A 60948-nucleotide genomic window follows, 5' to 3' on the forward strand; every position below is an offset into this window, starting at 1 on the left:
TGGTTCACATCATTTTGGCATTTGCAAACTCTTGAAGGGAGGTACTGGAGAAAGTCCAGTACAAAGTCAATGGCCACTGCATGACTAGCTCAGAAAAGGTTGTAGGATATTAGATAATGCTGCAGAGGATCAACTGACTGCTGAGAAAATGGATTGTTTCATTCAAGTTGTACAGAAATGTGCAAGACATTTTGATCCCAGAAAAAGCAATATTTGTGCTACCTTGTCAATATTAGGGATGACCATAGGAAACAGCCAACAAAAAAGCAAAACTCTGTACTAAGGAAATGTAAACTAAGCATTGAGGTAGATAAACTAGATAGATATATTGTGTAGCAGTACCAAGAGAAAGTATCGGCTGCGGTAAAAACATGTTCCTGGGTCTTCTTAAGAGTATACACTCACTGCAAGGTTATAGGACAGAAACAAATGAAGATTGCGATGTAAACTTTTAGAGGCAAGCAACTTCTCTGAGTACACAAAACTCAGAGAGCCCAAGCATGTGATATTTTACACTCCTGGGAAAGTGTCCCTGGAAGCTACTAGAATATTTGAGTAAAATTATTGTTTGAGAATAAGCAGAAGAGCCAAGAGTCAGTTCAATCATCAGTTCAGATTAAGGGAAAAAACTGAATTCTTCAGCTGTGTATTGGCACCTCCATTCTCCCCCAACAAAAAACCCCCCAAACCTTCAAATGCGCTCACTTAAGCAGTCGAAGAGATCAGATACAGAGATTCATTGGGAGAGTAGTGTGCGATATGAAGATAATGCTCAGTCTAGCCATCCAATACTGATCTGAGAGGACAATGGCAGGGAACAGACCCAAGGGCAAATCACAGTAAAAACTAGGAAAAAATGAAGGAACAAGTTAGAGGTGCCAGACCCAAGGTGTGACTGCAAACTTAAATCTCAGTTCCCTTGGAAATTTCTAAGGTGGGTACCAGCACAGCTTGTACTTGACCACTTGTCCTTGACAGCTGGGATGCTGAGGTTTCTGAAGACTCACAGCTTGCTGTATTGGCACAGAGCATCCCGAACGCTGACTGAATATTACTAATTAGTTAACAAATATTTAGACCACATAAAATGCTGTATTAGTTTAATGTTTTGTGGGAAACTATCTTTAACACAATTTATTAGGAGCAAGTTGGAATTTCATATGTCACACAGTCTCATATTAAGTAAAGTTGGGTCTGTCAGACACCTTGGCTCCAGGCAATTTCTGGATGGCAGAAGACTGGATGCTACTCTTGCTTTTCACATGTTTCTCAGGGATGATAGTCCTCTGCCAAAACTTGCAAGGTTGTACCTATATCAAGTTCATGGTGAATGAGGTAAGGCTCTGCTCACTCTGATGTAATCTGAAATAAATGGGATGGACAAGTGATCAGATTAAAGAAGTGGGTCAGATCTGCCGCTGGCGCTGCTCCACTGACGTCAATGGAACTAAGCTGATTTACACCAGCTGAGTATCTGGCCTGGGGTTTTCAATGTATTTAGACAAAATAAATGAAAATGCACATAAAAAGCTCCCCTTGGAAGATCCCAAGTTCAAACCCCTCATTCCTAAATAGAGTAAATAAATTACAAGAAAGCAGTTACTGTAGGCATCATTCGTTACAAGTCAACAATGAACAGAATAAAGGTCAGGCCACCCTAAATCTTTAATTGCCCCTTACACTCCTGAGTGAGAAAGAAACTGATAATTCAGCACAAAATCACCTTAACTCTGACCCAAAGCAAATATCTTAGCAGTAACCGTTCCTGGAATGAACAGGTGCTGTCTTTTGCCTCATAAAACATTAACTTCAACACACATCAGGCAACTAAGGCTACAAAATAAAGTTTAGCTTCTGCCCAGAACTGGGTCATACCTTTATTGCTGAAGAAAAGCAGTGTTTGTGGTCTATATACAGGAACACAAACACTTTCTGAAAACAAATCTACACGCATAGATAAACTTTCACTGTTCCTCAGACTTAAGTTCACACCCCCACATCCTTACCCATACTCTAATACAATTTATTTTGGAAAATGTCTTTATAATTGCTGTTCTTCTAAATAATACTTTGACAATATTACAGTCAGACAATATGTGTGCATTGTAATACCTCATAACTCTGTCCCTGATGAGGAAATATTTATCTGTTGATAGCGTAAAACAACCATAAGAAATGGAAAGTCAAGCTGATTATAATGAAATTATAAATCATACACATTTCTTTGCATCTAGGAAAAATAGGCCATATCCTCAAATTTTTGGAAATCAGCATTGCCCTGCAGAAATTACATAGCTTTGCCACTCACACCAAGTGGGTGTTTGCTTTGGTTCATTTATCATACCAAAAAATAAAACCTACCCTCAGTTATTTAAGGATAGTGATCTAAAGAGGCAGCATTTCAGACAAGTTTAGACATACTTTCACGAATGACACCCATACAAAAGCACTCTAACCTCTGTTTCCAATTTATTTCAACCTTAGCAATTCATTGGTGCTTCTGTTCACACTGTGTTGACTCAAAGCACACATGTTTCTGCTGAGGCCTAGAACAGAGCTAGAGACTTTTATCATGTTTTCAAAGTCCATCAGAAACCATATATTCAAGAAGCAGTCAAACTCTCTTGCTGGACATAGAAACTTAGTCTGGCATCTCCCAAGTTTCTACTGCTTGTGTTTGTCACAATAAAGTCAGGTGTGCTTTACATATACAAACTCCCCCCAAAATATCTGCAAAGTAAATAGATTTGTTTATATTTATATTGTTGATTTTTTTCCCCTCACAGAAAAACAGCTATTTTCCACTTCTACACTTTAGCCTCAGTTTTGAGGTCCTACTGATTCCAGCTTTCTGCTGTCTTTGGGACTCAATCTACACCTGCTGTGTGTTATAGAGAGCATGAGCAAGGATGCAAACATGGGAAGACTGACTTGCTAGTCTAATCTTTCATCCTCTACGTACAATTATCAAAGCCTTCTTTCCTGGTGTGTGTTTGTGCACTAGAAACCCTCCCCTCCAAACATCTACCCTGGGTAGCTGTATGCAGAATAAGTCTTGTGTTGAACTTATGCTGCCAGCATTCCTAAAATGCTACAGTTAAGCACAGAATTTGACCTATAGCACAGTGGAGGAAAAGTTCAAACACAAAATGAGATATCCATTCCACAATCTGAATTCCAATAAGCAATTTCCTTTTCCCAGTGTACCACAGATTCTCATCAGATAGGCAATAACAGACAGAAACCTTTCCAGTTTTTATTTAATTTTTTTATAACCCATAAAATTTCTTCAAGCAATTGTACAGATTTCAGGCTTCGCTTTGATCGGTCTTTGCAACAATGACTCCGGGCCTTTGCCTAGGTATGATTCCTCAATCCCAACACATACAATGGAAGTGCCCTAGCCAACAGAAAGCCTTCTCATTAAAGCTGTAATCTGTTCCACTACATTCTTGCAAGACAGAATTATCCAGCTTTAAAGCATGCCTCAATAGCGAGCCGTAATAAGACTGATAGAAACAGCTTAAGTAATTGGATTGCTATATGGTATTGAATGTCTGACAACAGAAGATATCAATCTCTATTCTAGTACCGAATCTTTGTTCCAGCAATGAATTCATTTAGTAATGCACTTGGAGGCTTGCAGTCCCTGCAGGAGAAATAACAGACTGCGGACACAAAAGCAGGGCCATCTGATGAGCACAGAGAAAGCGACTGTGCCATTCCAAGAAGTTAATTACAGTGAACAAAAGCACAAGACTATGACTTGTTGACCATTACCATAATCACATTACTATAGTCTTCTTTTATTCCCAGCAGCAGAGGGTCTATTCTTTTTTTCCATTTGGCACTGTGCATCATATTTGTGTTTTGTCACCTGAAATGTATTGTAGAACAGACCTCCATCTAAAGATAGCTGGAAACATCACACTTCTGCTTTGGTGCTGTTTCTTTTACAATTTATTCTTTCAAGGCTGATTTACAAATACTGTAAGTAGATTACTTTTTTTTTAACTTTGAACAAAGACAATGGCTCCCAAGATCTTCTGCAAATGAAAATTTGTGAGACTGATTGCCTATGAAAGCTTGTGCTTATGATACTTCTATGATTTATGTATATTATTGTAACTCAGACACGATAGAATGGGTCATGACATACTGTTTACACCCACACCACTTTTGGAGCTAAACATATCCCACGCTTGCATATAAACTAAAAGAGGGTAGATTTAGACTAGAGATAAGGAAGAAATTTTTAATATGAGGGTGGTGAAACACCCGAACAGGTTGCCCAGAGAGGTGTTAGATGCCCCATCCCTAGAAACGTTCAAGGTCAGGCTGGACAGGGCGCTGAGCAACCTGATTTAGTTGAAGATGTCCCTGCTCATTGCAGGGGGGTTGGACTGGATGACCTTTAATGGTCCCTCCCAACCCAAACCATTCTATGATTCTATGATATTTAACGTTTTAAATCCTTCTGGTTACTCCTGATTTACTCCACAGCAAGGTCCCTTCTAATAACATGACAAATATTTTGCTTCAGATAAAAGCAAGTTCTAAGACCTTTAAAATGGATGACTTGATGGAAATAGCACTGGGGCCCAGTGTTTTCATATCTATTAGACATAGTAGCATACCAGGGGGCTAGGATACCTAGACTCGAGGGAGCTGGGTGGCATCTATATCTGAGAAAACGCTCAGCTTTCGATTCCATATGCCAGGGGACAAATTTTTAAGTGGTGTACATCAGCCTAGCACAAAGTTGATATATCTGGTTCCAATAACTCCACACATTTCATACAAAATACAACCAAAATAAAGTGTAGCTAGATCTCTTCTTCTTCAAAGTAGCTTAAATGGCACAGTGAATTAATTCCCAACCACTTAGAATTACTCAAATGGTGCTGTGCCAAAAAGCTGTATGAATTTATTTTTTAACACTACGATCAGCTTCAGTACAGCAGTAAGTACTTCCCAGTTTTGAGGACAGCGAGAAATGGGATTATTTGCAGTGGAAAAGACCAGAGGAGTGTTCATTCCTCCCAGAAAGCTCTAGAAACAAAGTCCCCAAGTGCTCTCCAAGAAAAGGGAGAAATGAACAGAAACATGGGAGAATATCAGAATCACCAACTTTCTCTGGTGTTCAACCAGTGGCCAGGACGAAAATGGGTAAGTAGCAGGAACCTGCCTGCAATCCATCACGGATTCATAGCTTCTGTACAAAGGGCCCAATACCTCTGCTATTTAATTTAACATAAGGATCATAAATTAGCAGAACAATGCCTTTTAACTAACCAGCCAGGGTATCAAGAGTGCTGTCACAGAAGCGACTGAATTGCCGAGTGCTAATTGAACAAACAAGCCTCAAAAGAAGCTCTAGTCTATCCAAACACTACCTCACCTATGGCTGGTCATGGAACACCTTAGCTAGGCATTACAGCCCACATCCTGCCTCTGTAGTGAACCATCTTTGTCACAGTGCAGCTCCCAAATGAAGGACAGGGAGGTTTAGTGAAGCATGGTTCTCCAGACCTCAGCTGACCAGTGTAATTTCTACTTTGCTAGAATGCATCTCACCCAAACCGATCCTTTTCACACCCCAAAAAAATCCCTTGTGGACCAGCCAAACCCTGAAAAATTTCAACCAAAGCAGGACATGCTATTGAACAAGAAAATCCCCAGCAGAGCCCTGGGGAGCCCACTGGATGACCACAGGGCAGTCTGATAAAAATCACCCACCATTGACTGGAATCGCTCTCTGTGGTACAGTCTGACACACCACAGCACATTTCCTGTCATACACAACCCATATTCCAGCAAGAGGCCATCAACACCAAAAAGAAAAAATACCCATCTCTCCTGAAGCATTTCTCCCCTCCAGAACCGCAATACGCTACAGAGCGGTGGCCACAGAACCCAGTGTTCAGACATGGAAACTGAGGCACCAAATGGCAGCGTGGCTTACTGGTTAGTTGAACCTGGAGAGGACCATGGCGTCTCTGCTCACCAGGCCTCTCCTCTTTCAGCTGTGAATTCAGGAATCCCCAAAAAAGTTTTGTTTGAATTGTGACAGCTTCTAAATCCAGGCCTGACTTTTCAATAGCAGCACTGCTGGTTTGGAAACACTAAGCAGTACAGACACTTCCCTATGTAGAGTAATGATTAAAATCAGCAGTGCTGTAGGCTCTCTTGAAACTTGCTGAAGATTTATTCTTTAAACAAGAGAATGATTTATTTCAACAATTATCTTCAGGCGGATTAAATTATGTGCTTTCAGGGCTTGTATTCACCACAAAATTAAGAACACTGGGTGCCAGCCATGGAAGCCCCATGATCCTTTGAGACTCGGCCCTGACGGAGACTCATCCCGACCCAAGAGAAAGAGCTGTCTCTTTCCCATGGCCACAAAATGCCATCCCTGACCTTCTGCTTGGCTCCACCATTTGCACAAATCCTTTGGCTTCCCCCTACTTGACCTCCTGCAAGTTGCAATGGACATATAAGGCACATGGCTCCCCAGGACCACACTAGGCATGCTCTGGGTTGGTGTCATGACAGAAGAGTTAGGCTCTGAAAGAACTGACTGATTACAAGCCAGATGCCCCATACAATAGCATTTCCTAAGAGTATCTGTTTTAAAATGCTCTAAAAGACCAAAGATTTTTCAAGGAAGCAGTAGCTTTCAATGAGTGGGAAGTCTCCAACCCTGAAAGCATTTTTTTTTAAGAATAAAATTTAAGAAAGCTTTTCCTGCTTCTTATGAGGGAGGACCCTAGCTTCAGCTAGCAGCCTAAGAGTATATTTATCATCATGTAAGGCTACTTTTTGGCTTGATTAATCAGGCTGAAAGTTGAGAGGGAGGAAAGGTGTTGGTGAATTCTTGCTGATAAATAATCTCTTCACCTCCAAGAACCTCAAATCCAAACTTAGATAAAGGGATTCTCGTGTCAAGCAAAGTTTTGGGAGAATGACTCATGCCTTTCCCCCATTGCTGGAACCCAGATCTCTGTTTCATACAGAAGAACCCTCAAATGTTGATTCTCCTTTTCCCTTCCCACTCCATTATTTCTATTTCCCTTGATTTCAGCTTTTGCTCCCTTTATGGTTTTACAGCTTTGACTCAGTAAACAAAAGCCAGTTGTTCTGTGTGTACTGGACTTGTTCCTGTTCTTTTCACCACAGACCAAGATGCTTTGAAATGAGCCATTCACACTGCCTAATGCTCAGTGTCAGCAGCAAGACACTCTGAAATATGGAGAGTGCAAGCCTTCCTAAAACATGTACTCCAGAATTAAAGATACCCAAATGTACAGGAAACATTAAAATTGTAATGTGATCATCCTGTAGACCACAGGCCCTGAACCAACAGATTTTCAGTACCACCATGCTATGAGTCACTATCAATTTACCTCCAGCAGCAGTATGAAAGATCATGCTCAGGCTGAAAAGTCATGCTCAGAGCTGCAGCCCTCCTGTAATTTAAATACCTTTATTTTCAGTCAGCTGTAATTATTAAGTAGTAGCAGCACAGCATGCCTACCTGGCTCAGCCAAGCCATCGTTTTCTTAGCAACAGAATTCATTATACTTCTACTTTGATAGTCTAAAACCCAAAAAATAAGAGCCTTGAATGAGATAAGTGTTGTAAAATCTTGTCTAGACAGTTGTTTATAATATATGGGCATTTTGTATAAATTTTATTACTTTCCGATTACAATAGTGTCGCTATGTAAGTTCCTTGTCTGAAATACTGAATCCACAGGAAGGAGAGAAGAGAGCAGAAACAAGAGGGGTCCAGAGATTGGCAAGTGAAGTGCCTAGAAGCTTAAAGAAATATCTGGAAAGAATAGGCTGAAAACAATAGGATTATCATTGTTAAATGAAAATGAGATGAGAGTTACATAAGAGATCAAACATACAGAAAGCGAGCCATGTCCTCTTCAGCCTCTCTCATAACAAAAGACGAAGGTTGTGCCAATGAAGTAGAAAGATAATATTTAAAAGTGATTTAAGAAAAGTCTCAATATGAGTAATTAATCTGTGGAACTCTCTGCCAGAAGAACAACTGGGAAACCAAAAATGCTGTGTTTCAAAACAAATTAGTGTTATTTATGACAAGATACGACTAAATGGTTATAAAGCCCTGTGATTCTGATCCAAACTACTAACTAAAGGCTCAGGATATTTTTTCCCTTAGGCAAATAATTAATTGCTTTCTAATTTCTTCGCCCCTTGTACTGACCAATACCGATAAATGTTATCGCACTGGGTATCTTATCTGGTATGACAGTGTTCGTGCTTCTCTATTCCTTTCCTTCTTATGTAACTGACTTCTCTATAATATAGTGATATTAATAGCATTTTCCTATTTTAAAAACAGTCCCTTTCAAGCTCAGAGTTGGTAGAAATCTCTTGAATGCAGGACTTTCATTGTGAAAGTGCTGCTTATATGAAAATTATTCTGATTATAGCTTTTTGTTGAAAAAAAGCCAATGACTATTTTGAGTGAGAATGATATTCTTGTGCTAACATACGTAAGCGTAACAGATACTGTGAAGGAACCACACTGTAATAAAAGCAACAGCTATATTAACGGTTATGTAAAAGCAGCTGTTTCTAATGTTTAAGGATCTTCTTTATGGGCTTTTGAGCTTCTGGAAGTTTGGGGGCAATTGTTTATTTATTTTTGAAAAACCTTGAATTATAGACTAATCAGTTTTCATTGTGGTCAAAGTTATCAAATATTTAATCATGCTTTAGAAAGCTGTGTCCTGATGAAAAATGTGTAAAATAAAAACCCCATAGGACCTTTTAGATCAGTTTTCAAGCTATGTTTATCAACACTGGTTGAGTCATCAGAATGAAAGACCAGCCTTGTAGTCAATCCATGGGGCACACAGCAAGGTATTTCAGCAAAAGAACCTCAGACAATTGATGTCTTCAGTTTCATGTTGAAGTATATATTTCATTTCCTGCCTGGCTTGTTTTTGTGTAAGGTCTGGGCTAAGTGCTTATTCCTAAGCAGGATTTCTTATGCATTTTAATTCACTTTATGTCTCTATGCTATTTTTCTGTCCCAACTACTTAAACTCAGTTTTATGGACTAGGGATTGTCTCCTGATTAATATAACTGATCTCTGATACCAGTTATCAGTACTAAGCACAACCATCACAATCATACTGGAAGCTGTCTCACAGGAATCAGCCTTTCACTCTTAATCTCTGTGCAAGGCCTTCACCAAGTGATTTGTTGTCCTTAAAAAAATTCCAATTCCAGTATCACTTTCCATATATCTGAGGCCAGCTAAACACAGTGGGACAGTATAAAAACTCCTGGACCCAATGAGAAATTTTCTAGCTACTTTGAAATACTCCGTATAAAATTACTCAGAAGTTGTCCAGCCTGCTCTAGGGCTGGTCTACTCCATGCCTTTCATCAAGGTCTCATCAACCGTTCTCCCATCAATGAACTTCCTCCCAAAACTCTGCAAGTCCAGCATCTTCTCCTCTGGTGACCAGGATCACCCAGTTAGGCACTGGATGCAGAATGCAGACTGAATTTCAGATCTGCTGCCCACATATCTACCAAGAACAAAGGAGGTCACAAATGTAAAATTCTGTAAATGTAGCCTGAAGTCACAAAAATAAAGACCACATTTGAGTAGAAAAACAGAAGTCACTGTATAGACATACTTTTTTTAGAACACCAGCTTCATTTCGCTGGTTCAGGTCTGACAGCTTTGCATTTTGTCACTTGATGTGGATACGTTGAAATAATCTAAATCCAAGCCATGCACAAACTCGTGTAGAGCAACAAATTTTCCCAATCAGTTGCCATCAATGACTGCAGTGCACTCACCCTGCCTACAGAGCGCCATAAGCACTCTAAGGGAAACATCATGCTTAGAATCACAGCATAGTGATCTGTCAAGTCTTATTTCCCTACTTAATGGGTTAGCAAATGGGCTGACATTTTTTTTTACAAGCATCTAACTTGTGAATTGATAGTGTTTACTCTTGGCTATTATTTTTAAGGGAGCCTACTCTGGCCACAGTACAAACATCCCTTTTGCTGCAGGCTACCCCTTTGTCTCATAATCTGATACATGGAGCCTATTGACTGGTCCACTGCTCACACAGCGATGAGTTTCCCCAGATGCAGAGCTCAAACTTTCACTAGTCTCCATTCAGGCTAAAAGTGGCCATGTTAAAAAAAGTTCAAAGAACTGGCAAACAATTCCAGAGTCCTAGAGAAATCAAAAATTGCTGGAGGAAATTTTCGTCTGGTGCAAACAAGCCTCTATTGGTACAGTGGGAAAGCATTGTCTTCCACTTACCCCATAGCTATCCCAGTGAGAGTCTTTAGAAGAGTAGCATTTCTACAGTAAACTGCCCTTCAGACAATAAGCAGGCATCTTTTTGTGCACCGCCAAGGGGAAGATGGGAAGGTGCGACGTATATCCTGTGACCTGTACAGGATGGGTGCAGTGGGGCCTGCCCTTCCTGATGGCAGGCTGCTCTGGAAAGCAGAGAGAAAAGGGGCTGCTCTACTTAAAAAAAAAAAAAAAAAAAAGAAAAAAAAGAAGGAAATAAATAGAATCTTTCCAGCTACCAAGACAGCATCAATCCAGCTTGTGTCCTGTCCTCACATCTATAGAGCCCTGGGGAACCCGCTCTGCTCCAGCCTTAGGCAATATGGATCAGGGTGCTTTCAAAAGGTATGTGGCTGCAGAAGTAAGAGATGGGGGGTGAGAGGTAAGAGACACATTCAGTTCTATGTGAAGAAATGTGGCTTATAAAGAAGTGTTGCCTTCTCACTTGTTGGCCTAGATGAAATAAATTACCTTCTGCGCAAGTTTTTTCCTACCAAAGGTGAGGTAGGTGCCACACATGCAGCTTTTTCGGCTGGAGAGGCACATGGAAGGAGCTAGCAGGACAAAAGAGACTGGGAGAGGTCTGTAGGACCCACAGGGAACAGAGCTATCCCAGAAACCCCAGTCTCTTCATGGCTATTGGACAAAGGACCCTTCTCCCTTCTGCAAGGTCCTTGCTCTTGTATTGAGAATTCTGTGAATCAAAACCCTGAGGAATTCAGGAATTATATGCCCATCACTTCATGAAGATGCATTCAAGAAAGGACTGGACAAGTCATTAAGCTAAAGAGCGACTTCACTGCAACAATTGCCAAATCCCTATAATTCAATTTTTACAAGCATTGATTATTGCAGCAACATATTCACTTAAACATAAGTAAAATAATGAGTCTAAAAATATTAAGTTGCAATAACTTTCTCTTTATATTTTCTATTAAAAACAGTTCTGAGGTAGATTTGTGCTCTCATATATAGCACATTAAACAAATGCATTCCAATTTAACCAGCTAATACCTATATACATTCAGAATTGTTCTGTTCTGAAAGTATGAAAGTTAAACTACCCAAATATTGAAAGTTTAGTTTGGAAGATGACTTGATGATGTGCTTTAACAGCGTTATGGGCAAGCAGTAAAACAAACGTGTTTTGTCACAGACTTAGGCAGAGGGAGGCTCAGAGAAGCTAGCAAGAGAAGGAAAGTAAGAGATAAGAGAGAGTGGTGAAAGGCAAAAGTTGATATCAGTGAGATCTGGTGCTGAGTATGTCCCTTATATGTTACCTTGTAAATACAATGGACACGCAAAAACAGGTTGGAAAAATCCTCTGAGGAGAAAAATCTATAGCCTTATATGCCTCTCTCAGGTATCTTCTTTAGCAATCTTGCATTTGGTTTCAGTGTAATATGAACAGACCTATCTACTTACAAAAGCTCCCCTCTTCCCACCAGCCTTGTTTGTTATTTTATGTGTTTCTGCATCATTTGCAGAGTTTGCTTTGATCTACATTCCTCCTGGATGTGCGGTTTCCTTTTCGGCTACCAAAAGGAAAACTGTTTGGTTTGAGAATTTGCTTATTTTGAAGCTCCGCTGGCCCAAAATACCTATTTTTAATCCAAATGAGCACAGCTCAGTGCTTTCAGCTCTTCAGCGCTGGTTGCCTTCCTTTCAGGAAAAAACTCTTTGAAACAATAAGTGACCTCTTCATACTCTAATAAAATTGCCAAACTGTAATCCTAGCTGGCATGAATGAGAGCATTCTGTTTGCTGCAGCTGAGTTTAAATATTTACACTCATGCATAATTCGATCCTTGAATTGCTTTTATTTTAGCACCATCCTGAAATGGTCAATATTTTGTTCCACATCTGACACCCAACAACAAACACCATGCTGCTCTAAAACATCATCAGAACAGGTAATTATGAATTCTCTCAATATTTCTCTATTACAGACTCAATCTGTCTTCCACTGATGGCAGAATTCCTGCTGCCTCCAAGGGTTGGCTGGGCTTTGGTGCATTTGTAATATGACTGTAAATCCTTCTGCATACAATATGTGATGCTGAATGTAAAGTCTGAGCCATTTTAATCCTTCCTCCTTCTCTAATAAGCATCACAATGCCACCACTCTAGGAATAGTCCATAGACAAAACACAGTTCGTAAATAACAGGTAAACAATCTTCAAATGAGAAGAGAAGACAGGACACATCCTTGGAATGACTCTTTGACTGGGAAACAGGATATATTCTTCAAGGACCTTGCAGGAATAGTCCCAGAGGACAATTAGAGATTAGATCTTCTCTTCTATGGGGTTAGGCCACAGGAGTTAACTTGGGAAACAATTCAGATAAACAAAGCGCTAGCAAGAGGAAGGACACTGTTAGATTTTGCTTCTGTGTCTTTACTAGACACGGGCCTTCATGTCAAGCTCCCCATTAAGAACTTAGTTTCAGATGGTAACAGAGCATTAACTGACATCACCAGTATTGGAAAGGTGCACCCCCCTATGATTCTGGAGACTAATTAACTATTGAGAGAGTATTCTTAATGAGATAGCCTAGAATTACAGCATCCTGATCCACTGACTGAAAGTAAGGGCAAATGTGGTTAGTATCCCTCAGCAAATACACAACTCTTTCTACAAGAGCAACTGCAGAAGCTTGGAGATTTATGCTCTTTTCATCTGCAGCCTGGTGTACTACATGCAGTCAAAGGCAGACATGCTCTCTATGAATAATTTTTGTTTTAAGAAAAAATTGATGAGGGAAATTTGTATTCAAGTGTGTGTGCACACACCGACACCGCCACATGTAGAGCTGCATAAGTAGTGGGGGAAACAGTGTTCCTACTTTGCAAGAAGAAAAACATTCCTCATAAAAACACAGCTATGCCCACTTTACCAGAGTAAATATTAAGAAAACTGTTATCAAGGATGAGTAACTGAAATGTCTAAGAATAGCTCCCCTTTTTCATACAGACATATGAGGGGAGAAAAAAGCAAATACATGGAGCAATGTATATGCCCACCCTTGTAAGCCTATATGAATTATGAAGAAGCTTTGCTGGAAGAGGAGTCATATATAGAAGATCCGAACTTCTAAGCTGCTCTGTGTCCAATCTAAAATTAAGAAAATGGAAGCTGTTTCCTGATAAGTGTATATGGATGAGGCTATTGCAGATTGTAATGTAAAACATAGTGGTTTTCTGTACGCACTCTTTTGAAACACATTTCTCTGTATCTTTAAAATACAAGACTTTAATAATAAGGATACATTAGAACATAGTGATGGCACTCTGTGTGGTTCATTCTGTGAAGCCAGGTTCCCCATCTCAGAAAGTGAGAAGATTAAAATATGACAGAAGATAATTAGTACTTGAGGCATCCAAATAGTAATGCCAGTGGATGATCCAGGGAGACACCTGGTTTCTTTTTTCTAGATCTAAATTTTCTAGAAATATATAGAAATTGTAAATCTCAGATAAATAAGCTAAAAGCAGGAAATACCACATGTCCCAGCTGGCAATGCATTACAAAAGCAGCACATCAGGGTTACCCCAAAGCAGACCCCTAAGAGCAGTGTCTGTCCCGCTGCCTGCACCGCAGCTCCTCAGCTGCGCTGCCTGCCATCTTCTGCATTGTCGGTACCACAGCTTGCATTGTTAAGACTTCAAACTGATCCACTTCAGTGATTAGGCTGATCCAAGGACACGGTCAGAAGAGCAGGATTTAATGGGCAGGCGGGCAGGAAAAGTCTTTTAACACTTTAGAAAACATTGACTTGGTGGAAGGAATTGGCTAGCTCAAGGGATTAGTAATGAGATACTGAGCCCCTTAGCTCTAGGTCACCACACTGAATCTGGTCCAGGTCAGTAGAAATCAAAAGCTGTTGCTGTTCGGTGGCCTTCAGGAAGTCAGTTGGTGGTCCTACCCCAGCTACTACTGGCGAAATATCTGTACCGTCATTACTGATAACAGTTGGCAGCACTTACAGGAAAGGTTTAGGACTGGCACAGCACAGGAAAAGACTGAACAGAGAAAGATGTGCCAGCAAACGCACTAGGCTGGAACTCAAGAAAAATGAGAAAAAAAGCTCCCTGATCATCTACAGACTTCCAGTGTGGCTTGGGGCATGAGATTAAGGACCCTGTTCAAGCAAACTTTGTTTCCTCACTGCTATGGTCTTCACAAGGCATTTGTGGCCTAAATGTCTCTAAAGGGCATAGCAATTGCTAAATTTCAGATCCCCACCTTTGAAATGGGAGTAACTAGCTCACAGGGTTGCTACAGGGAGATCCACTGCAAAGGGGTGTTTAGATACAAAAGCTAAACAAGAAAGCAAGATGGGTAAGCAACCATTTCTACCTAAAATCAGCTGCCCTAACTCCAAAGCAAGGCATTTGCTGAGTATGCACAAGGCTGCCATTCGCAAAGCTCTGTATTTAATGTGCTTAAAAAGAACAAATTCCCCTTATAGCAAAAAGTACCCCCCCAAAAAAACCCCCACATTTCCACAGTTGCCCAGCAGAGCAGCATCAAAGAATCCAGCTGCTCCCAGCTTTTATCCCACCTAGGATGAAATTCTAATGTCTGCGTTGTGCAGGAGGTCAAATAGATTATCATAATAGTCCCTTCTGGCCTTAAAAACTATGAAATTGGAGAGTGAATCACAAGATATTGGTCACTATTGAAAGCAGGATGGTACGCGGCATAGCTCAGTGATAGGGTGTGATATGGCAGGGTAAATCTGATGTTCTTAGGCCGTGTGAAGCTGGGAAACTGACATTTTGCCTTCTTTGTTGCCCCTTTGGGACACCAAGATAGATGCAGGTTATTGTAATAACAAGCCCAGTCCACTCTCAACGCAGCCTAAGATATTGCCTCTTACGAGAGTGAGTGCGTGAAGGATTGAGGAACACTAGTTATTTTCAAACTGGATTAACTCTTTCAAAAGCTAATAGGTTTCCAATGAGCTGTGGTGTTGCTGCTGCAGCTGTTCTAATTTGAGAATAAAAGAATGCAGGCTTTGTGCCTAGGGACCTGTTATTGATCTGAGCAAGGAGGATGGGAAGGAAGGGGGTAGAGGAGGGTTATCCTCCTTTCAGCTGGGGTGGGGGCATTCTTTTCAAAGTCACATTATCTGCTAGTAACAACAAAGCCTAACCCCATGACATGCTGCTCTATACAGGATTGCACTTGTTGAGAACTAAAAGCATTAGAGAAAAAAACCTCCTCTGGCAACCTTGCGCAGCTAACTTCATTGAGGGCCCATGAGACTCAACAGATGGGTCTCGGGACTCCCTCATTAGGAAACGCGCCTGTCCCTTTGCATCTGGTGCCCCACTCTACTCTGTGCCACGCACTCATTAGCATTGCAGGCTCACAGATTCCTTAGCACGTGCTTCCAATAAATATTGGAAAGAAAGGAGGGGAGGGAAGCCACTGCTTGGAGCAGCAAGATGAGGGGTCACCCACTAGGCTGGGAAATCCTTCTACACACATACACACTCCCCTGCAGCCCCAGAGGAGGGAGGACAATAAAAGGCAGCCAACCACAAATGTGCATTTAAAGGGACAGGTGTGGAATTGCTTCTATTCAAGTTGTGGCAGATCCTCATTTGTTCCCCTCTGCCACAGTAAATAAAGATCATCATTATATATATAAAAAACCCAGCAATTCAGGGCAACACACAGACTGTGGATCTGCGAGAGTCTGTAGCCCTTTTCAGACATCAAGCGGATGCACACTGGGTAATGCCATGACCTTCAATGAAATTAATTGGTTTTAAGGGTCCAATTCTACAGACAGGCTCTTTTTCTTTCAGGTCTTCACCAAGCATGTCTTGCTGCCACAGTGCCACAAATCAGGGATGTCCTTCATCATAGTTGGAGTGGTCCATGACTTAGGGCCAAGATCAGGAGGAAGTGAAGGGAAAATCATCTCTCGTGTGTTTGAAAACGTTGTGAGACAGAACGGCTGATAGGGAGGCAGGAATGTAAAACCTTCCAGGTACCATGGAAAGAGCAAAGAAAAACCTTTAAGCAGAGAGGCAGGGTGACAGAGCACTGTATCTTGCTCATACTCCCAAGAATAAGGCCTTTTATTTGCCATCGCTCCATGATGCCCCTAGCCTATTCTTATTCTGTTCCTTCTCATTCACTCTTGTTTCCACTATGCTGCTAGTAGCTGCAGGCACTTTGACCACAGCTCACTCCAGAGCAGGACTGGGAGAGGCTCAAGCAATTAACTGCTGAAGTTGATACGGACCTTGTTCAAAATGCAGTGTTTCAACACCAAAACTCCCAAATCAGAGCAAACTCAGACTCTTCGGAATGCTGCTGGCTCTAACACATAGTCCTGTCACACCTCTCACTGTATCATCAGTGACAGAAAAGCCCTCAATGCACATACAGATAACATCTGCATGCCAGTGGCACTGTTGTAACATGCAGAATGGCCAAGGTTTTTTTTTTAATTCCTGTGTAAAGGATGGACACAGAGAAAGCCATTTTTAGCCCCTTTGCCTAGGACCTTGTCTTTATCTGTACTGCCAAGGATGTTAGCCACCCTCTGGGGTCTGTGCTTTATCTAAAAATATTAGCTGATACAAAAAGGTTCCTTCTGCCAGGGAGCAGGCAGTGCCAGGGGACGAGATAAACACAGGCCATTGTGCCACTGTATATACCTCTAACACCCTGGAGAAACGTTTCCCCTGTAGATCAGCAGGGTCACTCCCACCCAATTTGAGGCTCAACTTTGAGGCTCAACTTTGAGGGTCAACTCGCTGGCCTTTCCAGTGAGTTACTTAAGCCCCTAACCAAGTCCCTAACCAAGTTTTTTGTTCCTTGATTTAGGCACATTTATATTTTGGGCTGAATCTGGATTTTAGTAATCCTGACTCCTCTAAATGCTTCTTCATGCCAAATGAAGCAACTCCCTTTTATCCCCCATGGAGGACTAAGTAAACTCAAGGCCCAGAATATGAGATCAGCCATGGAATAATGGCAGGCAAGGGCAAGAAGTCATATACTGTACACCCCAATTTAAATTTGCTAATTGCAGCCCTCTTCTTTTTAGTCCTTTCCTTAGCTAAATGACACCCCTGTATTCTTCAGTCTTGCATCCTTAGGATGGTTTGTGATTGAGAACGTATTGCACACATACTATCATACGCATTTAACAATGAAGAGAAAACAATCTACATGAAAATAAACCTTCAGACATTTTGATGCTTTCATAACAAGAAAATGAAACTTGATCTGAGCACTTACTCAATAAAATTGGCTAAAAGAAGCACCCTTGCAGAAAACTGTGAGGAAAACCCTACTAGAAACTTAAAAGCATCAGTCGTTTATTGGAGACAGGGCTCAGCCTAGCTTTCAGTACAGCCTTTTCTACAACTGACAATAATAGCTGAGGTTACTCCTTATCAAATGAAAGTGTCATCTTGTCCATGACAGACATGCCAGCACTGCTCAGTGTCATAGTCTTTGCACCTACTGGAAGCTACTCTAGCTTGATAAGCTGTACCCCTTACTCAGACCTAAAACTGTAGTCTCAGCTCTCCCCCGTTTTTAGAAAGCAGGGATTTGAGATCAAATCACTGCTGTATAGGAATCCCACCACTGGGGAGGATAACTGAAGGACAAAGCTATTGGGTTCACAGGTTAACATGGGGGCATCTGATCCCTGAAGGGTTAACAGAGGAACAACCAGAAAGCAGGTTTTAGATGCCTATCAATAAAGAAAACTGAAGGAGAAACAGTACTATTTGCTGTAATGGAGTGAGGTCTCAATTTTAAGCTGTGATAGAAAGCAATAATGTTATGGATTCAGTGAATTACAGCTGGATAAAACTTAAAAGCTCTACAATAGACATTTTTTGGCTCTACAACTTTTAACTCTTTCAAGGGCTGTAGTGGTTCTCACCACAGTCATTTCTGAGTACCCCACAGTCTTTATTTTTTATTGTTCTCGGAGTACCCTCTGAATTAGATTTAGTGCCTCATTTTAATTCCAGGGAGCAAAGGCACAGAAAAACTAAGGTGGGACTTTCAAAGTCACAAAACGCACATGCACAATATACACACTGGGGCTTTGAAATTTTAATTCGCTTAAGCACCATCCTCCAGGGAAAGAGGAAAGTAAGAGCTTGTAGCAGCAAACTGGATTTGTGTCTCTGGTCACTAGAGCCCCTTCTTCTCCAAAACCTTTTGTCACATTTGGAAGGCTTGCCTAGACATACAGCTTGAAGAAATGGCCTGACTCTGAAGAACTGAAGCTTTTCTGGAAGTAGGCATGCACTGCTCAGTGTTTGGTAAACTGTACTTTCTCCCAACCTCTGCCACTTACTCAACTTTCTCATCAGAGGTAGTTTTTTCTCCTGATCCATTTGTGAAATAGTCTCACACAGGGTGTGGCCTTCCCACAAAATGCTTTCTAATTAGTTTCTAAACATTAAATGATTATGGAAGTGCAATTCCCATTCCACTCAGGTGATGAAAAGCTTTACAGGAGTTCAGTCTCACTTTGTAATTAGAGAAATTAGCTTTCTAAGTTTAGATCACTCAGCTGTGCAAATGGGTTCATCTGCTGGAATGTGTTGCTCTGAAATGTGTGTCAGCCAAGCAGCACGGCACAGTCCCTATCTCTGCCTCCGCGACACTCGCCCAAGTGGGAGGTCAGTTCCAGTACAGCAAGAGGAAAATAAAGTGTTATGGGTGTATTACAGGAAAGGCCTTATCTGAAAGCTCACTCATCCATGATTGACTGTAGTGATATGTTCTTCTCCGTGCAATAGGGAAGCTTAAGTCTTAGATAAAGGATTATCCAAGTGGATGAAATTTTCACTCTTTCACTCCGTTTGCCCAGAATTATATTTAAAACTGCAGCAAGTGAATTTTAGAGGGTGGCTAGTTGAGAGAAGCAAAACTACTTTTATAAAAATCTACGGAGAAACAAAGGGCTCCTCTAGCCTCTTCATTTGCTGTGAAATGAGGCCATCAAGCTTTGTGAACTCTTTATGACTACAGATTCCACATTTCAACCGATGCCTTTCTGGTAGCCCTTTCTACTGGTTTATTGAAGGCTGATGCAGGATTAGGCCCCCACGATTATGCAACCGTCTTGATCTGCATTACAGTAGTAAACAGTTTAGTCACTGACTTGAAAATGAGATGGATCAGGTCCCTGAACGAAGAATGTTTCCAGGGGCACCATTCCAAACTTACCTTCAGGTATCAAATCTAAGGAAATCCTGTGGGATTGTTCACAGCCATGATTCAATGAGTCACTGAGCTTTAAAAGGAAATTACAACTTTCCTAACACAAAGAATTGACTTCACGACACCTGACCCTCATAAACCAGGCGCTCCCTCTAAAGGCTGTGATCCTCGTCCCACCGAAGTCCTGGGCATCCTCCCAGTGGCTTCAATGAAGCAGGATCTAACTCTGTATTAGGGAACTGATTCAGGCCTGAAGTGAAGTACTGTCTGTAACACTGGACCTTGGCACACTAGATGTTTATAATGGCTTCTAATGTGGATGTAATCTAATTATGTCAGAATAGGAAGATTAGCAGGAAGTAACTTTACGCAATGTAAAAAACTGAGTGCCAGACACTGAAAAGTTCTTCACCGGCCTCAAAGGAAGACACGTCGGCTCCACACCTCGCGAGACATGGACATATGCAAGCAGAGCATTGCAGCAGGAATTTTACATGCAGCAGTCTCCGGCTACTCAAAGCAACTACGATTCAGGCCTGCTGTGTACATGCAGCAATTTGTACATTGCTGTACAGGCAGTGAAATGGGCATCTTCAAAAGATCCTCAGGCTGCATAATGCACCATGCTCAATTGGTTTTCAGTGCTGCTGTGCAGTGGCTAAAGATCTGGCCTTGAGAGCCCAGTGAAGAAAAGCAGGAATTCTGGCCTTAATAAGTTAAGGGCACTTTGCTAGCCACTTCCATGAGGTCAAAATTCTTTCAGGGCTGCAAGGGAGAGGGCTTGCAACGCGCTTCTGCACGACTCGCACTCTGCCTCAGCTTACCTATCAGTAATACTTTGCGTCTCAAGACACTGGGAGGCTTAATTCATTAGTGCTTGCAAAGCATTTTAAGTTGTTGGACAAGTAATTCTGTTTAAGGGCAGCTACACTGCTGAGTCACAAGCACTGTGGGAACCAGAACTCTGGGTTTCCTAAGCACTGGAGTCAAACGGGTGGAGTAACCTTTTGCAGAAAGGCCAACTCCAGACCTGCCCTAAAGGTATGGAGCATACCAGCAGGCATCAGGGTATTTAAAGGCCCAGAGGAGCACATGTGTGGCACTTGTGAATGAGTAACATTTAAATAGGCTGCGGAAGCTCACCAACACCCACTGAAAAAAGGAAGAGAGGCACTGGTTCTCGTATCACCAAACTGCAGCCACTTTGTGGATAAAACACAGTGAAGGTTTACCAGCCTGAGAAAAGTTAATGTCTCCAAGAAAGGAACAACTGATGCTGTTAGAACTTCTGGGCTGAATGAGGCTGGAAGAAGTATTTGGCAACCAGGTACCTCACAGGCATGCCAAAATAGCTTGTATGTAATCTAAGTTGTGAACTCACAAATGGGAAGTGATCTGCAGGAGTCTGATGAAAGTATGAGCGCGGTTCTAGTGTTAGGGGCACAAGTACTGCCGGCTTCACAGCCTTAGACACTCTGTAAGAGGATGGACCTTACCACAGCCAAGAACAAGCATGCACTTTGCTTTTGCCATAGGAAATGCAAACAAAGGAGATAAAATTAGGTCAGAAATCTTGTTTTCCTCTATACCACTGACTCTGGTGTATAAAACAGACATTTACACATCTACTGTGTTAGATTAGGGTGGAATAGGAGATAGGGACATAAGAATAGCTGTTCCGGGTCAGACCAAATGTCATGTAGGCCAGGTTCCTGTCTCCAGCGCCTCAGGAAGAAAGGGACAGTGATGCAGTGACAGTTCCCAGCACACTCGCCCAACTTCTAGATCAGCGGCTCAGGGACTTCCCTAACCAGAGACGAAGTTAGGGGTGGGTTTTTTTTGTTTTGTTATTCAATGCCCTTTGTTGCGTGGCTCTTCCTCTGGGAGCTAGTCTGAACACTTTTTGCTACTGTGCAAACTGTTGGGCTTCTCTGTGTCCTGTGGCAAGGAGTCCCACAAGGTAACCACCTGGCTATGTGCCTGCAGACCCTGCTCCTGAAAGGATGTGTCTGACAAACCCCAGCACTCACTCGGGAGCTGGGCAGCCGGGACATGTGTCTCCAGCGCCGGGAGCAAGCGAGTCTGACAGAGCCTCTGCACTCAGCCACCGCTGTCTTCCCCTGACTAATCTGCCTGGAGCTGTAGCTGAGGGATGCGCCCCACTTCCAGCTCTTTCCCTCCTGAACCACGGGAGATCCTTGGCGGTGCGGCCTCGCGTTAAGGAGGGGACAACGAGTCCCACGGGGGCGACTGCCATCTCTGCTTCCCTCAGGAGAGCCGCTGGCCAAGGCAGCGGCCACTACCTCAGAGACCGGGCCGTCCGTCCCGCCTTTCCCCTCGGGGAGGGCAAACCCGCTCCCGGGGCGCGCCGTCACCTCAGCGGCCCCGCCGCCCCCTCAACGGTCCCTCAACGGTCGCGCCACGAGCGCGCGCGCGCCCCCCGCCCCGTAACGGCTGCGCTGCCTCAGGTAACGCGGGGCGGGAAGGAGCGGGAAGGCGGGCGGCTGCCGCCGGCCGAGGGCAGGGGAAGTTTTCACGGCAAAAGCGACCCCAAAGGCTTCATTTTTCCTTCAACCAGCCCCGAGGAGGAAGGGGCTACGGGTCCCGCTCCGCTCCCGGGCAGTGAGGACCCACACGTCCCCTCAGCGAGCGGCGGGCGGGAAAAGCCCTCCCCTCCGCGCGGCGCTGCCTCAGCCGCGGGCGCCGCCAAGAGAACGCGCCGGCCCGCCGTTCCCGGGCCGCCTCAGCGAGGCCGCGGCAGGCTGCTGCTCCAGGTAGCCCGGGAGGCACCTGCCGAGCGGGGCTTCCCGAGGGAGGCGGGGCGGCACGGCGGGCTGCGACCCTCGGGGCGGCCTGGGGCCGGGGCCCGCCACCTCCTTCAGGAGGAACAGCCGCCGCCCGCGGCTTGCTCCCGCCCGCGGCCGGCTAGCCCTCTTCTCTGCACCCTCTTCTCCGCCTCCTCCTCTCCTGCCGGTACCTGCCTTCCCCTACTCCTGCCATTCTCCTCCTTCCCCCCTCCTCCTTCCCCCCTCATGCATATGGATGGGCGCATGCGCGGGCGGGCGGCCTCCCCGCCTGCCGCCGTGGGCTAGATGAAGCCGAGCGGCGGCGGGGCTCCCAGACGGGCGGCCGGCTCCCGGGCGGTGTGTGTGTGCTGCATGTGCATGTGCGTGTGTGTGTGCGTGCGTGTGTGTGTGTGCGTGTGTGTCTCGGGGGGGCGGGGGGCTCGCCGCGCCTCCACCGCGCGGTGGCCGGCGACCTGAAAGAAATAAAAGGATCGGGATAATAATCGCAATAATAAAAAAAAAAGAGGAGAGAGAAAAGAAAAGGGAAAGAAAAGAGGGAGGCGAGAGAATAAGGAGAATAAAAGGAGGCTGGGCTGCTTTGCATTGAAGACCGGGGCGCTATTGAAAGCGCTTGAAAAGCGGCGTTGTTCGGCGCGGGTGCGCGCCGCGGCCGGCGCGGTATATTAGAGCGGGGCGGCGGCGGCGGCGGGCAGCAGCGGCGGCGCCTCCTCCTCCCCTCCTGGCCCTCCCCGTCCCGTCCCGGAGCGAACGGCGGCGGCGGCCTGCAGGCAGGCGGGCGGGCAGCGCGGCGGCGGCGGCGGCATGCGTGCGCCCCGGCGGGCAGCCGCGGCGGCGTGCTCCTTCGTCCTCCTCCTGGCCCTGCTGGGGCTGCGGGCAAAGGTACGTACCTGGGCACCGCGCGTCCTCCCGGGCTGCAGCCCCTCGCGGGAGGGGAGGGAGGGGGGAGAGGGGAAACTTCAGCGAGCCTGAGTTGGGCTCTCGAGTCTGCCGCGCAGAGCGGATTGCAGTAATTTTGCTGCTTTTCCGCGAAACGGGGCTCCCACAGTGATTGCGGTAGCTGGCTTTTAAAAAACCCAAACCTTCAGCGGTGCGCAAGGCGCTTTTGCAAAGCTCCTCCAGCGAGAGTGGAGTTACTGCTGCTAACTTTTCTGCGGAGATGGCAAACGCAGAAGCTCTCCTTGCAGCCACACTTAATTCCCTAGGAATAAAAAGTGCAATTACTGCAAACCGCTTTTTTTTCGAAATTACTTTTTTTTTTTTTTTTTAAACCAGGGCTAATTGCGGTACTCTTGGGGTGACTAATGAGCAAGGTCTGAATCTCAGCTGGGCAGCCTTGAGCGGGGAGGCTATTTTCCCCGTCTCAGCTGCACCTCGGAGAAGGCAAAGGGGTTGCATTTCCAGGGTGCTACAGCTACATCGTTTCGTTGGGTTTGCCCTCGCGTATGCACTCTTGCTTTGGTTTAGTTTTATTTCCTAACGATTTAGAAGTCTTCCTCACACACACAGTGTTTTTTGGAGTTGGCACTTAAGGTTCTTTTTTAGCGTTAATGGTATTATTTGGTTGGGATGATTTATGAGCCTTTCTCATAGATGTCTGATAGGGAAAAGCTTGGAGTGGTTGCTGGTTTTTTTGTGTGTTTTTTTTTTAATTATGCATGTGCTTCTTGAAAGCACACTTAAAATTACTTTTTCCTGTCTGCAGTTGTTGTAGATTGTGTTTGGGGAAAAAGTGATGTAACTGTCTGTTTCTTGTTTCTTGTTTTTTTTTTTTGTTTTGTTTTTTTGTTTTCTCCTCCCGTTCTTTCTTGGGATTAACAGGTGATTTTAGCATCAGGACAGTTCGAGTTGGAGATCTTATCCATGCAAAATGTGAATGGTGAACTGCAAAATGGAAATTGCTGTGATGGCACCCGAAACCCAGGAGACAGAAAATGCACCAGAGACGAGTGTGATACCTATTTTAAAGTTTGCCTGAAGGAGTATCAGTCGCGGGTCACTGCTGGCGGTCCTTGCAGCTTCGGATCCAAATCCACTCCTGTCATTGGAGGAAATACCTTCAATTTAAAGTACAACCGGAATAATGAAAAGAACCGGATTGTTATCCCTTTCAGCTTCGCCTGGCCGGTGAGTGCGTGGCCTGCTCTGGCTCTGCCTCTGTTGGACAGTCCTGTTTTGAGATGGCCATAGTGAGCCCAGCTCTAACTTCTTGTGCAGGGGGAGAGGGACCAGGACTGGGGAGGGAGCAGGCATCTTGGCAAGAGTGTCGGGAATCTGCAGCACAGAAATGAGTAAAATGTGGTGATGTTTTTGTTTTTGTTCCCTGGGGCTCACAATGCACAGCCTGTTAAATTTGAAAGTCAGATGTGCAGTGAGGGGGATCTAAATGGGTCAGGGAAGCAAACCCAGTATCTCTGCACTTTACAGCATGAATAAGTCTCTTGAGACTTAGAAGGTCAGAAGTTCATTTTTTTTCTTTTTTCTTTTTTTATTTTTTTTTTCTCCTAACCAGTGACGTCTTGGGCTTAAGCCAGAAGAGCAGTGGGTTAGGGGCTGTACAGGGATCCCGTGTGAAAAGTGTGTGTCATAGCTGGCCTCCTTCCCTGGAGCGCGTTTGGGAAGGCTTCCTGCTTCTCCCAAGGGGAAATCTCGCTGCACTGCTTGGTGTTGATGGGAGCTGCTGTTGCTGCTCTTGGTGAGCTAGCTGCCAGCTTCCCCGGGAAGCTTGCTACATATTGAGGTACTTGTGGACTCTAGAAGCTAAAGACTGAAAAAAGCCTGGCCTTAGCTTTTGGTCCGTTTCAGTCACTCTTCCCTGCAGCACACCTTTTCCTGGCTCCTTGCCTCTGTGGTCCATAGGTTCTGGCCTCCCTCTAGTTGTGTGCAAAACTCTATGGCTCAAGGAGGTGGGGCTCTTCGCTAGGCACTTTCCCAGCGTTGTCCACTCTAGCAAATACTGGTCAGCCTTGTAGAACGGTGAGATGGAGGACGGGTCACCCCTTCATTAGCTGAAGCCTGCTTTGTTGTTGGTCATGTAAAGAACTCTCGCTTAGACGGCAGTGCTGTTTATTTCTTCTGGGGTGCTCAAGAGGGTTGAAGCTTTGATATGGTCAGCTCTGCAGAGGAGTCCTGTACTCGCAGCACAGAAACTGAGGCCCATCTTTCCAAAATGGCCATCACCCAGGGCAGACCCACGGATGCAGGCTCCAGGGCCATAGGGTTTCTGGACATAGAAGACTGCCATGGCCTTGGATGGCAGGAGGTGTATTGTTTTGTGCCCAGCAGTGCTGCGTGTGGGCAAGCAAAAACTGAGGATGACTGATCTGGGGGGCTCTTATGCACACACAGCAGTCTGTCTTTTGAGGTGGCTTTCTGCGATGCTGTGGTATGAAAGCTGAAAACTCCCAAATTTATGCTCCTAAAACTTATATTTAGAGATCACCTAGGAAACAAAACTGGTTTTCCCCCCTCCCCTTTTCCAAACGCGCTGAGCAGACAATTTCCCACCAACTGCCTTGGGATATGTTGATGCTCAGCAGTTTTGAAAATCTAGTCATCCTAACCTAGATGCCTAAGGTCATTTTTGCGAGGGGAGGAGGGCTCTTACGTGCACGCAGGGGAGGGGTGAATCTTGTTTCCTATCTCTGTCACTATCACTGCTGGTGAGGTGGAAGCACGCCTAGACTTTCCGCTCCCTCCAAAGCTTGGCCCTTCCTCGTCGGATAAGGACTGGTTGCTGGGAGGGCCTGGACTTTGGGGGGGGAAAGCCCGCCCCAAAAGCATTCCTTCTCCAGTTGTAGTGTAGACACCCACTTTGTAGTCCTACGGCCAAGTGCTGGAGGCAGCCATGTGTTCTTGAAATGTCCTGTGCTGCCTCCTACCTGCCTCCTCTGTCAGTTGTGACTTCTGGAGTATTGAGGGCTGGAGAGGCACAAGGGTGAAATCAAGTCTGCGTTTTTAAGGAGATAGTATTACAAAGTACAATAGCAGAGTTAACAAAAGTATTTTCTGTTGGAAGTACAAGTCCCTTCTTTCTTTCTTTCTCTTTCTCTTTGTCTGTCTTTCTAACATGAAATGAGATAAAACTGTTATCAACTATGCCATCAAAGGGATAAAGGGCTTTGTAGAAATCTGAGGTATTTGAAGCTCTGCCAATGGCTGCAGTGCTTGTGTTGCAGATTTTGACTCTTTTCAGAAAAGTCAGGTTCATCAAGGATTTTTTTTTAACTAGCCCCCTACCCTGCTCCCAGTAATTCGAGTGCCTTGAATCTGAAGATATGTGTATGTATATAAAAATGATGTGAAAACTGAACATGTTCCTTCTAACAACCCTCTCTTCACAGAGCTAGGAATGGAAATCTGTGCGTAGAGGGTGGGTTTGGGGCTGTGGGGACCCTGGGAGAAGTTTCCTTAAGCTTGCCTGCATCTTAGTAAAAGAAATGCTTCTATTGTCCTGCTGAATCTAGTTGAGCACTGGAATCCTAGAGCAGCAGCAGCAAAACTCCAGTGCAGCCTTTGAAATGTGTAAAAACTCGACAACTTCAGACACTCTGGTTCCTAAGACTGGAATTTTTGGAATAAACTCTTGCATATTCCCATGCAGAAATGCACTTTTTGAGATTGTGGTGATAGTCTGTTTGCAATTATCAAGCCTGCCTCCCAGCTTTAACTTCCATAGGACACAGCTTTTATGCTAGCCATTGTGACTTTCAAATGGCATTTGAACAAAAGAATATCTAATGTGGCAAAGCTCTTATTTGTACTGAAATTGTGTACACAAATCATTTTAGGCATTTTGAATGTTCTACAGATAAAGTAGTAAACTTAATTAGTCAAATCTGATGCTGAAATTTCAGAACTTAAAAAAGCCTCTTTAGATGGGTGAATACTGTTGACTTTGGTAAATGCAATGCTAGTCTCAAGCTTTTACTAATGTGGCTAATCATGAGAGTTGTCTTTGAATACGTCCAACTGAAAATTACAGTAAAGGTAATAGGAGCTAGACTGAAATGTTAATCTTATTGCACTTGAAAATTCATGCTCATCTCTGAATATGTATTGTGTTCTGCTGTCTGAGGGAGGCTTTTCTTGGATGTTCCAGCTTGAGTCAGTAACATTAAGAAGTTTTCTTGTCTTGACTACTTTAAAAAAAACAAACAAACAAAAAAACCCAAACCTCTTCCCATGTCAAGCTGCCCCCTTACGCTGTTTGTGAAAAATAGTTATATTGCATTAGAGGCCTTTATTCATCATGCAGGAAAGGAAAAGAGAATGGTGTGCTTTAAATGTATTGTTAGATTTGGCTTGTAGTTATAATGTAGATTTGAAGTGTCAGAGTCTTATTAATAACTTACGCGGTTTGCTCTTGTCAGTTTTGATATGTATCCCTGTGAGTAATGGGTGTGGAGATGGTGGGCCATAAATTAAAGTGATGGGAGGTTTGAGTAAGTTGCTAGGAAACAGGGCAGCAGACCAGCATAAAGGAACCAGAGTGCATCAGAAAGCTGCCCCTGCAATAGCTAGCAATTCTTCAGTAAATTGAAACACTAATAATGATGATGATGATTAAAAAAAAAATACACGCAGTCTTGCGTCTTGCATTCATTTTGAGACTAGTGACTTTCTTGACAGTCAAACTTGGCTTATGAAGCCATACAGAAAAGTATGGAACAAAAGAATTTCCATGTTCCACTTGTCAAAGTCTGTCTCAACAAGTTTTGTTTCATGGTAGACACATGCTCTTCTCTGACATAAATCAAATCTCTTGCCTTTCTTAAAGAATCCAAAGTGTGATGTGTGCTATACCTTAAGGGAGCTGTGCATGAATTAACTAAGCAAAGCTTAGCACTAAACTTTGCTTTTATGTAAAGAAAGATCTTTTGGGGGTTTGGCGAGACTGTGAGTAACAAGGAGGTCAAACTTGGCCATTCCTTTGGTATGCATAGCTCCAATTTCAAACGGCTTGTTTATCCTGAAATTATGATCCTTGTAATTATTTAATATTGGGGCCAATTGCACCAACACACCAGGAAACTACTGAGGTGGAAAAAACCCCTCCAGCATCTAAATGACTTTAGCATAAAATACAATTAAAAAGAGTTTTGAACATCTTATTTCAACCTTACTCTAAAAAATAAAATAGTCAGACTTTCCCCTTTTTAATGACAAATCTTACTGCTACTGGTTCCTGAAGACATAAAATATGTTTTCTGGGTAGGCATTGTTTTTTCTGGCTAGAAAGAGATAATGAAAGAGCTTTAGTGTTTTTTAAGCTTTGTGAACTTTTTCCCCCTGTCTTGACACAAGAGGCTTCCAAAATACTGATCCAGATCTGGTATTAAAGTAACAGCCTTTTGAATCTGAGAGAAAAATATCACTTGATTCAACTGTCTTGTTGGTTTTGGGAGGTTTTTGTGGGTTTTTTGTTGTTGTTTTTTTAAACAAACACTCACAGTCATAAAACTAAAGCTTGTTTTCTGATTTTATTTTTCCCTCCCTCCAGTTAACTTTTTGAAAACTTGTAGAAGCAAATGCTAGATATCCTTCAAGCTTTTCGTAAAGAATGCCTGATAAGTCATCTTGGAGCACGGGTACATCAGAAGAAATTTTTATAATAACAAAATGCATATTAATCAAATCCACAGTGTCATTTATTGTTGACTAACAATTTCAGAATAAATCTTCAGCACTCAAAGTGCAATGTTTTGCCTAGGATTACTATCCAAAACAGAGCCGAGAGTATTAAGTGACATCTGAAGCATAATTAGCATCCACAAGGCTGTTTTTTCCCAGGACTGCAGAGAAGTGATGCATCCATTCGGAGGTTTTGGGAGTTCTTACATGTTTTTAAAGAGTTATTTATGTTCTAGTCAGTTCAGAACTTCATCTTCCTGGTAAATCCATTTGACTATATTACCATAATATGTCTAAAAATAAATCCTCATCCTGCCTGCTCCCAGATTTTTTGTTCTTGTTATAATAAAGGCCTGCTCCAGTTTAACTTCAGTGGCAGCTGGATTGAGCCTGGCGTTGAAGCTTGTTCCTAAACTTTCTCAGACTACATACATCCAGCACTGTCAGCTTGTTTATGCAGCTGGAAGTCTGCATGTCTGAAAATGAATTGCATAAAATTGATGCTTTATGCTTAAAATTCTAGTTAAGTCAAGGAAACTTACTGCTTCATTGTGGGCTGAAGGCTGGAATAGAAGTAAACTAGTTCTGAAGCTAGTAAAGTCGGGCCTTAGCTAATTAAGTGAGATGATGTGCCATGCAAGAGGCTTGCACTCTCATACGTGAAACTTACTCCAACTTCAGTTCTTAAGTCTGATGCCCTGCAGTACATGCAAAAGCCTTAAGCTACAGTTCTTAAAAGTATTTCTGTGTAGATAATACTAATGACAGGATTGGTTTTGAAAATTCAAACTAAACTTGACTTTGTATTTCTGCTGATGAATAGAAGTTTTATATGTTAACTGACATAGTTCTAACAATTTTAGCTGGTAACCCATATGCCTTAACATGGGGAAAGATGTCAAAACTAGAAGCTGTCGCATTCATTTCTTGTTAGTCTGTGGAGCTCATGGGTCTGTGGTCACTATTCTGCAGCATAAATTACACTCATTATTCTTGTAGTATTCAGAAGAAACTGTAAAATGTGGATAGAAGTGGTTAAAGTGGTTTGTAAATAGTCAAGCATTGAGTCCTTTACCAGCTCAACCCAGTTCTTATGTGCTTAGGTAAATAAGTAGAAAGGCTTCTTGTTGAGGCTTGCTCTATGTGAACCTGACTGTTTTGCTTGGCTGGCTACTAGGTATTCTCTCTATTAACCTTGCCACCCTTTTGTAACTGGGGCATTTAATTATCAGTGGGATGCTTTAAACAGGTAGGGGGACTGATAAGAGCAGGTAATCTGCTTGTTGGGGAAGGTTGAAAGCAACCATTGACATCTTGGCCTACCTGCTAGTCTTTGACAAGTGGGGCTCCGTGAGAAAATAACTCCGTAACAAGATAAGGTGCCGATTAAAATGCTGTTGTCATATGATGCACCCTGGTAGCTGAGATCACTTAAAATCATTAGTTTAAAAAGAAAGAAAAAAGAAAAAAAAGAGAAGCTATACTCTTTCCTTTTCCTTTTTTAAAGGAGGGGAGGAGGGAAGACCCCAAGTCTCCCTGCGCTACCCCAGTACATTGTTCAGTTAATGCATGCTAGTTTTATGATTGGAATACATTGTAGTCCGGCCACCCAGACAGAGGCATTGACTGCTAATATTAACCAAGAACAATAGCGTGGCCATACTGACTGCAGGGAGGATTACAGAACATAATGGGGCCTATCCAAAAATAATGCTAATACAGGACAAGCAACAGGAAGCAGCAGTAGACTCAGCATTGCTCGGCTCCCAGACAAACCATGGACTTACTTCACACAATGGCAACTTCAGCACATTATGTATTCACAGGATACTCATTATTCCAGCAGGCTTGCCAGATCAGAGATCAGCCTGGTTTACTGGATGCTTAAGCGTATTCATAGTTTGGATAGCGGTACTTTTGTGTCCTTCATCGTTTGGCAGGAGGGTGGCAGTTGTATTGTAGAGAAGGTCTTGACTTCAGTTACTGGCTTGGCTTGCACCCCCGAAAGACTTTCTCCCCCGAAAGTCTCTCCTGGAAGCTGCTAATATAGTTACATTTGTTTTCATGTTTTCTCCTTTATGTGGCAATGAAGTGTTAACCAGCACTAACAGCAGTGAAGGAACTACTCAAAATGAAGACTAAAGGAACAGTGTGCTCTGTTTTCATGTGGGCATATTCTGATGAGGCTCTTGGCTGGGCTGCCTGCTTGAGGTTCAGCCTACCTCTTGGCCATGGACTCTGAGGCGTGAGATCGTTACAGCTTAGACTTTGTTTATATATGCAGGGTTGAGAGAGTAACACCTTTATAGGGTGTTGCCTTCGCCTTATGTAGGCTGGCCCAAAGAAGAGCTTCTTGAAGATGTTGCATTCAGCAAAGGGTTAAAAGGGTTAGGTTGTTTCCCTCCTTTTCCCAAATAGGTCCATATCTCCTCTGGATGAGGAACCAGTTGTCTTCAACTCTTTTGAAGGAGTATTCTGTTGTCAAAGTTGACTGGCTGACCATGGCATGGTGTTGTGATGCATCTGTATAGCATCATCGTGACTTGTCATGTGGTAACAGGGGTACCCAAGTGAGAGTCCTGCTGATATTTAGTGGAAGTGGTTTTGTGACTAGCCTTAACTCTGCTCAGAGGTGCCCTCCTCCCTGGCCCTTGGGTACTTTGCAATACTATTCAGTTTCCCTCTTCCCTATCTCACCCTCATCCAGCTGAAGGGAGGAGGGATTGCTGGAGCTCTTGGCAATTTGCGGTGGCCTGCTGTGACAGCGTGCCAGTCTCCTAGTCTTCTTCCCTAGGACACAGGCAGGGTGCAAGCACCGTTCTCAAACTGGTCTTCACAGCTGTGCGTGGCTGGCAGAGCGTGAGGAGAACGTTGCTGGGCTTAACCTGCTCTCCTTGTTTGGCAGAGGAGGAGCAGGCGCAGCGTTCCGAATGCAAACTTCCCACTGCATTTGTCTAGTCATGGTTTCACATGCTCAGCAAAGCTCTTGCATGGTTTAACCACAAGGATAGGAGGGAAAGAAGTTTGACTAGTTGCAACCCCTTTCAAAAAGGAGGCAGTCCTTTCACTAATGAGCCTGATGTTTTTATCTTGCTCTGTCCCACTGACTTGCAGAATGCCTTTAGAAGCCAAAGTACAAAAACACCTCTTTTGGGTGGATGTCTGGATGAAGGGAAGGAAAAAGGTAATCAAGCCGAGAGCTTTAAACACCTTCTGCTTACTTGGAGCTGCTAGTATTTCATTTAAATAACCAGAAAATAGGTTGTGTTGCCCTTTCAGTCCCTTAAAAGGGACAGTTTCTGATGGATTTCAGGGTCTTCAAAGTCTTTCTTGAGTTGTATTATCAATGGATCAAGACTAAATGGTGGTGTCTTGTCATTGAAGAAAATAGCCCTTGCACATTGGTGCTTGCTTTGTTTTTTGGAGTGTGAATTTAACCATTTCCATCCTCTCATAGTTCTACTCATAGGAGTTTTGCTTAAATCTGACCATGCTGCCTTTCAGTCCTCTGGGCTGATCAGACTGTGGATGTTCTGCAAAGTGTGCCGGCTTGCTGTTCCTTTCAAGCTGCCTTTCCTCTCGAACCAGAATCCCTGCCTTCTGGTCAAGCTCAGGTTTACAGTGGCTAATTGGGTGTGACTCTGGAAAGTTCACTGCTGCCTTTTTGCCTAGGACATTGCTTTGATGGAATAAGGTGCATGACATGGAATTCTTGTGTCTGGATATATATATTTATTCAAAGATGGGCAGAGGTCATCTATGGGCATGGGAAAACTTAAACCTCCACGCTGTAAGTAGTCATTCCTGAGATATCTGAATTGTTGATCTATAGAGTGGAGATGATATGCACTTTTAAAAAATCTCAACAGTGCAGTCTTTGCACAGAACTGCTTTTTTTTTCTTGGGGGGGGTTGGGGGGAGGATTGGCTAGAGGCATGTGATAGTTGGATTGTTGAGGGGTGGCTTGCTACTGTTGTTGTGGGGCTGTGGGTGTCTCTGTGTCTTTTGTTGAGAAGTGTCCCGTCTTGAATACAAAGTCTTGTCCTTTCTTTGCCCCGTGCTGAGAGGGATAGAGCCAAGAGATGAAACTGCCATTCTTTGTATCATCCCTTTTCAGGACAGGGATTCTTCATTTAAAATATTCAGATGAGGTGAGAGGGGGCACATAGAAACAAGGGAATTGCTAGGGTAGGTCTATTCCCCCTGCATTTTGTTTCCATCCAGTTAAGCAGAAGAGTCTCCTCTCTTTAAACAAACTCCTGTGTGGTGTTGGAAAGTGGTCACACAAGTATCTAGCAACAGTAGCACTTAAAGCTAGGATTCAGCCTTTCCTTTCCTTAAGGGCTAGGTGTGTTGGTAAACAGTCCTGAGAACCAACCGGGAACTGTTGCTATGAGTTTAGACAAAATATCTTCCAAAACAATTATGCAAGGCCGAAAGGAAAACATCCTTAACTTTATTGGAAGTAGTGCTAGTTGCCATAATTCATTCTCCATATCATAATATTTTTTTTTCAGGCTTGCAGTAACATGTTGTTCTTGTGCTTCTCAATGTTGGTAATTAAACCAGTGAGGAAGCACCCAAGATAGTGCAATCTATATCTGTAATATGGCTCACGAGTTTTATTCTGGTTTTGTTTTTTGTTTTTTTTTTACCTCCGACTTGTGTAAGGACTTCTTAAATCTGCTTTAAACAGTGTTAAATGATCATGTTGTGTTTTATTTTCAGAGTTTCTTTCAAGTTGACAGACTTGGTCTAGAATAGTAAGAAATAACATGTAACTTTCATGAAATACTAACCAAAAATGGTTTGGGCCATTGGAGCCTCTGCATAGAAGTTTGGGTGCATGTCTCAGCTTGCCCAGCTTTGCTTACTTTTGGAAGCATTTTCCCACAGTTATCAGTGAACGAAATGGAATCCTAGTCTGCTTTGAATATGAAACATATTTAGGCTATATTCCAAGCCGGTGTCCATCACAAACTAGGTTTTTATTCAGAGGCTGCATGCTGTGTCCAGTCGTGAGAAAGCAGTCTGCTTCAACTCTTTTTTTCTTTTCTTCCCCCCCCCCCTCTTAAGGAATTTGAGGTCTGCTTTACACTTGCACCTTGTAGCAGCTTGCTCTCAGAACTGTATTTTGGTTCTGTTACAGAAAAGGTGTTAAGCGCTGCAGACCACAAATGAGCAGACTGTGACTGAGCGCGGATATAATTAAGAAGACATAAGCCTTATGATACACAGCTTCTATGCCAAAGCATCAAAACCCTTCATGGAGAGTTTTTATTTGTTCTATTATTGTTCTGCTCACCAGAAAGATGTTACATTTATTACCTCATTTATAGTTATAGTTATACTTTTTACTTTTCAAGTAATATTTTTTTCTTATTTTTCCTCAGCCTTTTTTTTTGGGGGGGGTGGGGGGGGGGGGGTTGTGTGTTTTGTTTTTGTATAATTCTGTAAGCTTGGATATGGCTGGCTAAATGGCAATTTTGAAAGATACAGCCTGGATAATAATATCTCAGAGTAGAGCTGGGGGAGGAGAAGATGTTTTAATGGCTCTTGTTCTCAAGTTAGGATTGAAGATAAAGGTGGCTTAGATGTAATAGCTGGCATCTTTCCAACCCATGGAGTCACTTCAGTTAGTTTATGCTTATGATTATTATTACTGGAGTGCTAGAGAGCTCATTGGCAGATTAGTGCGTCTGTAAATGTGACACGGGGTGGATAGTGCATCTTCCCTTTCCCTGCTCTTCCAAGTAGTCTGATCTTAGCCTTTGTTTTACAATGCTTCTCTCTCACCCCACCCCCTTCCCATATCCATCAGTTCTTCCCTCAGTTACCTGATACTTGTGGGAGCTTCGATGGCCCTCATGCAGACAAAGCTTTCAAAGGGGGTGCTGAAAAGCAGAGTCCCTGGAGATCGCGCTGTCAAGGCAGAGCACAGTAATCTTAGCAACACTTCTTGCCTTCAGGATGGTTGGGGGAAGGGACATCAAGATGACTTTTCTGTAACTAAAATTCTTTTGAAGCAGTTTTTGAGGGTGGGGGTTTGGTTTTGGTTTTTTGGGTTTTTTGATGCTGCTATGCTAGCCCGGTGTTTTCTGTCTTCCATGTGCAATTCTTCCACATGTGCTTTATTGTGGCTACAGCATAGTGTCAAAGGCTGTACTTCCTGGTTAAGTACATAAGATGCATTAATGATGACAAAGATGAGCTATCCAAGGTGAAAGGTCTTCTAAGTCAGACTGGATAAGGTAGCTTACGGGGTTTCAAGAAGATCATGTTTGTCTCAAGTATAATCTATTACCTATTTATGTTTTCAAGTATTCCATTTTAGGGCAGAGGCCAGGATTTTTCTTTTTAATTAAAATTGTTGGTTTTGTGTGTTGTGTGGTTTTTGTTTTTGTTTTTCTTAGTCATGTGTGCCTTTGAAACTAACTCTTATTTCTCTTTTGCAGAGATCCTACACATTGCTTGTTGAGGCATGGGATTACAATGATAACTCTACTAGTAAGTATTAATTCCGCTGGTTTACTTAGTTTGGACACCTCGATTTCCTGTTCATTGAAAGGCCTTCGGTAGTCTAACCAGCATACTGTGAAGTAGAGCGTGAGGAGAGGGAAAAGCTCTCCCCCAGACAATTCGGGGCAACTCCTCCAGGCTCTGCAGCAGCCTGTCTCCCTCACATTGCCTGTAGAGTGTGAGTAGCTTGCTCACCTAGGCACCAACGGTTTGATGCCTAAAAATAGATGCTGCTAATTCCCTCTTTCTCCTTAGAGAGAATAAAAGCCAAGGGGGTTCTTCAGGTATTTTTTGTTTGAAATTTTTTTTCTTTTTTTTTTTTTTAATTAGGAGTGATATTCAGAAGCCTAAGTCTTGTTGACTTGGGACCTCTCTATAAACTATGTACTTCTCAAAACTGAACATGCTGCTTTAAAAAAAAAAAACAAACCAAACTACTCCATAAGGCTTGGTATAGCTATCCATCTAATGACTGTAGATGAGAAACAGGAGTGACTACCAGCTCTTCCTTGGGAGTTGGATGTCCAGGGATTTATATTCAGGGGCTGAAAAATATTTACCAGACACCACCTGGTAGAGCTGGCTGGAAATCAAGGGTGGGGATCTTTTGCCTGGAATGTCTTTGGTTGGTTTCAGAAACCTTCTGCTAAGCTTTTCCTGTTGGCTAGAGGAAGCTGTATAGAGTCTCTTGGCATGTGAGCTGTTCTGCTTATTGCCTACTGTTACTGAAGTAGGTGGGCAAAATTAGCTCTATTTTCAATCAAAGGCTTTAATAGTGTGTGGTAAAAGCCACAGGAGAAAGTGTGAATCTGAACTTGTAAACCTTTTGTTGACACAACAAGCCTTTTCCTTCAATAAGGAAGCAGCAGCACTGTGGCCCATCTTACACAAATCTTATAACAGCTTCTTGTAGTCTGCTTTGGTATGCCAGGTGACAGCCACACAGTAATGAAATGGACTTCATGCTTCATGAAAGAAAGGCCGTGTAGAAACGCGCACAGTGCTGTGGTTTTATGTTTTAATTGGTGAAGAGTACACTGCTTGGGAATGGCCTTTGAGTCTGGGAACCTTTCTGCACAGATCTGCTCTTTAATTTTATTTTTTTTAATATACATGGGGTGTCCAGAAAAGAAGTTGTCCATTGCAGATGATTCATGTGACCTGTGAGTGATAGCCATGGTTTGCGTTACAACTGGCCACGTTCAACACTGTTGCAGTACCTGTGATTTCAGGCCCTACCCCAGGACAGTCATGGAGCGGTGGCTGGGAGACTTCTTGGCTCTTGACTATGGAGTGTTTTACGGAGGAGCAGAAAATAGATTGCTGCAGCAGCAGAGTTTTATTAAAAATGGAAGATGCCTGAATTCAAAATGAAGGTCTTGTTTACAGTAGGATCTGAAAGTTTTTTCAGACTGGGTCTCTGCCACTTTTACTATTATTAGAGCTCATCTTTTTTCATGAAACAACTGCATTTCCAAAGCTACACAATGAACCCTTTCTTTGCTTTCATGTTCTGGAAGTACAATTGTCTTTAGACAAAATTGCCTCATTTCTCAGCAGTGCATTTGACCAAGTGCAGACATGTTCTTACATATGTTCCTGATTTGCATTCCTGCACTAGCTTTGCTGTCACATATCCATCTGTAGGTCACTTCAGTCACTACTGCACAAAGCTTTTCCTTTGTACTGCATCGCTTTACTTACAGGCAGCTTTCCCATAGCTGAAGAATAAGTCTTGAAGAACTAGTTAAGGAAATCATTAGAACTAAACAATTGTCATCATATAAAGGGATGAGTATTTTTTTGATGTCCAGCATTTTCTTTCACCCTAATTACCACTGAATTGTAAGGACTCAGAGAGAGCTCGTGCGCTCGCTCTCAAAAAAAAAAAAAAAGGTGGTTTTAGTAGGCTTTGTGTAACTTTTCAGTAGCTGTGTAGCATCCTCTGATCAATGCAATCGTTAGGAGATCCTAGAGTGCATGCTTCCTTCCCCCCCTCTGCATTCCACTCCTCCTACGTTCCCTTTACCGCATACTCTCTCTTGTCTCACTTCCAAGAGTGGCTTGCAGTTAAATTCTGGCCCTGTTGAAGTTGATGAGAATCGTGCTTTGTTGGAGCCAAGAGTCAACTTAAATGGTTTTCTTACTCTGGGTCTTGTCTAGATGCCATCTTGCTACTGTCGCTTCATACATAAAGCTAATGGGGCTGACATTGCATCTCAAACTATGTCAAAGAGCTATTGTAAATTACTGGTATCAGTTGCATGTGAATTCCAGTCGGGCATAAGAGACTTGAGCACAATGTAAACCAAGCCATAGCTGGAAGTTGTCTGAAACAAAGACTTTCAAAAATAACTGTGGTGTCCTTGGCCACCCAAACTGCTTAGAGGAGTCTAGGCTTTTTTGTTGTTGTTTGCTTCCTGATGCTGCATAATTATAATTTCCAGAAATTGGAGCACTGCAAAGCAAAGGTGGGCAGTCAAAATAGCTAATTTCCCTGTGCCTAAAACCTTTGATACAGTTGTCCACTGAATAAAAAGAAAGATTAATAGCTTTGAAGTGGAGCCACAAAAAGTGAATGAAACCAACAAGCTCTCTGACAGCGAAGTGCAGAGTGGAAGTGAAAGATGTACAGAAAGCCTCTCTCTTCCACTTCATCAATTTCTAATTGGTTAATGTTTCCTCTAGCCATTCTGTCAAAGCATGGGATTCTGAGTCAGGTGATGTCAGGGGAGTTAGGAAGATCGCTTTCTCTCAAGCCTGGCTGACTGCTTCTTTTTATTTACTTAACCAGTCTGCTGCTTTGGGATTGCTTACTATAAAACTTAAAACATTGTTGGTGCGGGCTAAGAATGGAAGGGTTGTTGCAATGCCTTCCCTGAAGTCTGGGTCAGCACACTTGTGTAAGTGCATCCTGACAGGTGGGAGTAGGGAAGGGTGGAGAAATTTTTGTACAAGAAGGAACATGCCAATACTTCATGTTGAAAACTTCAGCTGATGGCTAATGCAAAGGGATCTTAATTCTGTGAGACCTTATTGAATTTAAATGTATGGTGGTAGCTTTATAACATGTATCAAATGAAAGGCATTTTAGCCATGATCCAAAGTGAAATTGCAGCTGGTTTTCATCTGGGCCCTTAAAAAAATAAAGTCCAGTGGACTAATAAGGATGTTTCCCTTTGAGTTCAGCCTGTGGTTAAGGGCTCAAAAGAGCCAGTGGTTGGAGTGAGATGTCATAGACATACAGCAAGGACATGCTTCCTAATGAGCTGGCTGATAGGGGAAGAATGATAGAGCAGAGGCAAGAGGAAAGATCTCTTTTCCAAGGCGATTGTTTTTCTGGTGCCAAGGCCTGAAATAGCTGTCAGTGGTATGTTCCCAACGGGGAACAGGAAAAGACTGGAAAAGCAAGAGTGTGTGTGTGTGGAGGGGGGGCGCGCGGTTTGCAAAACTAAATTGAGTGTCATTCCCCTTTTCTTCTGCCACTTACAGGAGAAAAGGATAGAGTTGTTTTACTCACAAGAAACAGGATGTCTTTATGCACAGACTTGGTATTTGGGGAAATGCATTTGCTTTCCAACTGTGCTGTAGATCGGGGTGTGATCTTGGCAAGCACAGCAAAGCCATCTCCAGCACGCATGAGTGGAACTATAATCGCTTGACTAGCCCCATTCAAGGCAAACAGATATGCATCTGCTTAAGTACCTCTTAGAATTAGTCAGTAATCTTGTTGATGAGATCTAAGAGCCTTACACCTGCACAGTACAGGACATGATATTGCTCTGGATATACCAGTATGGAAAAGTCCTTAGGCATCTACGTTACTTGTGAATGGGATTTAAATTAATAAAGGCCTGCATGCATTTGAAAGTCTTGCACATAGATGTGGGGTTGGGGGCTTAGTGCCAATGAATAATAAAAACTTATTTAAATGGAAAATATTATAGAACCAGAAATACCAGAAGGTGAATAAGAAGTTGTTGCCCTTAATTTCACACTGTAAACACTTAATGAATGCTGTAGTCTCAAGCCCAAGAATACCCCCCAAAATAGGTAAATGCTTACAGTGTCTGTGTATGGACACTCTTCTGTGCTTGTGCAGCAAGTGCTTTGATTTAATGTCATTCAAAACTGCAGGCAAGCAGGCAGGATCTAGTGGCGAACTGATAATGGGTATCTGAGGCTTGAGAAGCCTGTTTGGAAGTTCTTTTTGAAAGCTACAAATCAAAGGTCCTTAGCAATACATTTAAAAGTGTTTTAGATGAAAAACTGCCTGTGTGTCATCTTAAGCTTTATGTAGCAACTTCATTAGTCTTCAACTCTGACGTATGTAAAATCCCCAAACTTTATTTTGTAATTGTTGGAAGAACAAGCTGAGCATAAGTACCTTTTAATTCTTAACACTCGAATGTGCCAGTACTTCACACACTGCTTTCTAACACATCATTGGCAAATTGCCCTTCTACCTAAAATTCTTCTGTTGCTGTATTATGCTCCCCTATACAGAACAGTGTAGCCTGGTACTTATTTTTGGTGGTGTACTATGTCTGCAAGGATATTTTGGCTGTTTTATGGTAAACTTTCACTCGGCAGTCAAGTGCTTGCTAGCAGCAGGTCATAAGGCGGTGTCAGATCATTTAAGTCACAAGACCTGGACTACAAAGTGAAATACCACAGATATATACAATGTTACGAGCTAATGTGAAATATTATTATTTCAAGCCATAATTTAGACAGTTGTAGGGCTCTACAAGCCAGAAGACTTTTGCTGGAACTAAATGTCAAGTACAAAGTCTAAACTTTGAAATGCCCTATAGAGAGAAGGGGGATCTATAGCACATATATGCAGTAATTTCAGTTCTCTGCTTTGAGCTCTGGTAGTCTTGAGTTTTTAGTGTCAGCTAACATCTGAAGAGAGAACTTTCACGGTATTTCTTAGCCAAAACCTGGTGAGATCACTGATGTTGTCTGAATGCCAGAGTTGCTAGTTTTCAATTTAGTGTTTACACCAGAGTCCCAGAAGGCTGCAAACCTTTTGTGGTGCTTATGTTCAGTTTGTAGACATTGCTTTATTAGGCTGTTGTAGTATGAGGTTTTTGTAAATATTCCAGTTAAAAACAAAACTAGTACCATTAATGGAGAAGCCTGGAAAACCACATTATGTACCAATCTGTTGTAGCTAGAAGTAAAAGCAGATAAATTTTCTTTAATCACGATCTGTATAATTCTTATTGGATGTCCTTACACTGCAAAAAGGGATAAGTGATTGGCAGTAACCGAACAGTCCCTTTTGATTTCAAGCCTCGTTCAGTTTGATGTGTGTTTCAGTTAGCACAAACCTGGAGGTTTGTACCTCCAGGGCAGCCTTATCTTACTCTCTAAAACAGAAAATTAATAAAACCAACTGGCTGCCTCAGAGAGTCTTGCCTGTGAAGCTAGAGAGCTGTGATGTGGGAGGTAATGATACCTGAGCGAAGTTTTAACTCTGACATATCTTCTGACTTCTAGATCCCGATCGCATTATTGAGAAGGCATCCCACTCTGGCATGATCAATCCAAGCCGTCAGTGGCAGACTTTGAAACATAATGCAGGAGTTGCCCACTTTGAGTATCAAATCCGCGTGACTTGTGCAGAACATTACTATGGCTTTGGCTGCAATAAGTTCTGTCGACCAAGAGATGACTTCTTCACTCACCATACCTGTGACCAGAATGGCAACAAAACCTGCTTGGAAGGCTGGATGGGACCAGAATGCAACAAAGGTTTGTGACAAATACTCGATGCCCAAATGGTCAGCGGGCTTGGATAAGATTTGAGCACATCGTACCCAGGTTGCAATTCAGTGGTCAGTTTGTGCAGACAAGAGAGCTAAGGACTGATGGGACAGCAACTAACTCTTTACTCAGAGAACTAGGGGCAGGAGAAGACTAGTTTCTGCCTTGTTTTAAAATCTTGGAGAGGTCTGACAAGTACTGGGCACTTAGCAGATGTGTTCTTTCTCTGATTATCCACATCTTTGCCCTTGGGAAGAAAACCCAGCCCATTGACTTCAATGGGAGTTCTGCTGCTGACTTCAAAAAGGATTTCCCCTTTGGTGCAGAACTTCAAGACAAGCAGGAAGGAGAGACTTGTTTTAGAGCTGACCTGGCAAGTGTAAAGCTTTGGTGTTTGAAATATCCCAGGTTGTTTGTTCTACCTGAGATGATGTTTAACGTGTTTATTAGGGAATGGCAACTTCCTAGGTAATTTCAGAAGGACAAAGCAGGACTCCGAATAGGAACAGACTATCAGCATGTCTTGCTGACCGAGTTTACCTGCAATTAGAATCGGCATTCATCTTAATATCCTGTCTGTTCAGAGATATGGCTCAAAAGTAAATCCAGAGTACTTAAAAGTTACTTTGAATTAGATGTAAAGCCAGGGAGAGCGGGCCAGTTCACCTGCAACAGACAGAGAAAGGGAACCTGTAGACTCGAAGTGACTTGAGCTCTCTAAGCTGAAACGGTTTCTCTTGCATAGAAACAACTCTTTGAACAGCATTAGGTATGATTTTTCTGCAAAGCTAGCTGATAGATTTCCTATCACAGGGAGCCACCTACCTGGGTTTTCCTTCCAGTAGACTTGATACGAGAGACTTGTTAAAACCTTGGATTTAGTAGGATTACAATGCTGGTTAGAGATTAAAACATTCCCACGAGTGTGAAGATGCAGGAAGCAGGCAGCATGCTGATACTCTTCTTTTTTTGTTTTAACAGCTATTTGTCGTCAGGGATGTAGCCCCAAGCATGGTTCTTGCACAATTCCAGGAGAGTGCAGGTAAACGGTCCCTCTCCCTCCTTGTTTCTCCCCAACCCCCCAAATAATTACACAAGTGATGCTAAACACAATAGGACTGGGGAGGGAGGGTGGTTTGGGAGTCATGTTTTTGACCAAGGCACATTATTCATGCTGACTTGCCCAGAATAAGGGGGGAGCAGGCTTTTAATGCACTGATAATTTTAAGAAGCTTTTGGTTTGTGAAATGGTGGCAGTGGGGGGGAGGGGGGTATGGGATGAAATCGTGTGAATGCTGCCTAATGAGCACTAACTAATTGTTTCTGCATAAATAGTGCAAATGTTTTGTGGGTATGGGTTTTTTTGTTTGTTTTGTGTTGTTTTTTTTTTTTTCAACAGCCTGATTAATGGTCTTTTTCAACTACATGCTTGAAGTACAGTGTGGCTTTTCTCTCCTCTTCTCCCTTTCACTGTTTCCCCTTTCCTCCCTGCCACCCCCTGGTTTCTTCCATCAGTAGGCAAAAGTCAAGCATTCTTTAGAATGGGATTAGTTAAATCTCTCGGTTCCTTTACCATTGTGAGCCAGGCTCCGAGTGCTGAGAGGTTAATAGCTGGGATGAAATCTTGTCAGTAGGCTCCCATGAATGCAGAATTTTGCTCCTGTGCTTTGAAGCCCTTTCTATCCTGGCAAGGAGACAATGAAAAGCAGAGTTCGTCCATAACCCAACAATTAAATATTTGGAATGCCTCAAAATATACACCATATATTTACATCACAGGAAAGTTTTCTCCCTTACTAATAGAGGGTTAATGGATATTAAATGTGGACGTTCTTTAGCTACAAACCGGTTGTAAGTTGCTTCATGTAACCCTTTATCATATCTCTTTACATGTGATAGGGAACTGAGGGCTTCTGAGGTTACAAAATGTTGATATTGATCCTGTGTAGGAAGGGTTAAAAGTGAAGCTTGGGTGTTCACGAATAAAACTCGGAAGTCTGAAGGAACAGAAAGTAATTTTTCTGCCTAGCAAACATATTGGTGGATTCTCTGTTACTGGAAACTTTTGCATGAAGTGGACTGCTTTTCTCTCTAGATAAGCTGTAGTTCAAACAAGAACTAAATCTGGGGTGCCTGACAGACTATCTCATATAAGTCGTCAGCCTAAATAGTCACAGTGGTTCATTCTTTCTCTCCGTCCCTGTAATCTGTGCCTCAAAGCCAGAAAAATCATCACGGAACATTCTGAAAGTAAGGTAGGAAGTAACTTCTCGTCCTCCACAAGAGACAGTGCAAAGTGAAAGTCAAGCCGCAGGATGGACTGTTGTAGGTTGTTCAGTGATTTTAATGTTTAGCAGCACTGATATAAGCTGGTTAACCCCCAGAACACCAAATCTAAATCTTTTTTTAATTAAAAAAAGAAAAAAGCCTAGCAAGTAGTAGGAAGTATGGGGGGGGCCAGATGGCGAGAGGAGTGTATCAGTCAAGGCTACCAGTGATTTGTGCTTCTGTCATCAGAATAAACATGCCTTGTAGGGGTTGCTGTCTCCTAGTCAGAACAACAGGCTTTGTTTCCAGCTTTTTTTTCTTTCCTTTCTCTTTCTAAGTCTCTTACCTCCCACTCACTGCCCAGACATGCACTAGTGCTCTTATTTACTTAAGGTGCAACTTTCCCACACTTGATTTGCATAGTCTTGAAACAATGCTGTCCTTCTGGTGCTTTCAGATAACTTCTGCTTGCCAAGTTAGACCAATATCTTTAAAGTGAACACAGAAACAAGATTTTATTTTCTTTTAAGTTTTGATGAGTCATATAGCCTGTATGTTACAAATGCAACGGAGTTTAAAAATAACATCCCAGCAGAAACTGCTCTGGGTTCTGGTACAATAGACAACTTGCAAACATTCTTAAAATATCCTTTTCCCTTTTGGTGCGAGTCACTTTCTCTAATGCAGGCCAGCCAACAAAACCATATTTACTCATGAATCACTATACAAGGAAAGTTAACTTTAAATTTCTCATGAGAAACTGCTGCATACATATTATTAAACAAGAATTATTACCATGAATCTGGAATTGATATCTAACTTTTTTTTTTAAATGCCCATAGCCTTATCCAGTTTTGTTTGTTACACTTTGAAGCTGATGCTTGAAGAAAGTTGTATCTTTGGCTCTAAAGCTCATGGCTTTTTTTCTGTGTTGTTGGTTTTTAAATTTTTTTTAATTACCTGTTTCTCTTTACACATGCTTTAAAGAAAACAAAAACCCCACCCCTTTGATTTGGCAGAAAGGAGTAAAATTCTTGATTTGGATACCTGGTTTTGCAGGTGAGGTCCCTTAGTTTTGCTTGTGTGCAAGCTCACAGGCAAGTTGCTTTGAATGCAATACAAATTAAAAGGGTATGTTCCTAAATTTTGATCTTTGTGCATTCTTGTTATATTCCCTATACAGAAGGATTTTCCAAGAGCTACTTGAGAGAGGTTGTTTTGCCTGATCTGGTTTTCTTTCATGCTTTCATGTTCTCTGCACACAAAGACACAGAAGTTGGACTAGCTTTTTTTTTTATTTAACACACACTAATAATAAGAATTTCCCATTGACTTTGAATAGGCTGCTATTGAAATAGCTATTTAAAAAAAAAGTTAATTAGGATGCAGTTTGTCACCTGAGATTTTTAGAAGGGAAGTCGGACTTACCACTAGCTGTGTGTGATTACCCAATGGATAGATCCTTCTCGCTTTTTCCCATGAGAAGAAATTGCCAGTAGAAGAATGGTGGGGGGTTTTATAAATAGAAAGCTTAGCTGACTTCTGTACAGATGAGGTTTGTTTTCATAATTTAGTGACAGCTTAGTGCATAATTGCTGATCAATTACTCTCAGAACCTGTTAATGAAATACAGTACCTCAGAAAACCCTTGCTCTTCATTTTCATCTTGTTTTCCTTGTTTCTATCTATAGATCCACTTTAAATTAAAGAATCCTTGGTCTGCTTTGCTAGCGAGAACTAAATGAAAGCCAAAATGAGCTTTCCCTTAAGGGGGCTTTAGTTTAAAAGAGTATCTTCCTTTTAAGTACAGAATTCGGGTAGCTCATCGATAGGGGCAATAAATAATTTAACCAATAATAAATTCTTCTCCAGACATGAAATCAAAGTTTCTCAGAATTGGATATGTTTTAGTTATTCCCCGAAAAGAGGTTAGCATAAATCGAACTCTGAAATACATGGACAACTGATCTTTGAACACATGCAAAATCCTGATGTGTGCTGTTTTCTTTCATCTCTTACTGTGGCCCAGTCCATACTTGCTGTGTATGTCTCCTAGTTCAGAATAAGGTTAGCTTCTGATAGAGCAGAGAAGTCCTAATGCTTTGCTACTGCCTTGCCGAGGGCTCAGAGTTGGTGTTTAGGGTTTTGTTTTGTCTTCCTGCAAACCCAGCATGGCTGAAATGCCGGGAACCTCGTATTCATGAGGATCTCTGGATAACTGTTGTTTCCATTAACTTTTTCTCCCCACCTCAGTTTATAAAGCACCCTGTCAAAGTCCAGAGATTGATTTGTAGTGCACACCCACCCTCTCTGCCACATTTGTATGAGGCTCCAAAAGAGTATTATTGTTCTGAATGGCCTCATGCTGGTTCTCTCAGAACAGTTATTCTTTTGTCAGGAGGCTGGCTACAGAGACCTTGGCAAAACTACTAAAATGTTTGTTTACAAGAAACCATCAAACAAACCTTGAATAGCTTTTCCCCTCCCCTCGTCCTGCCCTTCTCCCCCACCTCCCCAGTCTTTCTCCAAGCTTTGGAGCTCCACACTCACATCTACACAGGGCAATTCTAACAGGTTTTTGGTTTGTTTCCCTGTTCTGATTTTCTTTTTTTTTTTTTTCTTTTTTTAAACGAAGGTGTCAGTATGGATGGCAAGGCCAGTACTGTGATAAGTGCATTCCACACCCAGGATGTGTCCATGGCACTTGCATTGAACCATGGCAATGCCTCTGTGAAACCAACTGGGGTGGTCAGCTCTGTGACAAAGGTATGCTAATCTTATGGATAGCCAAGTGTAACGCTTGAATTTTAACACTGGCAGACTTAGCAAGGAGAGAGCGCATGCGAGACTGAGCGAGCCTCCTGAAACATCATGGGAGTTTTTTGTCCTTCGGCTCCTTAGCGTTGTCTCCTCTGCTGTTCTGGCGTTGTTAGCATATGTGCTTAACTTTTCCCTGTCCAGTCCTACTCTTGTGTGCGGATGTAGTCTGGAAAGGCTCTAGAATAATGGAACAAAGCATGCATGTGGTGATGTTTCTGTTCTTTCAACTGTGGCTTTAATGCTCATCACTTCTTGCAGATCTGAACTACTGTGGAACCCACCCACCCTGTTTGAACGGTGGTACCTGCAGCAACACTGGCCCTGATAAATACCAATGTTCCTGCCCTGAGGGCTACTCAGGACAGAACTGTGAAATTGGTAAGTGTTTGATGCAGCCACTGAGCTGCCACTTGGCAGTTAATTCTTGCCAGCTTTTAGTGGCTGGTTTTGGATATATTTTGTGAGGTTGGGGAGAAGTCAGTTTCTAAGATTCTTATGATGTCAGGGCTAGCTACAAAGATCCAGACTTGCTCGTTCATGCTTCAGCATGCACAGTTGGTATCTCTAGACATCAGCCTTCTGCTCACCGGAGAAATCACTACAAGTTACCTTGTCTGGCCCTGACTCAAACAGGTGCAAGTCAGCATGGTGATGAGTTTAGCAGGGAAGATGACTTCCTGCTGGCTAGGAGCTTTTTGATTCACACTTCTCACAGGAGTGCAATACATCAAGAGTAATGATGGTGTGTCCAGAGTAGAAGCATGTGGAGGGAGCAGGGGGTGGCTTCTGGTGGTATTGCTATAGTCTCTACCGTGATGTTCTTCTGTCCCGGTGCAGCAGAGCATGCCTGCCTTTCTGATCCTTGTCACAATGGAGGAAGCTGCTTAGAGACGTCTACAGGATTTGAATGTGTGTGCGCACCTGGCTGGGCTGGACCAACTTGCACTGATAGTAAGTCCTTTCAAAATTGAATTACAAATGTGCTAATTTGCTGTTTTAGATCAGTCTTTCTAATCCCTGATAAACTTACAGGGCAGCCAATTAACCTTTCCCAGCTTTAGCATTGGTTCTTGGCGGTCATTTATACCACCGTGCACACTCTCCTCCTTTGCTTGTACCAAGGTTTTTTGTTAAATGCCAGGGGAAAGAATGGCCAATGGCTTCTTGAAACTAGCAGAACACTGAATTTTTGTAGCGCTCTGGCAAGTTGTTTAAAATACTGTTTAGAGAGACTCGCTGGATCAAAATCTGACTTCTGCTTGCAAAAAGGCCACAGGTGTAAACTTCTTCCCCTGTGCTTTGAACCCCCTTTCACACTGCTATTATTTTTAAAGGAGGCTTTTGCTGAAATCAGAGTAGACCTAGAAATTCCAAGTAGAAGTACTGTTGCCTTTCTGTTCCTGAGGGCAAATCCTAGTAGCAGCAGCCATTTATCAAATTTGTCAGTTACTGACATTGCCTGTTTGGTAACAGAGCTAAGCCGCTCCTTACTCTGCATTACAGATATTGATGATTGTTCTCCAAATCCCTGTGGTCATGGAGGAACTTGCCAAGATCTAGTTGATGGATTTAAGTGTATTTGCCCACCTCAGTGGACTGGCAAAACGTGCCAGCTAGGTGAGAACTGCTTTTTTCTTCACCCAGTGTTGCTTGGGGCTGGGGCAGGTGGCGATAAATGTAAAAGGGATCATAGCCCATCAGGCAAGGGCAATCGTGCCCTTCACGTTAGGCACATTTATGGCTCTGAAGCCTACGGACGTATTCTGGCACATTGAGAATGTTAAGTGTTGGTGTTTGCAGGCCTGGGGTCTAGGCAGTCTCAAAGCATGGAGTGGCTTCCCTCTGTCGTTGTTTTGCTGATGCATGCTAGCAGTTGAAGGAAATAGTTAACTAAGCCGAAGAGACATACTTTAAACCCTAAATGAACTGAAGTGGGGAGGGTGCCTGTGTATGCCTTCCAGTCCCGCCCCCACATGTATTTCTTCCTTTAGCCTGTGAGAAAGTTGCTGTATCTCTTCAGCCATGTCAACTCCTCCAGACCAAGGAGTTCACAGCTGGGTTCCAAAATGTGGATGATCTCATGAAGAATGAGCTGTCTGCATTCTTTACACAACATGCTAGTCCCAGTGACCAGGCTGCAGCACTCCTCCTTCAAAATGCTCGGTTGAGATGTGTGTGTGGGGGGGAAGTTGCTCTTAATGAGTGGCTGGGCAATTATCAAATAATTAGCGTAGCCTCTATGCTCTAATTGCAGAGAAATTGAAAGAAACTTCGGAGACTGATGTATGATTGACTTTTGTTTGTTCAAGTCACGCTAATCCATGCTGTATATTACAAGTTCCTCTTAGATCTGAATGAACTGGTGATTATTGCTGTGAAAACCCGCTCTAGGCTTTTTTTTTCCCCTTCCCCTCGCTGCCCTACAAGCCCTGCATTTGGCCATTCACGTTGTTTTTTCAGATGCGAATGAATGTGAGGGCAAACCCTGTGTCAATGCCAACTCCTGCAGGAACCTGATTGGCAGCTACTATTGCGACTGCATTACTGGCTGGTCTGGCCACAACTGTGATATAAGTAAGTGTCTATATCCTTGGGTTTATTAAAGGCCAGTTTTGTGTGTGTGTGTGTGTATGCCACTGAGTTCCAAGCTCAGGTTTAAACATCAGGCTGAGTCCTGGCGGTTGATGTTTTTAGAAAGGGAGTAGTTGGTGTGGAATGAAAATACACAATTTTATCAAACTGTTAGTCCATAACATAGCTATATTCTGATAAAGTGACTAAAACAATGATGTGAAGTTTCACTGCCTCTAGTAGCAGAATCGTGAAAGGTTCCCACCCATTACAATAACCTTATCTCAAGGAAGGCATGCAGGAAACTTGACAAAAGGTTTATCTAGCTGCAGTTTTAGAGAGACTTGAACTCTGTATCTAGTGTAAATATATTTTTGCCTTCTAACCACGCTAATTTTATTACAGATATTAACGACTGTCGTGGACAATGTCAGAATGGAGGATCCTGTCGGGTGAGCCATTCTTGGTTTATTTTGGTTTCCCTGAGACTTGCAACAGTAACTAAAACACTTGAGTCTAAACACAAATAGTGTGGAAAATAGCAATTAGCTGGTATAAATTGTCATTTCTTTGAGCTGGGGGGAGGGCCTATGTCATGCCACAGCATGTCAGGGTATGTGTGTAGAACAGCAAGGGGGAAAATATAACTGCAATAAATGACTCATTTTCACTGCCAGCGTCACCAGTGAATAGGCTGGTGGTTGTGCAAACTACCTACTGTAAATGTAGATACTCCACTTCAAAATGTGGATTTATGTATCCTGCCTGGAAATTACGAACGTAAGCCAGTACTGGTGTGTCTGTGTGTGTATTTATTTTTTCCCTCTAAATATTCTTGCCTTGTTTGGACACAGTAAGAGGATATATCTTTTTGGACCGTCGTCTTCCCCCCCCCCCCCCTAATAAGACTATATCAAGAGGGTGGAAAAAACCTTAACTCTAAACTTTCTTGTTCCTTCCCAGGACTTGGTTAATGGTTATCGGTGTATCTGTTCACCTGGCTATGCAGGAGATCACTGTGAGAAAGACATCAATGAATGTGCAAGTAACCCTTGCATGAATGGGGGTCATTGCCAGGATGAAATCAATGGATTCCAATGTCTGTGTCCCGCTGGTTTCTCAGGAAACCTCTGTCAGGTAAGAAGCATGGGTGAAAGGCAGGCCCTCAGCCAGTGGCGTTTCTACCAGCGTTCGGTATCTGTGCGCTGAATGCCTTGCATCCAGTGAACCGTAGTATAAAGTTGTACTTGCTATCGCTGTCAGCCTGCCAAGAAAGTGCTTGATTAATATATATTGGGGGGAAAAAAGAAACCAACAGAAAACCCTGACGGGCTGCTGAGGATTCTTTTTGTTAAACAGACCGCAAGTGTTTGCGTGTCAGGTTTTGTTGCGCGCTAACTATTAACTTTCAGTGGCTGTTTAATATCAAGAGTGCTGTCTGCTGAAATAGTTGCAAGTCTAACTAAACTCTGTGCAGTATGAACAATTCATTGAGGCAGCAGATAAAAAGGTCAGATTCCACAATGTCTGCCTGTCGTAGTGCGGGAAAGCGATGATAAAACTTCTGTTTCACTCAGCGCCCGCCCCCCCCCCCCCCCCCCCTTTTTTTTTCCTCCTTTTTATTTCCCTTTCCTCTCTCTGCACTACTTACAGCTGGACATAGATTATTGCGAGCCAAATCCTTGCCAGAATGGTGCCCAGTGCTTCAATCTTGCTATGGACTATTTCTGTAACTGCCCGGAAGATTACGAAGGGAAGAACTGCTCCCACCTGAAAGATCACTGCCGCACAACTCCTTGTGAAGGTTTGTGTTACCTTGCGGGTGAATGGGAACAACTGGCAATAGTTTCTGCCCCTCCTCTGGCTGAAGCCATAATCCAGCTCCAATAATGTAATCAGTGGAGTAGCTCTTGTGTAAGGAGGCTGAATTTTGCCCTGTGCCTTATGCCACTATTTGTATGAGAAGATGAGTCATTTTTGTAAATACCAGCTATTTGAAAGACATTGTTATGTCAATGTGGACAGAAAACACATGTAGCAGATAGCCTGCTGTGCTGAATTTATTCCAGGCCGTGGACGTGGTCCAGCAATCTTCAGATAAGATGCTGTGATTATTTTATGTACAAACACTTGGTATAGTCCTTTTATTTTAAAGCAGCAAGCATATTTGGCACCGTTAGGTTTACGGTTGGATTCGATCTTAAAGGTCTTTTCCAACTTAAATGAGTCTATGATATGTATGTCTCTTAAACGTCCATCACTGGAAATTAAAATGTTGCTCTTAGCTTAAGAAATCGGATAGAATGGGCAATCCTCACACAGGTCTCTGTTTTTTCTACAGTAATTGACAGCTGTACTGTGGCAGTAGCTTCTAACAGCACACCGGAAGGGGTTCGCTATATTTCTTCAAATGTCTGTGGTCCTCATGGAAAATGCAAGAGCCAAGCAGGTGGAAAATTCACCTGTGAATGCAACAAAGGATTCACTGGCACCTACTGTCACGAGAGTAAGAGCCAAAAAGATGATGTGTTTTACCATCTCCTACTCTTTTTTTGGAAAAAGATTCCACCCTTTCGTCCCAGACTGCTTTAAGGTTTCTTTCTTGTAACACAGTGAACCTTGGAACTGCTTTAAGTTTTCATATCCCGCTTGGGCGAGGCAGATTGGAATTTGATAGGCCTTGGGGAAAGTTTGCAGTAATGAACCTTCTGGCCTTGAACTGTATGTTTTTAAAAACCTTATGTATACAAGGTCCGAGGTAGTTAATAGTGGGGTTTAACATGGATCTTCAGGACTCCTGATTTTTTTTTGTTTTGTTTTTAATAGTAATTGTTGGGTGACAGGCTTATCATTTTGTGCACTGTTTTTCAGCTATTTCTCATCTTGCTTATAACCCTTCCTTGCAAAAGGGGCTTAGAAATGGAAGTAGCATGAAATAGTCTGCAATAAGATGATGACTTCTAGTAGCTGTGCTTCTAGTTTGATTTTTTTTCTTCTTCTTCTTTTTTCCCCCCTCCCCTCTCCTCCAAACTGTTGCAGATATTAATGACTGCGAGAGCAACCCCTGTAAAAATGGTGGCACTTGCATCGATGGCATCAACTCCTACAAATGTATTTGTAGTGATGGATGGGAAGGAACATATTGTGAAACGAGTAAGTTAACCATTCTTCAGCATGCAGAAAGATCTCTTGGAAAAACATGGGGAAGGAATGGCTGGGACTGTCTTTAAGACGATAGTGACCAACGCCAATTCGACATAAACTCTGTTTCAAAGGCCGCAGAGGACACGGTGTCCTCTTTTTTTTCCACTGAGTCCCAGGCTTTTGTATCGGAACTAAACCCAGGTTACGAAGCTGGACCGGGAGTAGAACCTGCCTCTCCTACTGTTGAAATGTCTGCTCTACCCTTTGGATAACTGTCTGTAAGAAACCCTTAGTGTTAGTCCGCACCATTTTAGGAATGGCACGTCTGCACATCACACGTGTATTTTGTCAGTCTTGGGAACAGAATAGGAGTGAGCGCTCGGCTCCTATCCTCTGACTGATAGGATAGTTTATGTAATAGGCCTTTTCCCTTCTTGTTTACTGAAACCAGATGACAAACAAAATGAAAACAAACTGGAGGAATGAGGTGGACTAGTCTTCATCTCTGTGACAGCGCTTAAAGCTTTAAAATACTGTCTTAAGTGTTTAATCCATGATTGAAACACGGGCCAAAATTAGGGATGGGACATGCACCTTTCAAGCACTAAGTGTTTGTCAATCCTGTAAACATTGCTTAGCTTGTTTTTTCTCCTTAACATATCTAGATATTAATGACTGCAGTAAAAACCCTTGCCACAATGGAGGAACTTGCCGAGACTTGGTCAACGACTTCTTCTGTGAATGTAAAAATGGGTGGAAAGGAAAAACTTGCCACTCCCGTAAGTTCAGCATTTCCAAAACATAACAGGCGTGCTCTTTTTAGGCTGCTTAAACTTGTTGCATTGCATTAAGAAAGCACTGCTATTAAGGATGGTTTGGGTTCTTCACAGGTGACAGCCAGTGCGATGAGGCAACATGCAACAACGGAGGAACATGTTATGACGAGGGGGACACTTTCAAGTGCATGTGTCCTGCAGGATGGGAAGGAGCCACTTGTAATATAGGTAAATACCCTGCATAAGCACCAGGAAGCAGATGCAGCACTGAATCTGTGACCTCAGTTTCTCCTCTTGGCTCAGTTTTGACAGCTTTGGAACAACTCAGCGGCAAATCTTGTTTCTGTTACAGCAAGGAACAGCAGCTGCCTGCCCAACCCCTGTCATAACGGTGGTACCTGTGTAGTCAGCGGGGATTCTTTTACTTGTGTCTGCAAGGAGGGCTGGGAAGGACCCACATGTACTCAGAGTAAGTCGTCTCTGCTTGAACTTTTCCAGACTGTTGCATGATGAGAACATTAGCTCATCCTGTTGCCCTAGGAGTCAAGATTGAAACCAGAAGGGAAAGCTTGTTTGATCTAGGCTTTAGCATCACCTGAATCTTTGTTTTTAATGACTTTATGTGATAGAGCCTTGACCTGGGCATGAGAAAGTTGCAAATGAGCTAAGTGGAGACAGATGTTGTCTTGTTTTCTCCCGCATTCTTTTTCTGCGAGCAGCTCTGTCTGCTTCCACTTTTTTTTTTCCCTGTTAGATACTTTACAACGATCTCTTCCTGTGTACATGTGCTCCACAATGTACTCAACAAATTTTGTGGTAGAAGCCTGGAATCAATTTAGTAGAGAATTTCAGCATATTTTTGTTAAAGTTGAGCTAAGTGTAACTTGGGCATTAGGGGAAGTTTGATCATTCGTTACTGGCAGTAGAGTTGTACTAGCCAAAGTCTGCATATTTTAATGTTGTCTGTCTTTGCTTTGCAGACACAAACGACTGCAGTCCTCATCCTTGGTAAGTGTTTAATACGTTTATGTTTCATCCTTTGCTGCTTTTGTTGCTTTAGAATTCTAGGGTCTTTTTATCTGTAGCAGTTTTTTAATGTGTATAATGACTTTTCTTTATAGTTATAACAGTGGGACTTGTGTGGATGGAGACAACTGGTACCGCTGTGAGTGTGCTCCAGGCTTCGCAGGTCCTGACTGCAGGATCAGTAAGTGTTTCAATGGCACTCTACCTGGATTTTTGTCTGGCTCGAATCTTGTTGCGAGACAATCATCTTAATTGAGTTAAGCGGTAGATCAGATTAACGATAGACGTCTTGTGTCTTCTGTATCTGTACCTAGGTCTGTAGCAGATGCGGGGAGGGCAGGAATTCCCCTGAAAAGGAAAGAAATCTTAAAGTCCGTTCAGCCACTGCTGAAAACTCTTGGTTCAGCTGAGTGGGCAAAGTGCCCTTCAGGGTAGTCTTCCCAGTTAGAATGTGTTTGTGTGGCATAGCTTTCTGCTTGAGATGAAAGCGTGCCAGCCAAAAACCTTGTCAATTAATAATCCACCTACAAGCCCTGAGGTGATGTATGCACTTCCCTGTAATTTAATAATAATTACAGGTAGGAGGACACTAACACTTCTTTTAATAACAGCCATGGAAATAGAAGTTTCATAGCAGCAATACAACTGGAAAGGGGTTTAACATTGTCACCAGTTGAAGAATCTAGCAGGGGGACAAAACTGGAGTATGTCAAAGGAAAGGAAGTGTGTTTGTGTGAGAAGGAATGTGTCCTTGCCCTTGAAAAGCTTAAGTAGCCATAGGGGTCAGGTTTTGATCTTTGTTAGTGCCACACAGCAGAAACTTCAAAGAACTTGCTCTGCAATTATACCGGTGCTGCTAATAAGAACCTATCTCCGAGTAGACACTAGAAAAGGAACATAAAGCTCCAGTAGGCAAATCTCGCATATGTGTTTTTTCTGACAAAAGAAAAGGGTACTAGAGAGTAAGTCTTTTATTTCCTCTCCTTCCCATCATAGATATCAATGAATGCCAGTCTTCACCCTGTGCCTTTGGAGCTACGTGTGTAGACGAAATTAACGGGTACCGTTGCATTTGCCCACCGGGTCGTAGCGGTCCAGGATGCCAAGAAGGTATTCCAGATGTCATAGCTGGTCATAATGCTTGTAGCGAGATCTGTGTAATTACATGGTAACAGGCTTGTGGTTCTATGGGTGGTTTGTTTGGGGTTGGTTTTTTTTTTTTTTTTGGGGGGGGGGGGGGGATGTTGTTGTTTTAAAGCAAGTATCTATCTTTATTGAAGAAGCAAACTTATCACGAAGTTTAGATGAACTTAGGAAAGGGGGTGGTTTTCACTTTTTTTCCTATTTCAGGTTTCTAATTCTGTTCCATCTCTCTTCAGTTACAGGAAGGCCTTGCCTTACCAGTGTTCGAGTAATGCCAGATGGGGCTAAGTGGGATGACGACTGCAATACCTGTCAGTGTTTGAACGGCAAAGTCACCTGTTCTAAGGTACAGCTGTGCTGTGTTTTGGGTTCGACTGTCTTCTGTCCTGTAACCAGCGGTTTCTTATGGGTATTTATTCTCTTCTAGGTTTGGTGTGGTCCTCGACCTTGTGTCGTACATGCCAAAGGTCACAACGAATGCCCAGCGGGACATGCTTGTGTTCCTGTTAAAGAAGACCACTGTTTCACTCACCCTTGTGCTACAGTGGGTGAATGCTGGCCTTCGAATCAACAGCCTGTGAAGACCAAATGCCATTCTGATTCTTACTACCAAGACAACTGTGCCAACATCACCTTTACCTTTAATAAAGAAATGATGGCACCAGTAAGTAGCAGAACATAGCTCACCGTGCTGCAGCACACACGTGTTTGCTTCCCAGAGCGTGAAACTGCTAGTGTTTTGACTGGTAAAAGTACAGTAAAGCTGACGCTCCCTTATTATAAAAGAAAACAGAAGGTACAGAAGGATTAATACAGACCTCTACCCTAAATGCTTTTGTGTCCAGAGAAGAACAAAAGCTGAATTAGACGGAATCCCACCTCCTCTTCCCTTGAGAACTCTTATTTCAGGGCAAAAAAAAAAAAAAAAATTCTTATATCTGTGTGTTCGTGTGCATATATATTTAAAAAAAAAAAAAAAACAACAAAAAAAACCATCACCTTTTTTGTATCCTCCAGGGACTTACCACAGAGCACATTTGCAGTGAATTGAGGAATCTGAATATTCTGAAGAATGTTTCTGTCGAATATTCCATCTATATTACCTGTGAGCCTTCACACTTGGCAAATAATGAAATACACGTTGCTATCGTAAGTATTCCTGGAATATTTTTAAATGTCTTAGTAGTTAATTGCTTGGATATGTGTGCGACATGTGGATTTCATAAAAATTGTAATTCCTGGCTTTGTCAGCACTTCTCAAGGGTTAGTTTCCATCCCAATTCCCATTAAGAATGGGGAAGAAATCCCGGTTACATGTGCGTACCTGAAAGCTACCATCTGGTAGCAACGGCAATAGGGTAGTAAAACATTTTTCTGTTATACTCTCTTGAGCGCTGCTTTGGGGTTTGGTGGGGGGTTTTTTGTGTTCTTTTTAAAGATGGAGGCAGAAATCCTGCATTATTAGTTTCTGCCCGTACCTGGGCTTTTTGGTTGTTGCTGTTTTGTTTTTTAAGTATTAAAAGTACGGAGAGCCTTAACTGATTGTGAAAGTTTAAAAATAGCAGATTACCCGGGCATCTGATCTGGCATTTGGCATTAATTGAATGAATTCTTCTGTAGTCTGCAGAAGATATAGGGGAAGATGAAAACCCGATCAAAGACATCACAGATAAGATTATTGACCTTGTCAGTAAGCGCGATGGTAACAACACACTAATTGCTGCAGTCGCGGAGGTCAGAGTACAACGGCGACCAGTTAAAAACAAAACAGGTAAGCTTCCCTTGTCTCCAGAAACACGTGTGCTTGCCCTGACTAGAACGGCCTTTCAAAGCAGGTGAAGCTTTTCTCCCTTTTGAGATTTGGAGCAAGTCTGAGAATCTCTGCCTCTTGGCCCTGTTAACTGGGAACAGTAAGGAGGCTTTGCACCAGGAAAGTGGTGCCAAAAAAAAAAAAGTTAAGAAGTTCTGAAAATGCTCTAAAACAGTGGCCTAGCCTGTTAAAAGGGCGGCTGCTCTTCAGCCCTCTTCATGGAGAAATAAGGAAGAAGCAAGCTAGTGAAGTCATGCTGCCTGGCTCTGAAAGCTGCCACGTATTTACCTGGCGATGCCGCTGTCCAAACGCGATGAATTCGGTGTTAAGGTCAGAAGTGGCCACTGGCTGTCCGTGTGGCGCCAGGCACGCGCTGGCATCTTACTGATGGGCACCAGTGGAGAGAGAAAGGGTGGGAGCGGGGGGGTATGGAGCCAACTGCCCTCAGGCCAGGAGATGTTCCCTCTCAGCTGGGAGCCACAGCAAGGGCAGCGTAAGGAAGCCTGCATTACCGTTGCCTGTGATGACTTGGCTCTGCATGTAAGATGATGACGTGATAACTCACTTTAACCAGCCTGTATCCTAAAAGAGCCAGGATCATCCTGATGTGACTGTCTGGACCCCAGTGAAGAAGTAAGGCTTAGGAGCTGGGATTTGTTTTCTTTGTAGAAAGCCTTGACTGGAACACTTAGATTGCAGCAGGGTTAACTGGTCTCCTATCTCTTCCAGACTTCTTGGTGCCATTGCTGAGCTCGGTCCTAACAGTAGCCTGGATCTGTTGCCTGGTAACTGTGTTTTATTGGTGCATTCGAAAGCGCAGAAAGCAGAGCAGCCATACTCACACGGCGTCTGATGACAACACTACCAACAACGTAAGGGAGCAGCTGAATCAGATAAAAAACCCCATTGAGAAACACGGAGCAAACACTGTCCCGATTAAAGACTACGAAAACAAAAACTCTAAGATCGCCAAAATAAGGACACACAATTCAGAGGTGGAGGAAGACGACATGGACAAACACCAGCAGAAGGCCCGATTTGCCAAGCAGCCAGCGTACACTTTGGTAGACAGAGATGAAAAGCCCCCCAACAGCACACCTACAAAACACCCGAACTGGACAAATAAACAAGACAACAGAGACTTGGAAAGCGCACAAAGCCTAAATCGAATGGAGTACATCGTATAGCAGACAGTGGGGTGCTGCCATGCAGGGCCTTTAAGTATCATTAGAGAGGCACTCAAGAGCTTGTAGTTCTTAAACTGTTGTGTAATATTTGAGTCTAAGGCTATTATTTACTTAGAATCCCTGTGTTAATTTAAGTTTTGACAAGCTGGCTTACACTGGCAATGATAGTTGCTGTGGTTGGCTGGAATACCAAGTGCTGCATTTCACATCTATGCAAAACTAGTCAAAAGTGCCCTCGTGTAAATTCAGCTGTAGCTGATACATCATGGAAATGTTTTGGAAGGTAAGGTATTACACAGCCTTACTCCCCTGCTTTAGCGTTAAGTTTTCTTCCTTCTGCCAGATGTGTCCCGATTTATGCGGTTTCTTTAGAATAATACCTTTTATTTATATTTATTGAATTTGAGTTTTTTGTATATTGGTTTTATGGTGACGTACAACTAGTTCTGTATTTGAAAGTGCCTTTGCAGCTCGGAACCACAGCAACTATCAAAAATAAGTTTATTATTTATTTTTTTATTGTATTTTTGTTGGGGGCGGGTGGGGGGAACTTGTCAGCAGTTGCTGGTAAATGAAGAATTTAAAGAGGAAAATGTGTCAAAAATAGAAGTTTGTATAGATATGTAAATAATTCTTTTTTATTAATCACTGTGTATATTTGATTTATTAACTTAATAATCAAGAGCCTTAAAATATCATTCCTTTTTATTTATATGTACGTGTTTAGAGTTGAAGGTTTTTGATAGCATCGTAAGCTTGTGGCTTCTCTATTTTGAATTTATTTTCTTGTTACATGTTGCCTATATGCCAAAACTAAGGTGTTCTAAAATAGTTTATTTTTAATAGGATGGGCTTTCATGCCTTGATGCTGGTTTTTGTACAATGTCAAACGTTTGAAACACCTTCTTCCATAGTATCACTTTAAGACTATTTGTAAGTACTGACTGAGGCAGTTTAGATAATTAGACTAGAAGATTTTTTTTTTTTGCTGCTTTAGACTTGAAAACCGAGTGACAGGCAGAGAATCTGCTGAGAAGCAGTTTAAGGGAACAAAACTGAGCTATGACTTTATGTAGATGAAATGTGAGTGGTTGCATGTAATTAAAATATCAAATTAGCGTGTGAAGTTGGAAACACAGCAATCTTCTTTTGTAAATTCTGATTATTTTTTTCTCACCATGAATATGTAATACTGAACCACTTGTAGATTTGACTTTTTTTGTAATCTACTGCATTTAGGGAGTATTCTAATAAGCTAGTTGTTGAATACTTGAACAGTAGAATGTCCAGTAAGATCACTGTGTAGGTTTGCCATAGATTACACTGCCCGCCTTAACAAGTGAGGAAATCAAAGTGCTATTACGACGTTTAAGATCAAAAGGCTTATAAACATAGTCATCTCGGTGGTTAACCACGGAGATCATGAAGATACCTTGTATTGTGATATTAGTGTTATATGAAAATGCATCCTTGATGTGTTGTTCCTGGCAATAAATCTTGAAAAGTAATATTTATTAAATTTTTTGTATGAAAACAGAAAAGAGCGTGGAGATTATTGAGCTGGGAGGCACTCCCCGCTAGTGAGCTGTGCAAAAGCAGCGGCAGGTGCTGGCTTACGTTTCCAAGACCTGCCCCTGGTTTCGGTGGAGTCAGTTTTTTGTTAGATGATGGCACGTTCTCCTCTGGCTCTGAATCAGGTCGAAGAGGGTTGAAAGCAGCATGTCCCCTTGTTCTCGGTGTCTTTTGCCTAATGTACCTCCATGTAACCTCTAAGAGGATGATGATGTGACTGGAATTGTGCAACAGGTTTACTTTGCATGGGCCAATGAGCTACCACCAGACAGTAACCCCATCTAAGTCGCTAGGCAAGATACAAACTGCTGACCTGGATGGGAAAGGATCCATAGATTCTACTGATTTCTAATGGGCAAAAAGTGCTTGGTAAAGCATAAAATAAACTCTTAAAATATTCAACACAAGGGCTTTTAATGCTTCCCTAGTGCGCAGCCCCTCCCAACTAAAGGGGCTGCGTGTGGAAGTACAGGTTAGCTGTCCGACAGTCTTATTTCAGCACGCTCTCCTGCTGAAGCTGCAACTGTGGTTTGCTAAGGGGCTGGTACAAATCTGAAGGATCAATTAACAGCGTGTAACAATTGAAAAATAGTATAAAACTTGTACTTCAGCTTAAACCAACCCACTGCAAGGTTAGGCCTCTTCATCCATATTTTGTTTGTAGGAAATAGATACTTTATATAAAGATTGCTGTGATATGAATACAATGAATGTTTGAAAAATGGGATAGCAAGACATACATACTCTGTTCTGTACCTTCTTTTGAGCTACCTAAAAAAAACCCTGATTGACAGAAGCTATTTAGTGTTACTTTTTATTTCAAACTCACTTTAAAAGGAGATTTCCACCTCGTCGCTGCGCTACCGTGAACGGGGGACTGCTCTTACGCTTCACAATCAGATGCCACCTAACTTAAGTACCAGAGAATCATCAGTTTACTGCCTGCTGAAGGGGAAGGCAACAAGATTAGCTTTGTCTGACCACTTCAATGATTCCTCATCAAACAAATCCCATGCGTATTTATTTCCCTTTGTTCCCCGCCTTCTACAATCTGCAATAAAGCAAACACCTCCTGTCTAAAAAAGCCACTTAAAGATAATGGAATCTTCCACCTGCCTCAGAAGCACAAAGTGAGGCCATTAACTGAACGCTTTTCTGTACTTCTAACGTTGAATTAACCATCTTCACGTAGGTCTCAAATTCAATGAGGCAGAGCCCAACTACCTCTTCTAAACGACTGAAATGTTTCTACCTGAATTGGGGGGGGGGAACGGGGGACAGAGCTTTTGCTAGTCCTGGGAACATGT

The 60948-nt window shown here is 42.7% G+C and overlaps 1 protein-coding gene across 1 annotated transcript; it reads left to right on the forward strand.

Annotated features, from left to right (window-relative positions):
- Positions 1 to 22703: 22703 nt before the first annotated feature.
- JAG1 (jagged canonical Notch ligand 1) lies at positions 22704 to 60431 on the forward strand. Its single transcript, XM_072857441.1, has 26 exons — positions 22704 to 23279; positions 24219 to 24524; positions 35486 to 35537; positions 41058 to 41312; positions 42306 to 42366; positions 46228 to 46358; positions 46671 to 46790; positions 47250 to 47363; positions 47916 to 48029; positions 48873 to 48986; positions 49389 to 49435; positions 49947 to 50120; positions 50637 to 50787; positions 51325 to 51489; positions 52023 to 52136; positions 52793 to 52906; positions 53018 to 53131; positions 53256 to 53372; positions 53884 to 53911; positions 54025 to 54110; positions 54926 to 55039; positions 55309 to 55418; positions 55500 to 55736; positions 56090 to 56221; positions 56693 to 56843; positions 57612 to 60431. The coding sequence occupies exons 1-26, from the start codon at positions 23202 to 23204 to the stop codon at positions 58067 to 58069; spliced, it is 3657 nt and encodes a 1218-aa protein (XP_072713542.1). The 5' UTR covers positions 22704 to 23201; the 3' UTR covers positions 58070 to 60431.
- Positions 60432 to 60948: the final 517 nt, after the last annotated feature.

This window comes from Ciconia boyciana, chromosome 3 (assembly GCF_034638445.1).
Source record: "Ciconia boyciana chromosome 3, ASM3463844v1, whole genome shotgun sequence".
Classification (NCBI taxonomy): domain Eukaryota; kingdom Metazoa; phylum Chordata; class Aves; order Ciconiiformes; family Ciconiidae; genus Ciconia; species Ciconia boyciana.

What these genes read in the sequence shown, in the direction of transcription:
- JAG1 (XM_072857441.1), top strand. Translation starts at nt 23,202, where the DNA reads ATGCGTGCGCCCCGGCGGGCAGCCGCGGCGGCGTGCTCCTTCGTCCTC. An exon ending in CCGCACAACTCCTTGTGAAG is followed by an intron (nt 50,788 to 51,324) that starts GTTTGTGTTACC and finishes TTTTTTCTACAG; the next exon opens with TAATTGACAGCTGTACTGTG. An exon ending in ACCAGTTAAAAACAAAACAG is followed by an intron (nt 56,844 to 57,611) that starts GTAAGCTTCCCT and finishes TATCTCTTCCAG; the next exon opens with ACTTCTTGGTGCCATTGCTG.